General features: G+C 46.1%; 3 protein-coding genes and 1 long non-coding RNA gene across 4 annotated transcripts in view; 2 read left to right on the top strand and 2 right to left on the bottom strand.

Annotated features, from left to right (window-relative positions):
* Positions 1-8,995, top strand: part of LOC135383644 (uncharacterized) — a 28,894-nt gene extending 19,899 nt beyond the window's left edge. The window contains exon 3 of the mRNA XM_064613025.1: positions 8,284-8,995. Coding sequence (XP_064469095.1) covers positions 8,284-8,917 — 634 coding nt within the window. The 3' untranslated portion in view covers positions 8,918-8,995. The remainder of the gene's footprint in view (positions 1-8,283) is intronic.
* A 34,368-nt stretch (positions 8,996-43,363) lies between these two features.
* On the top strand, positions 43,364-47,623 carry LOC135383642 (uncharacterized). Its single transcript, XM_064613024.1, has 4 exons — positions 43,364-43,608; positions 44,273-44,357; positions 44,446-44,934; positions 45,535-47,623. The coding sequence occupies exons 1-4, from the start codon at positions 43,408-43,410 to the stop codon at positions 47,532-47,534; spliced, it is 2,775 nt and encodes a 924-aa protein (XP_064469094.1). The 5' UTR covers positions 43,364-43,407; the 3' UTR covers positions 47,535-47,623.
* Positions 47,624-48,945: 1,322 nt separating this feature from the next.
* LOC135384729 (uncharacterized) lies at positions 48,946-54,369 on the bottom strand. The gene has a single exon (XM_064613917.1). The coding sequence runs from the start codon at positions 54,367-54,369 to the stop codon at positions 48,946-48,948; it is 5,424 nt and encodes a 1,807-aa protein (XP_064469987.1).
* Positions 54,370-60,531: 6,162 nt separating this feature from the next.
* LOC135385513 (uncharacterized) lies at positions 60,532-64,785 on the bottom strand. Its single transcript, XR_010420436.1, has 3 exons — positions 64,559-64,785; positions 61,570-61,624; positions 60,532-60,899 (listed from the first exon to the last, which is right to left on the bottom strand). It is a non-coding gene; the product is annotated as an uncharacterized LOC135385513 (long non-coding RNA).
* Positions 64,786-72,089: the final 7,304 nt, after the last annotated feature.

Below are 72,089 nucleotides of genomic sequence, written 5' to 3'. Positions count from 1 at the left end.
CAGCAATCTGGACGAACACACAAAAGGAAAAAGAAGAATAAACACAACACAGCATTGTGTACGGTGTTTGCGAGAATAACCTGAACAAAAAAGAAAAAAATAGCGAGGGCCAAGGACTCATCAATGTTGTATAGCACCATGGCTGGAATTGTCGTTCACGAAATGGATTTAGTGGGCAGTGTTTTAAGCTTACCGAGTGAACGAAACCGCGACTATATCATACTGTCCAGTCAACGTTTAGATTGTGCAAGTATAACGTTTTTTAAGATAAAACTGAATCAGAAGTGTAGAAAGACATTGGAATTACGACGAATCATGAAAGAAGGAACGCTGGTAATGTATAGTATAAAGTAATGGGTAAAGTATTCCAGCAACGTCTTTACCTTGTGTCTTTCTTCAGGCATTGCTTCTTTTTCGTAGGGATATAGTATATGTTCCCGTACTCTTTTCGCAACAGTATATGATGATGATGATAGGCGCGGAACCAACCATAACGGCATTTCGCGCTTCTGCAAGGGGCTTATCACATGTTCGATTTTTCGTAGATAAGCGCAATGCATACTTATAGAAGATACCCGCCAAAATTATTTAAGTTACTTTTTTGCATGGTACTCTCACTAAATTAACTGAATGGAATACTATATATTCGTAACTCGAAAACTGTTTGAGTAGAACACTAAATACTCAGAAAACCAACTCGGTATTTTCAAGATTCATTGTCAAACAAATAGAACCAAAGTGATGATAAAGCCAGATACCCGATCGGATACTCTCGTTTCCTCACGATATTCCCTTCGTGCTCGCTCCTCCTCTCCTCCTGATATCCCCCTCGCTCTCCTCCGGGGACGTCTCTTCCGATAATAGAGATTTTTAGGACATCGGAAGAAGTCTACGAAAACGACACTATAAAGGAGGTTATCAAATCGAAGGTCAGCAATGATGTCACTCGCTTCGAAGAAACATGACCAGTGGCTTATTGTATGTTTTCGGATACGCTATCGTGAACACCATTGTAGTATCTAGTAAAACTCGCTAATATCGCTTGTGCGGATACCGATGCTGTGCTCAGAGGAGAGGGAAGAGCCACAAAAAACGAACACCACCGCGCAAGCCATCTTAAACAGGGTGTCTAGTAAACTGTAGCCTTCAAATTCCCTGACATTTCCAGGTTTCCACTGACAATTCAAACCGAATTCCCTGATCCAAACAAAAGGGAACTTGCTGTACTACATTTTGATATAGATCCTTCATAAAACAGATCATTTATTGAGAAATTACTAAGAGTGCCCTACTTTTCTGCCTGTGAGCTTGTATTGGCGAACTGCTACACGCGGCAATGTTGCTGCGGTGTGGCTGCTCAACCACTCATCAGCACTCGCGATTCACTGCGCATTATGACGGCGGTTGCGCGCGATTTTTCCTGGCTTCAACTGCCTTTTTGTCAAATTCCCTGACAATCCCCTGACTTTTCCGGTCACACCAAAATTCCCTGTTGTCCTGGTTTTCCAGGTTGGTAGACACTTTGTTAAACTACATCCGTTGCATTAATCAGCTGCTCCTTTATAGCATATGCAAGTGGCGTAGCGCTCAACCAAAACTAACGAAAGTTATCTTTTGTACAACCTGCTTGCGTCTCTCTCTCGAAAAAAAGAAAGAAAGAAAAGAAAGCTGAAAGGACGTATCTTAGGGGTAGCTTAAGGGATGAGTACAAGTTACCTCCACAAAGTATTTGATTTGGATACTATACATTGGCTTTTAAAAGTATTTGTAAAATACAAAGTTACCCCTAAGAGTGAGTAACTTCGACTACACTATTTAAGTGTCGTCAGTCGTCTACTTAAGATGTCTTGTTTCCACTTCCTTTGTGCCAAAGACGGCCGACCCTCCGATACCACACATGATGTGACGCATCATTTCCTAAACATTTGCGTGCTTGCCGAGCTATTCTACTCTAAATACCATCTCCTGGGGCGAGTGAACCACACAGTCAAGGGACGACGTCTGGCAAAGAAAATGTCTCTCGTTCCCAACATTCCACCGGTGGCGTCTCTTTGCAAGCGCCGGCAGCTCAACGGGACAGCAGGACAAGCGATGTCATTGTGCTTCTTCTCGGAAACCGCCACGCGCCACGACTTCTTGTTTTCACCAGTGTGCATGTGCTGCCCCTTTTTAGGACATACCACTCAGGTGACGGAAGGCCATTAATAGGGGAAAAGCAAACATTTTGCAATGGGACCTCCCGGATGTGCGCCTATGGCACGTGCATGTCCCGTACATAGTGGAGATCCTGGATTATTGTGCAGCTGTTAGCGCCGTTTTATGGAGCGTATATCTCTTTGATGCATCGTCCTGCTGGGTCAACAGTAGTTGTGTTGGATTTAGTACAAGAAAAAGACGGTGAAAAGTTCACCAGTATTCTTCACGTTGACTGGCTGTACATATCTTCTTATCAGGCTCGCATACCGCACGGAAGTGCGTGATAGGCATGAAACCCGCACGTTTCTTGTGAATCCATTTCTGTCACGGAGAGCACACCATATGCACACTAAATGCGCTGAAAAGGCACATTACACAGAGCAGACAAAGAAAACATCAAGTGCTTAATTGTCTGTCGGAAGTTGTTTTGCTCGTGGTAGCGTTTCCTCATAGAACTTTGACGATGTGAGTAGAACGCTAACAAGCCGACAGGACAGTGTCAATAGAGCACAAGATTTTGCAATAGTCGCTTCTTCGGGAAACATTCCGGCGACATTGCGGGTGCCTCCTTTTTTCCATATTTTTAACCACCAGTAGACAACATATAATACTTGCTATAGTATAGTATAGTATAATATATCATATAGTATATCGTATATGCAGTGTGTCCCAGCTAAATGCGAACATATATTTTTAAAATATATATATCACTTTTTCCGAGATGAAATCAATTGCAATATGCATATGATGAAGGGCACTCTTTAGGAGGGCATTAGCAAACTCCTCAAGCAATGTCTTTATTAACGTTCAATTATTAACTTTTGAATTATAAAAGCTACGAAGTTGTGCCAATGAGAACATCTGGTCCCTTCGGTCACCTGATACCAGAGCCGCGTTTTCAGAACAAAAATCCGTTTGATAGATCGTCCGCAAAAAAATTCGTGAAGGAACATTCCTTCACCCTTCATTCTTTCACCCTCAATGTGCGAGGGTGAAGGGGCACAGTGCTGCCTGATGCGTCGAAGATGAGCTTTAACTTGCGGTAACAAAACAAAAACAAATGTGTCGGGTGACTCTATCGGAACTGCCCTTATCTTGGGTTGCATATTCTGTTTTCTTTTAATCTTTTTCCATGACATAGAAGGTGATAGTGTGCACTTTCATCCTCTCACATTGGGGGCGATGGAAAGACGCGTCTCCGAAGATGCGCAATGAACAAAATAATGAAGAAAAAAAAAGGTGTTCGCTCACGAATTTTTTGCGGACGATCTATCGAACGGATTTTTGTTCTGAGAACGGCTCCGGTATCAGGTAACCGAAGGGACCAGATGTTCTCACTGGGACAACCTCGTAGCTTTTATAATTAAAAAGTTAATAATTGAATGTTAATAAAGACATTTCCTTAGGAGTTTGCTAATGCCCTTCTAAAGAGTGCCCTTCATCATATGCATATTGCAATTGATTTCATCTCGGAAAAAGTGATATATATATATATATATTTAAAAGATATGTTCGCATTTAGCTGGGACACCCTGTATATAGTATATCGTATGCTACGTTTGAAAGAAGTTAGTCTATATTTAAATGTAATCAGAATATATTTTCGCATCAGAGATTGACGTTCTTTGTTTGACAATATACTATAGCTCCCCCCGTGCAGTGGTGGCTAGTATTGAGGCACCCTATAGAGTATAGTAATTTTCTTTCCTGGTGTAAGGAACATCTGCGAATTGCTGCACACAACGAATGCGTACGCGGTACATGAAACAGATCGACATCATGCGACCCTATATACTCCCATTCAACAAATCACTGGTTGTCATGTTCGAAATTATCTCAAGTCCTACCCTGCGGCACGTGCAGCGTGCAGCCACACAAGTGTCGGTGGACTCACCTTACGTGTAAATCTGTTACCAACTCTATGCGTGATTCTAACATCCTCTTCTTTTTCTTTTTTTCTCACCCGTTTGCAATTTATTCGGCCAAAGTACACTATAGAACCCCAATCGTATCCGTCGAAACTTGTCCCTGTTGTCTGGTATAATTCTCATCAACTGTAGCGGTACGTTCCCTGTGGCTCTCGAAATACAGTCCGCTTCGTTTTCGTTTAATATTGATTCACTGGGCTTCGCAATCCTGTTTGTTAAGCGAAACACATCACCCAGCACATTGTATATCTTGAGCATATCTACGTGAGACGGCGAAGAAGAGCGAAACTAACATTTAGAGTCACCAAAAATGTTCGTGCAATTTTGTGCAACAAGGTCGAAAGTGATAAAAATTAGTAAACTCAAAATGTGGAGAATCCAGGGACCGGGTGGTAGCAAACGAAGGAACAGAGCTACTACCACCTATGTACGATGGGGTTAAGTGTCTCACCAAGACGATAATAATGTTGCTTAATTTAAGAAAAAGAGGATGAGGGAAAAATACATTCCCCATATCCTTGTTATGGCGGCGACACAATACGAGGTCGCCAGACGACGCCTTACATAATCGCCATAGAAGCATGACGTATTTTTTGCTAGAACTCTAAAACACACTGCACTCCAGAAAGAGAAGTTCAGCGCATACCACGTTCAGAACAGCAGTCATTCAGAATGAATTCGCTTTCCGTACTAAGATCTGCTGGTCGAAGAATCTCCTCTTTGGGTCACATAATGAAGGAGACCACTGTTTCTCACAACAACTCGGGACTATTGAGTTGTTCTACCGGAAACCACAAGCGCGTGCCGTTGCAGGAAACACGACACGTGCCACAAAACTGCACTGAAGGGAAGCATTATGGCTTAAGTGGAGGACTGGTGGAGGTCGTACATTTTCGACGGTATGAGGTTTCATCTGTACTTCTTACTCCATATACTTCCGTTTCCGCTTCGGTCTATGGCAAGCGAGCCTCCTTTGCGACAGACCACATAGTCTGAACCACTTCCGCAACACACCGCACGAAGATCAGACGTAGTAGAGAAACTTAGAGAACTTAGAGGTAAAATATGGCCAGGAAATTGGTGAAGTCGTCCTACATATTCTCTGATGAGAAGATAACGGCACTACCAATGCAGGTACGTGCACTCTTAAAAATGAACTTCACCGCATAGCACGCTCCTAGCCAACCATTATCTGGAATGATATCGTTATCTGCCCTGATTTGTTGAAACCGAGAGGCGTACGCCTTTTTTGTGACACTTATGCTGTTCATAATTGTCACAGAAAAGGCGTACGCCTCCCGTTTTCAACGAATCAGGGCAAATAACGATATCATTCGAGACGATGGTTGGCTAGGAACGTGCTATGCGGTGAAGTTCATTCTTAAGAGTGTGTGAAGAAAGTGCTGAACAGTCCTGCCCCAATATTATATCCACGTAGCGGAACAACCATCGACATTGCGGGCACGGAGGACACCACAAGCCTGGTTCACACTGTTGCGTTTTCATGCGCGTTACGGATGCGGTGCGGCACGGTTGTTATGGCAACGAAGCACGGCGAACAGAAAGCTCCATGCGGTACGGGTTACTTCCGGCTATGCAGCTGACCAATGAGCGAAGGCGCACCGCGCAATCGCGTCAATGCTGTGCCGTCGCCGTTGCTTTTCCAACATGGCTGCATCCGTTGAAACCACGTTGGCAAAACAACAAGCTCTGATTGCTCCGTATGCCCCAGATACGCTTCAATACAACTCAAAGTTTCGCCGACCACATCACTGTTGCCCGTTCATGGCTGTCTGTGGAATGGAGGCGTGGTGGAGTGGAGGCGTGATTGGTCAAACATAAGCGTTTCCCATCATATCAAGAACGCATGTGTCTGAACAGCGTGTCGCACGACAACCGCCTCCGCATTTGATCCGTGCCGTACACTCTCAGAACAGAACTTCGCAATTGTTGCATTCGTGGCAATGGTTGGCGGACAACGTGCTGTGCGGTGACGTATGAAAGGGTGACTATACGGCAGGTTCCTGGAGAGCAGCCATCTTGCTTGACGTCACCCGATCGCCAATACGGCAGTGTGGGGGCTTCATGGCCACGCCCGGTGATATTTCGCCGAAACCAACGTATAGTGTGTCCCGCGTTTTTGTTGTCGCCTTCCTGGTGTGCAGGCCTTCATCATGGATGAGACCAAGCATATTACACAGAATGATAGTGTAATCACTCCTGATCATAGTGTTTCAAACGTTTTATGCAGAATTTCTTCGTGTCATGATTACCTTTGACAAAGGCTTTCTTTTCACATTAAATGCACTTAGAATATATTATAAAGTACAACTTCGGCGCAGGATATGCCGCTTCATGTTTGAACGTGACGGTAGACCCTCGTCGCTCGGTTCGCGCAGAGATCTCATTGGTCCTCTATTGGTAGCCCACGAGCAAGCATATTTGTAACCAAGCGAAGCAGTTATCTCACAATGATCGCACAGAGAATAATTGCTGAACCAAGCATGCAGAATATCATGATCGCATAAGGAACTTAGAGGCCCTCTCCGCGTTGGAGAGGTGTCAGCTGCAATGATCGGAAAGACGTACATTCTACGTAAAAAATGTCAAACGCATAGAATTCTTTGGATATCAAGAAAATTCCGCTTTCCGTGATTTCATGCATTCTGTGCTGCCGTGTCCATAAAGGCAGCCCGTTCCTCTTGGACGTTTTCAACTACAAGTTTTCAGTGGCTTTCAAGCACTATAACTCATCCCAGCATCAGAGCCTGGCGTTGTTAGGCCTGCCGAATTACACACACTTTGACCTGCGATACTGCCAGATACGTTCATGCTAACTTCATCGAACACCTGCCGCCGACAGTAGTGCGAGTGGTCTGTTCACCTGTTTCGATCGTTTCAGGCAAGAGGCTGCGCTCATCTTGGCAGCCAAGACAGTCAGTCGTCAATTCACCTCTCGCCCCTAATTCACAGACACCTGCACTCTTAAAAATGAACTTCACCGCATAGCACGCTCCTAGCCAACCATCATCTCGAATGATATCGTTATCTGCCCTGATTTGTTGAAAACGGGAGGTGTACGCCTTTTCTGTGACACTTACGCTGTTCATAATCGTCACAGAAAAGGCGTACGCCTCCCGTTTTCAACAAATCAGGGCAGATAACAATATCATTCGAGATGATGGTTGGCTAGGAGCGTGCTATGCGGTGAAGTTCATTTTTAAGAGTGTGATTTGGCGCTGAATATCATATCATCAGGAGAAAGCGTATAACCCCAGCCAATGATTTAACAAAGCGCTTTTATGCGCCCCCACAGGGCAGCACTTCGTGCCACAGAGGACGCGAAACACCTCAAAGGCACTGCACCAATTATTTTGGGTGTGGGTATCTCTTTCCGGTAATTATTTCCTGGACGAGTCGGCATATGACGTGTACGATTTCGCGGCGCCTTACGTGTAGTCCCCTCTTTAATTGGAACGTTGATGTTCCCTGCACACTGTTCAATCCTGATACAAATTATGTGGGCGGACGTCGAAACTTCCCCAGGCTTAACAGCATGACTGTGTTCGTCCCACGTGTGGCCGAAACTTCCGACGCCGATTGTGCAGTGTCCCAACATTTTTTGATGACATCTCCATTCGCATTCTGTGTCATGGATGGTTACACATTAACACCTTGTGATATTGCTCTGCTTTGTTCGATTCGAAGATTCCGCAGAAATCGGCTATTATCTCTATTCAAAATATCGTGTTTTTTTTATTACCGCTGAACAATTAAAATTTTCAGCAGTTACTCCAGTCCCTGCACGAAGTCCAATATCGTACCTAATTGACTTTCCCTGTTCTGGAAGATACAGCACGAATTTGTGTCTCTCTAACACCTAGTGCATACTTTGTCAAGTTTCATTCTTGTTCCTTGTAGGGTACGGTGATGGTCTTGATGTATTAACTCATTTCTCCGTTGTAGATATATTCCAGATGTACTGTTGCAAAGAGATCAATCAATGCATACGTAGATATAGCTAAGCTAAATGCACAACTAGCTGCTCTCTGAGTGGCCCTCGTGACCCTCTTGTGCTCCAGTGTTTCGAACAGCCATATACATAAATAAAAAATAAAAAAAATAACTGAAACTCACTTTTTTTTTTTTTACATTCCAGGTGCCAGATGCCCTTGAGCCGACAGCACCATCTAACCATTGAGAAAACCCCAAGCTACTTCGTCGCTCGTGATGTCCCTCAGCGAATAAGAATTACGTTGATAAACACGAAGTTGCTGCTAGTCGTACGAGACCCAGTGATTCGAGCCCTATCGGACTACGCCCAGGCGACGTCCAAAGGACAGCGCTTGTCCTTCTTCGAAATGCTCTTCACAAACACATCAAGTGGTGGTCCAGACACGCAGTTTGTGGTGGACCCAAGAAAGACACTAGTCCGAATCGGCCTTTATGCGGTCCATTTTACACGATGGTTGCGTTATTTCAAACGCGAGAACATCCACGTTGTAAGTGGAGAACGGTTGGTGACAGACCCCGTGGGAGAGGTGAATGCGGTTCAAGACTTCTTGGGACTCAAGAGGCTGATTGGAGTGGAACAATTTGTCATGAATGCCACGAAAGGATTTCCCTGCTTCAAGAGGAGAGGACATTCGAAAAAGGCGCACTGTTTGAACGTGTCGAAAGGAAGGGTTCACCCTGCAGTCCATCCCGAACTGGTGGAAAGGTTGAGGGATTTTTATAGGCCGTTTAATTACCAGTTTTATAACATAGTGAGTAGGGACTTCGGATGGTTGTGACACAAAAGCAGTGAGTGGCTCGTGATAAATGAGGTGCGAAAAGAAAATGTATTAAAACGTGATAATTTTTCTTTTTCACCTGGACTCCTAAGACGTGAACGTTACTTTTACCACGTGCTAGTGTTTTATCTTCAATGCATTGGTGAAAATGTTGCTCGATTTCATGACAAGCTCGCCACATACATAAATATGCGTCGTATACGAGTTGCTTGTTGAAAGATTTTACAAGCGGGGTTGTGAGTCGTCTGCCTTATTAAAAAAATCGTTCTCGCGATTAACGTCCTTCTACCATAGTCTCTAAAAACTTTCGAAAACTTTCTACAGGGGGAGAAAGGAAAGTCGAAAGAATTTAGTGTGCAGCACAAATTTTTGCGAAAGTTGTGCTGCCACCGCCCAAATTTTTCATGAAAATCATGAATTACCACCCACTTACTTACCACAAAGAGGAAACTCCAGCGATCCGGTCACAGCAGACTGAAGCAGTGGCAGCTTTTCTTTCTTTTTTTTCTTTCATAAAGAGGGCGTATAATGTACGAAGAGCTCCCAACCATGTCCTTCACGACCTGTACAATTTCAACTTAACGCCAGTGCCAGTGCTCTTCGCTGGATTGCCGATTTCTTAATGGTTGGTCAGTCTTCAAGCGAACAGCAGAAGGCAATACGAGCATTATCAGTCGGTTCACCATAGGGGAGCGTCCTCACTCCTTAACTATTCAATGTTGTCACGGCTGCACTGCCCGGTCTCTTTCCCCGATGGGTATTTAATAGTCTTTACGCGGATGACATCTGCATAAGGTCATCGGCAAAGCAGTGGTGTGCCTTACATCATCGCCTTCATCCCATGGTCATCTTATCCTGATCCTCATCCCATCCCATCCCTCATCCCATCGTCATCCTCATCCATCGTCATTCATGTAGTTGTTGTTGTTCGCCTTCAGACTACGCTTGACCGCGTAGTGTACTTCCGTCTTCAGACAGGCATGGACCTATCTTCAGAAAAGACTGCGATGTTGCCTCTTACGCGTCACCATCTCAAGTGATTTCAACTCCATATTAGTCATCATCAGGTACGTCGTCTACCACATCACCGCGTTCTTGGCATTGCTCTCGATTGGATTTTACCGTGGGCAGCGAGATGCGCTGTCTAAAAGCAAGAGCTGGAAGTCGTCATAACGTGCTCCGTAAGTGTGGTGCAGAAATGTAGTGTGCTTATGAGATGGGTGACGGTAATTTTCCTCTAGAACACCTCGTCCAGCATCTCACGCATATATAGTGACGTTGGAACATTTTCTCAGCATGAAACGCCGAAACAGACACTGCGTAATGAATACATAATGAAAGAATGAGCTCTCATTATCCTGTACGGATTTCAAGATCTTCCATCTCTGCACTCACACGGTGACCACTCAGTGCATACCATGACAACTCACAGCAAGACAACTCATACCAGAGAACTCATATCACACTCAACTCATACCAAAACAACTCATGCCCAGGAGTTGTCCCGGTATAAGTTGTCTTGGAATGAGTTGAGTGTGGAAGTTAGTGTGGTATGAGTTGAGTGTGGTATGAGTTGTCGCCATCTGAACAGACATAGCTAGAATGCATCAGTGAAGACTGCAGCCATCGGTGTCGAGTGTGTACCACTATTGATGGGAGAAACAGAGAATTCATTACATGGTATTAACACATTAAACGAACAAAGACGTTTCAGGAAAACCCTATGCAATTCGAGGGACGAATTTTTTTGTGATCGGAATATATTTAATGTAGTCATTCTTTTGTATTTTTAAAACCGTGCTGGCGCCGCAAAGCAACTGCGACTATGAGCGGTGTACATACATGGACAGATGGTGATAAGACAGCAGGAAGGAGTGGAGGACAAGGAGCAGTTAGTATGAGTCCTGGGCCGGCTTCAGGGGAACTATGCCGACATTCATCTGGAAGGTCTGCAAGAAAACCCAGGGAAAACCTCAGACACACAGCCGGTGCGGGGATTCGAACCCGTGTCACCTTCCAGTCCCGGCGTAGAGAGCGATGCTCCTAACCACTGTGCGTCAGTAACTGGTTGTAGTCATTCCCGAAGTTATTGAAGTTGCAGACGGCGCCGTAGAGGTACATATGTAGATATATCGAGGTTCTTTCTGGTCAAGACGATTATCACGATAATTTTTCTCTGTCTCGCGGAGAGTCATTTAGAAATTGCCTAATGCATTGTCATATAGTCGTACCATGTAACGTCACATGCAATGTAACAGCGTAGCGTTTTATTTTCATGGGCTCTAGAACACACATGGTGGAATTATCTCCTACCGCACTCGATATTCCGGTAGAACATGTAGTGGCTGATTGATTAATTAAATGACTGCTGCAGCAAGGAAAGTAGCTAAAATATTGGTTGCTACCTGCGAGCGCGTTGGAAGCACACAACAATATACCAGTGTGGCTCAAACTACACCGACACTTTTGTTCCCTTTCCTGCCAAATAAACGTTGTGGCGGTGACGCGTCCAAACATCTCTAAGCTTGCAAATGATGCAGGTGACATGTGTCTTCAGCTCATGGCATACCAAGCGCGGGACACTAGGAAGAGCTTCGCGCCTACGACAAGTGCGTCGCCACGGTAGTATCGATTAGGCCGCCATCACTTCACAAGACGTCTTCATCGCAAAAACAAAACCGAACTTGGTGTGTATATATTCTACAAAAACTGAACAAAGTGTCAGGCTATGTTCCTGTGAGTCAACTCGTTTTCGTCAATTTAGAATATGTGTATCACGTGGTCACATTCACTCACCGGCAAGCAACCCGAAACTTTGCGCGCGTGCTTTGAGCCGTTGGAGTGGAAGCTGGGAGCAGTGGAAGCGGGTACGTCAGTGTGCGCTTTGTATCAACCTGTACTTTTAAAAGTAATAAATTGTAGAAAAATTCTGACCGGTGCGACGAGATATGGGATAACGTGCCTCTTTTTGCGGGGGGAGGGGAAGGGTGTGTGTGAACTGTTGTGCCATTTTGTAATGTACAGATGTCACAGACTTAGGATACGCCAAGCAAGAAATGCACTGGTAACAATACTTGTGTTTCTGTGGAGTTAATTACATGTGAAGAAACTGGAATTGCAGGATTCACATGGGACAGGACCCATGCACTGTCTCATCCATAATAAAACAAGCAGCGAACAAAACTTTACTCCAGCGTGCATGTCAATTGTTTTTTTTTGTGTGTTTTTTTTTGTCCCCAGCAGGACTGAGTAATACATAGAATATCGAGAAAATAGACTGAATATAAACGACAACCAATGATAGGACCGATTATTTTCACGTTCACCGAGGAGCAGCACACCTAACGTCCTTTCCCGGAAGCGTGTGTACAGCACACGTACGGAAAATCACATTGCAACAATAAGGAACTAAATTGGCAAATATAGGAAAACGCCTGAAAGCCAAGATTCATGACACTGGAAATCAAGCTACAAAGCGTTCCTAGCTCCTACTGATGATCTGGAACGAAGCTGCTGCACGAAGGAAGCTGGTGATGTGACGGTTGACTATGTAATTATACTTTTTGCCACAGCTGTGCAGTGATTTCGAGCAAAGTACTGACATCCTATTAGCATATGTATGAACAAGCTGAATGAATATAGTGTTTCAAATCCGATATCTCTCTGTGTTACTGCCTAACGTCCACCTCGCAAACCAGTAGAAAAATCCAACGATAGCACGGAGCCGTTCAGCCCGCAGGGCGCACCGCCACGTTGGATGAGCGGGAAAAACAGCACTCCCAAAAGAATGCCATACCAGCATCTTTGTCCAAAACCATAGAGAATGCGCATGCGCAGAATTGGTGTGGCAACGACGAGGGTGGTATTAGGCGCTGCAGCCAGAGGTACAAAACTCGCGGGTTCCTTTACGGTATAAAGTGAAGCGTTGCATGCTTTATACGTCATCAGACATCACAAATTTAACGTCACGACGACATCCGGTGGCTAGTACTTACTGATTGGTTCCCATGAATTTGTTTTCTGGGCGATTATTGACAGTTTTCAAATTTGAGGTTCCTGGAAGGTTCCTGCGAGGGACAACTGGTGGCTTTCGTTACATGCGACTGCAACTTTATTTTATGATGATTGAGGAGTTTGATGTGACAGTTTGTCCTCTCTTCCATGTTAGTGAAAAGGGGTAAATCAACCACCTACATATTTCGCAGTGACTCTAGGGGGGGGGGGATATGTTTATTACGAAAAAAAAAAAAAAGGCAAGCAGAAAGGAAAGATCAGCCTGACAGAAGTCGACTTGCTATTCCTTGTAGAAAAAAGAAAAACAGAAAAGAAGTGACTCTGGTATCAATTGTCTCAACACGCTTTATACTTTGCAAACACCATGACCCCGGCTAACATATATCATATATGTTATTATTGTGATGTGCTTTTGTTGAAAACATGCCACATTTATGTGATACAGATTCCTGGCGACTAACAAGTAGTAGCATAATTTAAAATGTTCCACCTTCTTAATTTGAATTTTTAATTGAAAATATCTAAATAAAGTTTGCATTTATGGAAATGGCCAGTGAGATTAATTACCTGTGGCGGTCTTCGATAGATCTCCACTGGTTGTAGTGTTTTCGTGCTCGGGTATAGATGAAACAATGGAACTCGCTGCGGGTAATTATTGACCTTATAATTGTTTAATTGCTACTGTAATTTTCGTTCGTTTTGTACGGACTGCAATTAGCTGTAACCGCATTCAGGTATTGCGTTTCCTCACATTGTACTACTGTATTGGATTAATTTACTATAAAGAGTGCAGTTATATAGTGTTTATGGATTGCATAGCACCCTTGGAGTAACATAACTAAGTAGCGTTGATAAATTTTACAATAAAGTTTGCTAAACCACTCATTTTACTTGACTTCACTAAAGTTGATTCGTTATTAACTAATATTAAGTTACATTATATAACGGGTCATAACAAACAAAGTTATTTCGCATGGCACAAGTCACCACTTACGCATCTGGTCATCGGTCTCACGACAGTGAGACGTCGCAGTTTAGTAAATGCAATAAATAAATAAATAATAATGATAATTCGTGGCTTTACGTCAACGATTACCATTTTTATTACCACCAACTATTACCATAAGCGACCACGGTCGTCGATCAATGGGTTAGTTTTATGCGTCTGAGGGTTATTTCACATGCGCAGAAATCTCAGCACATGACGCACGCTATTGAACTTCCCTCGAGGGGACAGCCTGTCTTACGCAACTTGTATCCTGCCACTAAACTACAGGTGTTCTCCGCCGGGCTCGAACCTACAACCTTGAGGTCAGTGGGCGGACACGCTGCCAAATGTTCCACTGGTACCGCATATAACAGAGTCGGAGGGGACAATATTCTGTCACGACCAGTCACGAGTGTCACTACGATGTCGGCGACATTTGAAAAGCGCGCGTCCAAGAGAAGGAAGGGAGGAAGGAGTTGGAGAGTCACGTGGGGTAGGCAAATAGCCGACGAAAGACGCTCCCAAACCTTGTATACCTAGAAGTCAGTGGTAGCCTGGATCGGCTAAGCCAAACGGCGCGCCGGACGGCAAGGCTTCTGATTGGAGGATTGAGGGAGCAGTCGCTGCATTCCGATTTATTTACGGCGAGCCCTTTCACCACCACCACCACCACCGATTAATCGTCCACTTTCTGTTTACAAACATGTGACGTCACGAGAAGACTGGTTCGAAGTAATATCTTGCTGTGGCGGGCAAGAAGTGGGCAAAATGCGTCTGCTGATAGGTTGATAAAGCTGACTGTGCCCACCAGCATGCTCTGCGCGGCGGCGGTAAGTAATCGAGGACGTAGGGGCGCAAGTCGTCTCCGCGGGCTGTGGGGACACCGCGTCGGGAGTGCCGGCTGGATCCAGCGTCTCTCTTGGGTGGCTCATGGCATTTTGTGTCTATGAATTGCGATGTTCCTCGTCTAAAAAGGCTGGCAGGATCATGTCAGTGCCACACATCCAAAAGTCACAGCCGCCAGGGAAGATGCCTGCATTTCTGCTTTGTTTCTTGGGTGTAGAAACGATTCGAGAGTTTGAACGACTCGTTCTTCCAATACCCGATCAACGACGGTCGACAGGTAAGTCATCTGCTATTGCTTGATGCCTTACAACACTGTACACCTGATAGTATATAGCCATTGTTCGAGGTAACTTGTTACAAGTAACTCATTACTGTAACTAAGTCCCTTTTTTTGGTAACCTGTAACTTAACTCGGTACTTTTGCGCCGTGGTAACTTTCAGAGGAACTCGTTTCTTTTTCAGGTAACTTTGCCAAAGTAACTTAAAGGTCAGCAACGCCGATTTCCCGATGTGTTGAAACGGTTGTGATATTCAGAACGAGCACATCCTACTGCCCCCGAAACGCACCTTCGTTTCTCAATTTTGTCTTCCTATTACGAAAACTAATTCATCAAAGAAACCAAAACAAGCCATGGGCGCAGCCATTTTTGTGACGTATATGGGATAAACCTGCTCCATCTACGTAGATAGAGAATCGTGTGTCTGATTGGATGAAAGCTGAGGCTTTCTCTGACTTCCGTGGCGTCTTCTCCCGTTTGCGAGGAAATCCAGTTATGGCCGCCGGCTACGATGAGCGCGTTTCGTCCGAGGTAATCCCGAGAACTATTGAACGATGGAAACAACAACCGGGAATTCACCTCAACATCATTTTCGGCGTGAAATTGTGATTATGTGCTCGAGAACTTCGCAGTTCAGCCGTTCACCTGCCATTCACGTCAACCCGTTTGCTGGTTTTACTACAAGTGCGGAATGGGAGCGATTGAGCAACAACGTGAGACTTGGTGATTGTTTGAGCATATACCTGCAGAGGACTGGTCTTCAAAGAAAGAAGGCCGTATTTCTGCCCATGCACATCGTGCTATTGCCAGGCTTGTTACACGAGATACATATATTGTGCAGCATCATAGCGCGACTGCAATGAACGACGTAGGAATGTATCGTGACCACTCGAACTGCATTCGTTGAACCATTCGTCGGTTATATGAAAGTGCTCATTAGAGTTGCCCCGCACAAAAAGTGTTGGATGTAGTTTTGTAGTGTGTTGTTTATCTAGTAGAGCGCATCGCGGCATGTAGGTCGAGAGACCTTATACGTATTTTTTGCATGTTTACTTGAGTGTACGCATTGTTCTATACCACACAGGCCATATTTCATTCATAATAGTTTCGCAAATAAAGACGTACGGGTCGATCTCATATTGCTTTTGGGTTTGGCATAGTGTCTTCAGATCAGGGTATGTGTATCCTGTTTGCTGGTCCCAACAGATGTTAAGGGTAGTGCAACATTTCCCACCTCTTGATCCATGCTAACATTGCCAGAATAAGGAACATTACACTGTGCTCTGTATTCCACACTCAGTTGTCTCGCGACATAAACCTCCAATTATTATATTGGGTACTCCACATGTTCAACCAGTCAGCACTTCCCATATCCTATTTTTTTTAAACATGTGCTTAAAATTGCACAACTGCCACTCAAGTAACTTTGCCACCAAATTAGTCAGTGACAAAAGGTATATGTACTTTATCACAAATTTAATAACCTTGGTGGAAATGGTTGATGGTGTCCCCTGCCTTGTATGGTGCACTTCATAGCAAAATACACAATAGTCCAAATGTTTTCCTTGTCCACAAATGCCCTGTCAAAGCTGAAAGACTCTTATCAAAATGGGGAAGCAGGCTTGCTTGTCCAGAGAAACAAATATGAAACTGCAGTGCTCAACGTAAATAACTGCATGATCAGCAACTAAGGCTGGTGATGCCGAAGACCTAATATTTCTAGGTTAAAAGGAACAAAGGAGAAATGACCACTGCGGCATATTAATGTTGTTTCAAAAGTATAACACCACAAAATTTGTGAGAGTCAGTTGGTGTATTTAGTTATGTTGGTCACCTCCTGCACAAATTTTTAATAAGATTCAAATGCGTTGCTACCAACCAGGACCTAAGCCTGACCTATGATCTAATAATAATAATAGTATCTATCTATGACCTATATGGACCTTCACCACTAGTTTGGTCTAGGTTTCACACGTGGCTTCTAGTGAAATTCGAAGCTGCTCTGTAGAGCTGACAGGAGACTTGCAGAGTAGAGTATTTTTTATTTATATTTTCTAAAGAACATGTAAAAAACAATGTGCTGTACCAACTGTATTCAAAGAAATACAAATATACTTTGTTTTAGCTACGTGCATGTTAGCAGGTTACAGGTGACCGATGACACACAATGGGAGTCAAGGGTGGGAACACAAGAATACCACTGCAGGCACTGTCCTGAAATTCTAAGTCACCATTTGTCAGAAAGCAGTGACCACGCACAGCCTAAGGATCATATTGAGCTCCTTCCATTATTCTTTTTATTGACAGCATGTTGGCTGCCATCCAGTCCATGAAAGTGACCCTTATCGTTGAAAGAACGGTTCAACAGCAAGAGAGCTGGTGATAGTGTCCATGATGGCGAGACCTGAAGAGGAGATACAAGAAGGGACATAAACACGCTATGTTGAGACATTGTGTATGTCCCTTCCTATCCCTCGTCTCAGGATTTTTCGCTATGGACCTTCATGATGTTTCCTTCGGCAAACGTTACATATTTTTATGCAGAATTGTGAAGGTACAGCCAGGCGCTGTTAGCAAATCACACATTTTCTTGTATCAAGAATCCATAGACGGTACACAGTCTTCTTCAGCATTGCACACATCTATGGGACATGTTAATCACTTTGGAATGTCACAGACATGTCATGGAGGCCGGCACATGATTAGTGGTGCTGAACAGACAACTATTTGTCATAGTTTAGGCATAAAAAGCAGTTTTGTCACCTGCATGTTGAGACAGATGTATCTCTACATACTTTGCCATGACACAAACATATGAAGCAACAAATGTACCCTCTACTTTATTATGGTTATTAGTCAACACTGCCAAGAATGTGGGAACACAGTCTTGTACCACCTACACTCTTCAAAATGACCTTCACACACGACACATTGTAGGTCAACGAGACTCCAGAATGATGTCCTCTCCCTCCCCATTAGCTGAAAACATTTTTCTACAACTTTGCATAAGAGGAAGTTAGTACAAGAAACACACACATTCCTTTTTTGAGCAAATCAGTATTCAGAGCATTACCATACTGTGGTAGGCCTGCAGTGCATTACGTGGTACAGCACACACCGTAAAAAATTTCACCGTAGAACATGTCCCCCATTCTAATGACAGTCTTCTCCAGTTTTTCAACTGCCATTTCCCATAGTGTTTTATGGTATGACACAGTATTTCTAAATCTTTACTGTAGTTTACTGGTTGTAGCAGAAAAAAGACACCACTGTTTCCGATTACAGGACGCAAGCCATAAGTATTATACGGAAACAGTACATGCTGCTCTCTAGCAGTTGTTCGTGTTTGGACGTGGTATGGTGCATGCAGGGCAAATTCCATGGTTAAAATATCCAAACATGAACAACTGTTAGATTACAACATGTAGAATGCTCTATAGTACAGTAAAACCTCCAAAGCCGGACACCTCCCTACTTCGGACAACTCCCCATGATTTCATTGCACGGGCAGGCTCCCATTGAAACTACATGGGGACGAAACTCTCTATGTCGGACACCTCCCTATCTTGGAAGTAGGATAGGGTTTTCCCTGCAAAGTCGGACAAAACCCTGGCCAAATTACCTTAATATCGGCCCACCTTTGCACAAAAAAAACCCAAAATGAGCCAGTGACCTTGACTTTTGCCCCTTTTTTTCCCTATACTGGTCTCAGCATTTTGTTGCTTTAGTTTTTAGAGTCGAAAAACAAGTGCTGTCAGTCTACATTGTAATTCTTTATGTGAGCACTTGTCTTCAGTTTGTCTAGAGCCTCTGAACGAGCACTGCACCAAAGCTATGAGAAGTGGGCTGACGCTTCAGAGAAAAGTCCTTGCTGCTCGAAAAGCTCCAGAGGTAATGCCATTGAGTAGAATCTGAACGGAATTGAATATACTAAAATCAGTAATAATTATCAGTGAAGAGTGGGTAGAGGTACCTCTACCAGGCGCCACCACCAGGTACCACTAAGGACCTTAAATTGAAGAAGGGGGCATTTCTCACAGCTGTGATCTCTTCCATTTTTTGTTGCCGTCATATTCTGTAACTCAGACACCTCTATAAGTAAGAGACGCTTCGGCTGTACCGTGGGTGTCCAACATAGGAAGGTTTCACTGTATTTATGTTCCGTGTCATGTGACCACAAACAATATATGCTTTTGCTCATGCTGCACAGCACAGGCGAATTGAGCTGCATGTGAGGATAATAACATGAAACCCGAGGCGCGGAGGAAAAGGCATGACTTTACGGTCTCTGTGTCAGTTATTTCATGTTGTAATTGCCTACCAGCTGGCCTGTACCTAAGAATAGGTTTGATGCATTGTACACGCACCATAGACATGCAGTATGTGGTGTGTTGTGATAGTAATGCCAGTGCCAATTGAAGAATAATGCTCCAGGTGGATTGTTTCGGTACAATCTTGAACTATGCATACCAAGGGGTAGGGCATCTGCGTGACAGGTTTACCTGGAAGTAAGAATGTAAATGTTAGCTGAAGTCATAGAATAATTAACATTATCAATATACTGCTGCAGATGATACAAACAATAGCACACAAGATGCTCCGATATGTTCTGCAGGAATGTCTCTGCACTCACAATATTAGTACAGCAGCTACTGAAAGGCATAAAACAAGTTTTTGTATACATGATACCACTTGAATGCAACAAAAGCTTCTGCTGCACTGGCAGAACACCACGGCGGACAGATTTACATTACTTCACCTGAGAAAAAGTATGTACTGTTGCACACATGATGCTGTTTGAATGTCTCGAAAAACATAATTTATGACCGAAAGACATCAACTGGAAGATTTCGATTTACCGTAGTCAAAACTGAGAAAAAGTATGTGCTGTTGCTCACATGAAACTGCTTGACCCTTGAGCACTCTGGAAGAACACCTTATTTGTGACCAAAATACAACAGCTGAGCCAACATTGAATTTATACCTTACTCAAAATACACAAGATGTGCTGCCGTGCATTTGATACGATGATACCGCTTAAATGTACTCTGAAAGCGCCGACACCTCAGGCATGGTTGCTCTAAGCTAGCGAGCAACAGCAAGGGTATACGAACACAAGAAGTCGAGCACAAGTCATGGAATGCAGTTGATTAATCAGAAAATGAAATGTCTCAGTACAAGGTGTTACTGTTCCGTCAACAAAAACAGATGAACTTTGAAGGGGCAACTGGTTGGCACTGGTGACAGCCTTCAGCTTGAAACCCAGACGGTGATAGTTGAGACGTGGAGTGCAAGCTTTTCGGTGGTGCCAGAATGCCTGCGAAATCATTTAACAAATAAGGCAATTCCAAATCTGTACTGAGAATACACCCGCTGTGGCGTAATCTCTAAAGGATGAAGCAGTAACTGACAGATAGCGTATTTTTCTCTTCTACGTGATGCAATTTGCACCGCATGACTGACTTGTCTAACATTACGCGTCTTACCTTTATCTGCTGCCTAATCCTGCCCCTGCAATCTCCTGCTGCAGATAAGGTTGGCACAGCATCCCGGACGAGACATTTTCGGCTTCTTGTGAAACAAGTTGCGCATTGCTTCCGTAACATTCGTACGAGCCAGATGAACAGATCAAATCGCTTTTTCGAAGGTGGCACCCAGTCGGAGTTGTAACCGATTGTTGCAGTCAATAGATTTCTCTTTCGCCTTTCGGAGAATTGTGGTTTGAAACATTGGAACTGCATGCTGAAGTGTTCTTGCAGACGGGAACAAAACGCTCACGCATTCTCGGCACGCAGCACAGAACACGAATCACACCAGGAAGACTGTACTGGCCTAGCAAATGCTTTGCAGTCGAAGGAAGCAAAACTCACGTTGCTCGTGGGTTTAGTGAAGTCCAGAAATATACTGGCGCTCTAAGCGCGAACTGTATATCACTTCCCCAATGTGAATCTGCGCAGCAGACGGCTCGGCAGAAGAAACTGGCCGGCTTGGCGGAAGAAACCAAGCCAAAAGTCATGCCAAGCCGGAGCGCGGGCAGACCACCAATGTGTCGTCGACACAGGGTTTGCGGGCCACAAGACGGGATGTCAGTGAAACTAAAAATTCACTTTTTCGGAAAACCGCGAGGAGTTTGGGATAACTATTTTGCATACATAATCAGTGTTCCCTTATGAACACATCGTGTGAGTACCATTCCATTCTGTAACACTCGAAAATCGGCGTAGCTGAGCTTTAAGCTAAGTTCCAAGTTACTTTTAATTCGCTTTTCACTCACGTCCACTTATTTTCTTGCTTTCTCTCCGGTTCTTTCATTTTATGTCACAGAACGTGATATTCAATCAATGACAACATTCTATTCAGGATGTAAGAACCGCTGCCATTGAAATGAAGCTGAACCATTGTGCGCCCACAGGGAGTAAGATGCAAAGCGTTCGAATTGTTCGACATAAACGAAAACTATCTAAGCATGTAGCACTCCCCCAAATGCAACTCAAGGTCGAACTCAACTGCTCACGCGCGCTGCATCTATGTAGTGTTACTTTGTGTCCGAAGTAACTTAGAAGTAACTCGTACTTTTTTTAAGTAGCTCCGTAACTGCGAGTTACATTTCAGGCTGAAGAACCGTTATTAACTTCACTACATTTTGCACACGGTAACTTAACTCGTAACGAGTTCTTTTTGACGGGTAACTTCTCAATCTATGAGTACAGTCGGACCTCGTTTTATGAACCCTCGATATACGAATTCCCTCAACTTACGAACGGCTCCACAGGGAACCAAACTTTTTCCTTGTATTTTGACCTCGTTTTACGAACCCTCGATATCCGAACTATGAACGGATGATTAGGGAACGGACCCAAAGTAGCCAAGCCATTCTGACCTCGATATACGAACGGGCGTTATGAACGTAGAGAGGACAGGCCAATGGACCGGAGAATAATGAAAGCTCCTCAGTACATGCTGCCAAGGTCAAACATACGATGTCCCAACGTCGCTACGTTCCACAAACATGGTTCACCATTTCCTGAAAGAATAATTCGGGCGTTTACAGCCGAACGGTTGTGAGTTTGGACCAGGACTCCGTGATGGAAACATCTTGCCGTTCCAAGAGAAAGCGTTCAGTCCTCACAGCCGGTGACAAGCGTGATATTTGCCGTTGGAAACAGTCTCATCCGCGCGCGATACTGTACTTTGAGGACCGGGTGGATGGGTCAAGTGTCAGACTTCTGTCATCTCTTCTAAACAGGATAGACCCTGCAGAAAGTATGGTGCAAAGCACAATTACGCAGTATTTTTAAAAATAAAACTTATTCAAATCAATTTCCCGTGTTTTTGTGAGGTATTTGTGCACTGCACTCCTCGGACCTCGATTTACGAATACCTCGATTTACGAACGATTTTCTGAGAAACGAAGGGTGTTCGTAAAGCGAGGTTTGACTGTATAGTAGGGTGCGCGCATTCACTTCGTGTGTTCTAGATAAGTGTCGCAGCAGTCACTGTAAATCTCGGACCGCGTAGCTTTGCAATTACGATAGTAGATTATATTTCTGTTCGTTAAACAATATCGTTATATCATTATATTGGTTTTCGTTAGGCAGGTTATGATTAAATAACCATCGGCGTCGTAATGTCTAAAGGCATGACACTACCGTAACTCTGTGATTCTAGCTGATTTAGCTCGACAAGTTTTATCCGACGTTGCTTAATTTAGTAGCTGTTACATGTAGCTCCAAAGCCAAGTTGGTCTGGGTATTCAGCCTGGATCTCTCATTGTGAGGTGAGCGCAATAAAATATATTTTTTTGTACTTGGGTCACTTATCACACTCCATCACTCTGAGCAGCCCCATCGCTGCACCCATAGTCGTTCTTCTTCTTTTTTTTCTCTCTCTCTCTCTCGTTAAATAGCAGCTTTTGTATTTTGTGTTTACATTGCACACTTTAATCATGCAACTTTCATCATGCATCGCCGTATAGCTGATGCTTATTTTAATCTTGCATCCGCTTAGCTCCAGACCCCCCCCCCTTGCTTTTTTTTCTCAATAAACATACCCCCCCCCCCCCCCCCCCCCGTTGCAGCCTCAGAATCGTTGCACGAGGAAGTCCGACGTCTTCGGACATCTTCAGGCAAATTCAGGCTTTCGTTTCTGCAAAGATGCTGTGTACCTGTCCGTTGCATAAACGTGTGCTGCAGAATAAAATATCTCATGTGACATAAACTTCGTCGTTTTTCTGTAACTCCCACTCCACTGGAATAAACGCGAACCAAGAAAAGCAACGAAAGAGAGAAATAACAAACAACAACAAAAGACGAAACGCAGAGTAGGAAGGAAGAAACGACGGAGAGAAACGAGCGCCACATCATTCTACGTCATGGGTAGGGTTCCGCGTTTTCGGTTTTAATCAAAATACACCGAAAAACATACGCCGGATAAATTTTCCCTCATTCGGTTTCAATCGAAAAACATAAAGAGGGACATTCCGGGACATGACAGAGATTAATTGCTGCACATGCACAGCGAGTTGTTGATGCAGATCAGAAAACGATTCAGTAAATACGGTGGTTGTGAAAAATGTCCGTTTACTTTTTCGTTCGCCGTAAAACTCCACCGCAGCGAACAACGCCCATGTTGAATGGGCGTCGAGCGGAAACTACGATGTGATTTCTGTTCGCTGATAACTATCGGGTAAATCCCAGGAAAAACATCGAAAAACGCCGATTTCGTGAAAATCAATAAACATCGAAAAACATACCCCCATGGTTCCCACCGGTCCTTGAAACCCTTGAAAACCCTGGAATTCGAAAATGCCATTTTCAAGATCGGGAAAACCCTGGAAATTCACCATGGTCCTTGCAAACCCTTGAATTTATGCTGTTGTTGAGCTTTTAAATTATATGAACCGCAGAAAACGCGTTTTCTTTCTTTTCTTCTTCATTTTGTTCCAATGGGAGCATCCTTTGCGAACTGCCCGCAGCAACAGTTTCGGAACGGCGGCAGCTCGACCCATCGAAACGGACATCAGTAGCTGGAACACGATCATCATCATCATCATCGGAAGTGCATTGGCTTGCTCCACGTGCGTTTCTTCGTGACGCTCTATCGTAGTTCGGATGTGTGGTGGTTTTGTTCACGAACGCTGGCATTTATTGCCATAATGTGATGTGCAAATGATGTTCCCTTGTTCACGCTTGTTGCTGGCCGCGTTGCTGCTGACGTGCTTAGTTCTGCAACCCTGCATGTCTGGCAAGTGCACTTTTCAGCACCGTTGGTTACGGTGCAGGTAGTACAACTGGGTTGCTCCTGACACAGCAAACGAGAATCGAGCAAAGTGCAAGGTTTCCGCTAAAGACATCGATTTAACGTCAATGGGTGAATCCGCCCTAAAGTCGCACATGACGAGAAGAAAGATGATTGAAAAACAGAAGAAGGATGCCCAAACATCTGCTACACTGTCGAAACGCAAGCTGGTAGTGGAAGAACTTGATGCTCTCAGGGCCAAGAAAGCGAAGTTGGGAAAGGTAATCGACTCCCTCAACGAGAGTGCTAACAGTTATGCGTAAAAAGCTGAGGTATCGCAGGACTTCTCGCTTATTGTAAAAATCGAACAGCCTTCGCAAGACTGCTAAAGCAAAGGCGAACGAAATTTTCCAGCTGGAAAAAGAAATCAAAAGTAAACTTGATTATCTGGCTTTGAGTGGTGAAAACTTCGCACAGCCCGCCTTCCAATGATTGCATATTCCGATCACTGGTAGTGTGACATTTTCTGGGTTTTGTAGCTGATGTTGGTGTCTGTGATAGTCATTCCTCTATCTGTTTGTTTTATCTAGTCATTTTTACCATACTGTACTTTTTTGCATTGAGACTTCCTCAGCCCCTATGCAACCCCCAGCTATGCAGCCCCTATTAACATCTCGCTGTAATACATACACCTAATAAATATTTTTGTGAAATACAAGCTTACAAAGCTTCAGTCCATATCTGATGTTTAGGGCAGAATGTCGACCCGTCCTTCAACGGCCCTTAAAAGGTCCTTGAAAAGTCCTTGAATTTTAGCTTCAGACTTGAGTGGGAACCATGACCCCGAATCCGGCCAAAACTAAAAACCGAAAACCCCGAATTCTAGTCAGAGCTACATGATCAAAAAAGGAAGAAAAAAAATAGGGAGGCTAGTCCTCAGTCATTGATCCAGCGCCGGGGGCCACGTGAATTTTCCTCAACAAAGGACACACACATCCCTAGGACGCCTGGCTAGTGCCACCAGCTCTCTAGCCAACAGTGGGGCTCTTCCTCGGCTCCCAGCTAGTCCACCTACGCCGCCGTGGCGGGAGTTCGTGGCCGCAACAACGCTTCACATCCCGTGTCTACGGAAGAAGAGCGAGTCCAGCCCCCTGGTGGCCAGGATGGCGGCTGAGAACCTGATCAGCGACATCTATCACACACATACTCTGGTGTTCACGGATGGCTACATTGACCACCGTTCCGAGAGCGCTACCAGCGCGTACTACATTCCGTCAATGAACATGGCCTGGCAAGGGAAATCAGTTCGTTACCCAATCTCATCTACGACGGCCGAACTCCTGGTCTTGTTACACGCAGCTGCTGCGGTTCAAGTCATCGGAATACCTAAGGCCGTTTTGCTTACGGACTCCAGAAGTGCACTCAACAACGTGATGAACCCCATGTGTGGTAGCATCCTAGCCCGATGTATATAAGGAGGTCGTGTGCACAGCATAGGCTAACCGGAGGTAAGCTTACGCTGCAATGGATCCCGTCTCATGTCGGCATCAGAGGCAACGAACGAGCGGACCAGCTAGCTTCCTCAGCACACCACAGGTGCAGCCCATCCTTACCAGTCCCGGCCGACACTGACAGGCACATGGTCGTCAAACAGCTAGTTGAGGTGCGTCATCCTGGCATACAGGACATCATGCAGAATCAACGACCCTCTCTTCCCACGAAAGATCTTCCCCGTGGTATGCAGACAATGCTCCATCGATTACGCACGGCATCTGCGTTCACGAACTCACAACTGTTCAAGATCGGCTCACATGGTATAGCGTCGCTGTAACGTGAGCCCCTTCGTTGGTTGTATTAGTCACAGGGCGAGTTAAGTAGCGGCTCTGAACCAACGCGCTCGGTGTACTCTGTCCCTCGTACTCCCTGCTCCCTACTGCACAGTCCCTAACTGTGCTGTCTCTACAGGGAGCAGGGACCCTGTAGGGACCCTACTGGTCTGCAGGCCTACCCACTAAAAACAGAACTTCACCGCATAGCACGCTGAGCTCCAACCATTGCCAAGAATGATAGGGTTATCGCTTCTGATTCGAAGAGAGAGGGGGGCGTACGCCTTTTTGTGGCAATTTTCATATATCCAAATTGCCACAAAAAGGCGTACGCCCACCTTTCTCTTCGAATCAGAAGCGATAACCATAGCATTCGTGACAATGGTTGGCGCACAGCATGCTATGCGGTGAAGTTCTGTTTTTAGAGTGTTTTGAAAGCAGGGACAGGGCTGCAGGGACCCTACTGTAGCCCCAACGGTCTGTCAGAGCCCCGAGCGCGATACGCGCCCATGCGAAGTTTCAAAGGCTTCCCCTTCGTTCATACATCACGGAGCAGGAGCAGCACTCGACCTGCAAGCTGCAGCATGAGAGTGTATCAAGAGCGCGCCACGCTCCTGAAAATGAGCGACACAGTCTATTAAAAAGGAGCGCGCTCCCTGCACTCTGTAGCTGCTATTTAATGGATCCATGAGCTTCGTGCTGTACTCGACGACGTTTCCGACCGAATCTCCCATTGTCGGAAGGTTGACAATGTGACCAGCAATGTGAAAATAAACGTCCGATATGAGGAACGTCGTCTACAAAGAGTGCTGTAGAATAAATAGTACTAGGAAGCGCCAGCAAAAGTGTAACTTCATTTGTGCAAATTTTAAACTAAATAGGTAAGGTAGAAATGCAGAGAACTGGAGAAGAATTCCTCCACTATAGAATATGAGCCCATATTGTGTATTCGGCCCTGGTGGTGGGACCTCTGATACGAGAACCCCAACAGGGACGTCTAAAGCAAGGAGCGTAAGGCAGAAGAAAAGAAGTTGGTTCACAACACAGGTAGTACCACACACCACATGGAATCACAAAATGACCAAGCCTTGTAGATGCACAAAATCTCTCTCTTTTAGGCTTTTGACCCAGTGATACTGCTCTATTGAGGGCGCTGAGAAGGAAATGCGTGCATTTAGCTGCTTCAAACCCGTGTCCATAGCGATGTCTTCAGCCACGAGAACTAGAGGTGATAGTTTGAACCAGGGATCGGAACCGTTTTTTTTTTTTCGGTTCGGTTCGCGTTCAGGCATATTGGTGCTGTTCGGGTTCAGCTCCGCAACAGCGCAAAATATCGGTTCGGACCGGTTTTAACCGGTTCAGGAAAGTGAATTTTGAGCAGATTGCCATGAGTTAAAAGCAAGCACATCCTTATGATTCTCAAATAACACAAATGTAATTTTGTGGTGGTGGTGGTTGATAAAATAACAAGGGGAGGTTGAATTCGCGCAAGCGAATTCTGCTACCCCCCAAAAAAGAAAGATTGTTGTAATTTTGTTGCTTTGCCGACACAGCAGTGGTTCACCTGAATTACAGATCCGCATTTCAAGTGCAATGTTACGATACTATACTGTAATACTGTACTCTCTATGTTCACTCATCTCATACACCCTGTTACAACTTGCTCAGGGACTGGACGGTATTTTCACAGACCAAAATAAAACTTGGGGTTGCTGGACGACGCTAGTGGTGATAGTGTTGGTGGTGATGACAGAAGGAAGCTTACAACATTCAAAAGGAAGACCTAACACAACTGAATGAACGCAATAGCTGCGAGAAGGAAATACCTCACGCACATGGGTTGCAGTTTTCTTTTCTTCAGTTTTTGTTTCATACCTGTTTGGCAACACGGCTCAATCCGCTGTGTAGGTCGTACTTCCGATCACTCGCAACGCACATTACGTCAGTACCGTTTCGCGAACCGGTTACCGCAAAAATTTATGTCGGTTCAGTTCCGGTTCGGTTCTACGTGAGAGAAACAATATTTTGGTTCGGTTCAGTTCCGGTTCAGCAAAAAATACGGGTTTTTAGCGGTTTTCGGTTTGGGTTCGGTTTCGGTTCCGATCCCTGGTTTGAACATGTAGAAATAGCACGCTATTGCCACCACTAGCAATATTGGCAGTAAATATGACGGTCTGAGGTAGTCGTAGACGATGGTGCGAGTAAGTATATAGCCTGCGGTAGGTGCTAGGTTTGAGTTAGATTAGTACTGCATGAGAGGGAGCGATGCACGTGAGGTTAGGTATGTTTATTTATTTATTTATTTATACATACTGCAGCCTTAAAGGTCAGCTACGCCGATTTCCCGATGTGTTGAAACAGTTGTGATATTCAGAACGAGCACATCCAACTGCCCCCGAAACGCACCTTCGTTTCTCAATTTTGTCTTCCTATTACGAAAATTATTTAATCAAAGAAACCAAAACCAGCCATGGGCGCAGCCATTTTTGTGACGTAGATGGGATAAACCTGCTCCATCTACGTAGATAGAGAATCGTGCGTCTGATTGGATGAAAGCTGAGGCTTTCTCTGACTTACCTGGCGTCTTCTGGCGTTTGCGAGGAAATCCAATTATGGCCGCCGGCTACGATGAGCGTTTCGTCCGAGGTAATCCCTGAGAACTATTGAACGATGGAAACAACAACCGCGAACTCACCTCAACATCATTTTCGGCGTGAAATTGTGATTGTGTGCTCGAGAACTTCGCAGTTCAACCGTTCAGCTGCCATTCACGTCAACCCGTTTGCTGCTTTTACTACAAGTGCAGAATGGGAGCGATTGAGCAACAACGTGAGACTTGGTGATCGTTTGAGCATATACCTGCAGAGGACTGGTCTTCAAAGAAAGAGGGCCGTATTTCTGCCCATGCACATCGTGCGATTGCCAGGCTTGTTACACGAGATACATATATTGTGCAGCATCATAGCGCGACTGCAATGAACGACGTAGGAATGTATCGTGACCACTCGAACTGCATTCGTTGAACCATTCGTCGGTTATATGAAAGTGCTCATAGAGTTGTCCCGCACAAAAAGTGTTGGATGTAGTTTTGTTGTGTGTTGTTTATCTCGTAGAGCGCATCGCGGCATGTAGGTCGAGAGCCCTTATACGTATTTTTTGCATGTTTACTTGAGTGTGCGCGTTGTTCTATACCACACAGGCCATATTTCATTCATAATATTTCATTCATAATCAGAAAATGAAATGTCTCAGTACCAGGTGTCACTGTTCCGTCAACAAAAACAGATGAACTTTGAAGGGGCGTCTGGTTGGCACTGGTGACAGCCTTCAGCTTGAAACCCGGACGGTGATAGTTGAGACGTGGAGTGCAAGCTTTTCGGTGGTGCCAGAATGCCTGCGAAATCATTTAACAAATAAGGCAATTCCAAATCTCCACTGAGAATACACCCGCTGGGGCGTAATCTCTAAAGGATGAACCAGTAACTGACATAGCGTATTTTTCTCTTCTACGTGATGCAATTTACACCGCATGACTGACTTGTCTAACATTACGCGTCTTACCTTTATCTGCTGCCTAGTCCTGCCCCTGCAATCTCCTCTGCTGCAGATAAGGTTGGCACAGCATCCCGGACGAGACATCTTCAGCTTCTTGTGAAACAAGTTGCGCATTGCTTCCGTAACATTCGTATGAGCCAGATGAACAGATCAAATCACTGCTTTCGAAGGTGGCACCCAGTCGGAGTTGTAACCGATTGTTGCAGTCAATAGATTTCTCTTTCGCCTTTCGGAAAATTGTGGTTTGAAACATTGGAACTGCATGCTGAAGTGTTCTTGCAGACGGGAGCAAAACGCTCACGCATTCTCGGCACGCAGCACAGAACACGAATCACACCAGGAAGTCTGTACTGGCCTAGCAAATGCTTTACAGTCGAAGGAAGCAAAACTCACGTTCCTCGTGGATTTAGTGAAGTCCAGAAATATATTGGCTCCCTAATAGCGAACTGTTTATCACTTCCCCAATGTGAATCTGCGCAGCAGACGGCTCGGCAGAAGAAACTGGCCGGCTTGGCGGAAGAAACCGAGCCGAAAGTCATGTCAAGCCGGAGCGCGGGCAGACCACGAATGTGTCGTCGACACAGGGTTTGCGGGCCACAAGACGGAATGTCAGTGAAACTAAAAATTCACTTTTTCGGAAAATCGCGAGGAGTTTGGGATAACTATTTTGCATACATAATCATTGTTCCCTTATGAACACATCGTGTGAGTACCATTCCACTCTGTAACACTCGAAAATCGGCGTAGCTGAGCTTTAAAAAGGCTATAGCAGGAGTACGCGTACATTGCTGGTGAAACCACTAACCGATAGTTCCCTAGTCATACCAGGAATAGAGTTCCATTGAACAATCGAGCGAGGAAAGAAGCTATACTTGAACACATCAATGCGCGAAAAGATAGGTGTAATGTTCAAGGGGTGCACACTACGTAGTGACGAGGGCTGTGCAAAACTAAAATAGGAAGAATGCGGAATGTTGATCTGCTCAAGAACTATTAGGTACAGATACGTGAGTCTTTCCAAAGTTCGCCTGTTGCTAAGGGAAGCTAGATCGAGGGATTCACCGGCAGATGATGGAGAGAAATGTCTACCATAGCGTTTCATGGTGAATCTAACTGCCCTTGACTGAACTGTTTCTAGTGTTCCAGCATCCCTGTCGGTGTGAGGGTCCCAAACAACTGAGGCGTAATCCAGAATTGTGAGCACAAGAGTTTTGTAGGCCAAGAGCTTGGTGTCTGCGGACGCCAGTTTGAGGGTACGCTTCAGGAAACCAAGCTTTTTAAGAGCTTTAGAAGATATGGCATTGAGATGAGCCTTCCACTTGAGGTCATGAGAGAAGTGGACACCCAGATACCTGTACCCATCAACTCCATTAATTACACTGTTGCCAACACCGTAAGAGAATAGACGGGGACTTTTGCTGTTTATGATAGACATGACTACACATTTTGTGAAATTCACCTTCAATTGCCACACCTTACACCAGTCAAGAAATCTTACAAATGAATGGTTAAGCGCCATCTGATCAACTTTTGATTGAACCTTTGCGTACAGAACACGGTCGTCTGCGTACAGACTTATCTCGGAAGAAACACAGTTCACAACGTCATTAACAAATAGCAAGAACAGCATAGCGGCCCTCGGACGGAGCCCTGAGGCACCCCAGATAGAATATCACCCATGGTGGAGTCACTACCTTTAAAAGAAACACACTGAGAGCGGTTTGAAAGGTAATCCAAAATCCATCTCACAATGCCCTCGTTTTTAAGAAAAGTTTTTAATGTCAAAACAAGTTTAACGTGCTGGACTTTATCGAAGGCCTTACTAAGGTCAACAAAAATGACGTCAACCTCAATATGATCATTCATGGCAGCTGCAACAAAATGGGTGAACTCTAGAAGTTGCGAGGTTGTAAAAACACCACTACGAAAGTTGTGCTGACGGGATGACAAGATTTCATTGGACTCTAGATAATCGACAGTGTGCCTGTAGATAATGTGTTCAATTATCTTACGTGATGTCGAAATAAGAGATATAGGTCTATAATTGCTAAGGAGCTGCCTATTCCCTGATTTGTACACCGGAAGTACCTTAGCAGTCTTGCAGGGCCGCGGGACAATGCCTATGTCCAGATACTTTTGGAAAATAAGCATCTAGTATTTCGATGACCATTCGGCAAAACGAAAAAGAAATATATTAGTAACACAGTCGGGGCCGTGGCCTTTCTTGCAGTCAATGTGGAGCAGTAAATTTAGAACCCAAGAAGAATCAATACTGATGTCATTGAGACGAGAATGCACAGCACTAGTCTGAAACTCAGGGTGCTCGCCGTTGTCACAGGAAAAGACAGTCATGAAATACTCGTTAAACGCAGTGGCAATATCAGAAGAATCGCTTACAGAAGAGTTGTTAATGTGAAACGAAGTGCTCTCATTAGTATTGGGTAGTATAGAACGCCAGAATTTTTTAGGATTGGATTTCATGAAGCCCGACAACGACATTCCGTAGTAAAACGATTTGGCAGAGTTGAGCTTCTGTCTAAGAATGGCCTTCAAGTTGTAGCTATCACATTTCAGTGCATCACACGGATTCTTACACAGACGAGTTTTAATTCTCGCTACACGCCGCTTCAAGTACAGAATTTCTCTTGTGTATCACGGATGAGTTAGATTATTTTTCTTAGACCTCACCGGCACAAATGAAGATGTGCACTTTTGTACAATACATGGGAAATTTGCATACAGCTTTACATTTTTGCTGTCATGCAAGCCACTGGACTCCTCGAAGAGCTGTAAACAGAACTCAGACCTGTCGTCGCTTCGCGTTCATCATAATTCATCCCCTCATAATAACCGCTGTGAAGTGGGGTAGGGTCCCGTGGCTACCACGGGGAAACATCTCATGTCATCGTCACTTCTCCGTTTATTGTTGTTGTTGTTGTTGCATACAGAGAGTCAGCATCACAAGTAATCGAGAGAACAGAAAACGCATCGAAAGAGGTGCTCAATTCATCCAGTATTGATCCAGACTGATCCTCAATTGATCCAGAGTGTCAAAATCGTAGACGGGTGTCGTGACAGCAGAAGCAGTGGGAATGTTTACATTAATACTGGTATACACAGCTTTATGATCGGAGAGCCTATTAATTACTTCACAGGAGTAGCCGTTAAGAATAAGATTATAAGGCAGGAAGACTAAGTCAAGAATTGATTCTGTGTGACCAGGTACGGCTCTGGTCGCTCCCTTAACAATTTGCACCAAATCAAAGGAAATGCTAACGTCGATCAGGACTTCTCCTTCAGCTTTATCTCGGTACCCGGTTCGCAGGGTGTTCCAGTCAACACGAGGAAGATTAAAATCTCCTAGTAGCACAAGTTTGCAACTGGTCAAGTGGTGGCTTAAAATATAGTCTCTGATCGCTAAAAAAAACACCCACTGGGACAACCAAGTGGGACAACCATGGCGTAGTCATTGATATTACCGTCAGGAGTCTGGTGCATTCTTTCTCTGGTACGCCTTCAGACTCATCCCAAACACACACTCTAAAAACAGAACTTCACCGCATAGCACGCTGTCTGCCAACCATTCCAAGAATGATAGGGTTATTCCTTCTGATTCGAAGAGAGAGGGGGCGTACGCCTTTTTGTGGCAATTTGGATATATGAAAATTGCCAAAAAATGGCGTACGCCCCCCCCCCCCCTCTTCGAATCAGAAGCGATAACCCTATCATTCGTGGCAATGGTTGGCGGACAGCGTGCTATGCGGTGAAGTTCTGTTTTTAGAGTGTACAGATCACCATTTATAAGCACATGATCAAACCAGAGAACGGCTCTATCTTCCCTGTTCCTGTTATCCTGAGTTCTACTATCCCACTTTTTTTTTTTTTCGAATATTTCGAACACGAGAGGAAAAATCATCGTTCAAACAGACATTCGTTCCTTTCAGCAAGTTACGCTTTTTTAGGATTTGCAACTTTTCTCTAAAATCAACAATCCTCAGTATGATTGGTCTAGCCGTATGGGGGAGACGAGAACCAATGCTGCGGCACCATTCTATTCCAAGACCCGAGAGATTTACAGGCCGTACAAGAGCCCGTACACGTTCTTTGTATTGGTTAAATCCGAAATATAACTCTGCTTTTTCAAACAGTCGTCCATTCAGAGCATGCTGTCAATAATTTGTATTTAAAAGCTCCAAAACTTAGTGCTTGAAAGACTATAAAACGACGGCATCGTGTTCACGCCGCACTTTTACATAACACTTTTACAGAAGCGGGACGGGGGCAGAGAAGGGTCACGCCGATAGAAGCAGGTCGGCGTGACGCCGCCGCCGGCACAAAAACAGGAGGTAGCCGCCGATGACAAATTTGCCCTCGGCCCACACCTCTACTTGCAATGGAAGAAATCCGTCACAGAGAGCAACAACACACTGGATGTCTCATTAACAAGTTCTAGTAAACCATGTATATACGAGAGTTGATCAAAAAGTTCCCGGACTGATTTTATTGCTGACCGATAGAGGGCAGCACGAGGGTGCGGCGGCCCCATCTGGGAGATGTTGCCCTGACCAATCACAGTGCCGTGTGGTGTCACCCGATCTACTCAGGGACCAGAATTATTAGCAATTTTCTGGTCACAGGCAGGACCCCGTCTGCGATTTCGTCATCAGCATCAAACATGAGCAGAGAACAAACGTCAAGTTTTGTGTCACACTTGAGAAATCTGCAACGGATGCGTTTGAGATGATTCGACATGCCTATGGCGATGAATCAGTGAGTCGGACAACGTGTTTTGAGGGGCACGCACGTGTTAGAAATGGCGGGACTTCACTGGACGACACCCACGAGCAGCACAGCGTTAACTATTGCATTTTCTTCGTTTTCTTCGACATTCGCGGTATTGTGCACCACGAATTCGTCCCTGCTGCCACACTGTGAACTCTGAAGTATTGTACTGCAAAATTTTGAGCCGCATGAGGGAAGACGTTAGGCGAAAACGTCTAGAACTGTGGCGTGAACAAAATTGGGTGCTCCACAACGACAATGCTCCCCCACACTGGTCATTGAAAACACGGGAGTTCCTTGCACGTAACGGCATGATCGTCGCTCCCCACCCCCCCGTATTCGCCGTACTTGGCCCCCTGCGAGTTCTTCCTGTTCCCTAAGCTGAAGTCGCGACTGAAGGGCCCCAGATTTGACGGCGTCCAGATGATCCAGGTGGAATCGCAGAAGGTGCTTAAGCAGCTGGAAGAACAAGACTTCCAGGAAGCGTTCCGACAATGGCAGCGGCGCTGGGAGCGATGTGTAGGTGCCCTAGGAGACTACTTTGAAGGGGGATAGGGCAGAAATTTGAATAAATGATTTGGTTGCATTTTTTATAGGGCTAGTCCGGGAACTTTTTGATCAACCTTCATATAATCACCCCATATATAATGCCTTATATAATGCTGTTGCGTCGCGAACGATTCTCTAAATCGTCAATGCGCTTTTGGAGCTCAAAGACTAATTGTTGCAGAGGGACAATTTGAGCTTTACAGTCATTCACTGGCTCACAGAGTTCCTTCGCAAAGGCTAGGGCAGTCTCTACGGACTTGATTCTGCAGTCAAGGCTATCTAATCTGGCATTGATTGATGTCTGGTTTCCTTTAATGAGTGAGATATCGATGGCCATCGTTTTTTTTTTGCCGGAAAGAACATCCTTAATCATATCTTCCACCATACGAGGGCCGGGGTTCTATTCTATGTCCCCGGAAAGACACAGGAGACGCAAGACAATACGCGACCAAGACAATGCATTACAAAGCAAGGTTGCTGGGAAAATGGGTAGCAGTACAAGAAATCTGTTATCACTGCGATAACAGGGAAGTATTGTGTTACCTGTAATGATTGTATCTCATTACGGCCGAAGTCTCAATACGGCCGCAAGTCTCAATATGGCCCATAATCCTTTAATCCCCTGGTGTCTCATTACGACCAAAGTTTCAATATGGCCGAAGATGTCTCATAACGGCCAAATGTCAAAATGTGTATTGTAACCTGCATTGATATGCAATGTCGCAGCCAGGTATGGGTATATATTCAGCAGGGTATAAGCCATGCAGTGTGCCCTTATCATATTTATATACACATATTGCGAGACAAACGGTATGTTATCATACCACAGCACAATGCAACAAATTATGTAATGTGTACTCCCACAAGGTAGTGTTGATGTTGCTGTGGAGCAGGCTACTATGTGGAGTTAGCTACTTGTGGAGAGCTAGATGAATATTGGCTTTGTTGTGACGTTTTTGGAGTCATCCTACAGTCACTGGCCAAGAAGGAACACCTATCTCAGTTGATGTCAGTTTATTTCCATTCGCCTTAAAATGGTACAATTCTTGCTTCTGGAATGAGCAAACCTGCAAGAAGCGAAGAGCAACCATGAATAGGCTAGAATATATATATATATATATATATAAAAACAAGCATTTGACTCTACACGGCTGGTTTTAATGTGCACAAGCTGCACACGCGTGTTGAGCATGAACACAGAGCATGACCATGAGATGAATTTAGGTTCATCAGTTCATTCCCTTAATGGAAACATGTGAATATCAAATAGTGATACATTACAATTCATGAAATGATGCATGCATAACTTTCCATTTTTGGTTTCTTTTTTATAATATTTAATAAGTTTAGTTATAATAGTTATTAACATTGTGCACTACTACAAAATTTCTCACTTCACAACAGAACCTTATGATGATCTTAACAGCTCACCTCTTCGGCAAGGACTCCCTGGGCAGCAACATCCTATTAGCCATGTTGTTGTTTTTCTTTTTCGGAATCCTCCGTGCAGCCACATACCATGCCTGGAATGGAAAACCAGCTATAAATAACAATGTATTTGAATGACTTCCTCTTGAAGTATTTATTCTAATCAGATATGATTTTGTGCCAATGGTGCGCGAAGGCGCATAAGTACAATATTTGCAGACGTTCGACGTAAGCAGTTCAAGGAGATCAATTCAAGTACTCCGACTTGCGCTTTTATTTTTGAACAAATACGACGACAAATTTTAACAAATTAAATGTGGCTCACAATGATACGAGTAAATGCTGCTGTACGGTGATGCATTATTGGTATCTTATCGTGTTCGAATAAATTTGTTGTTCGTAAACGCGCATCCAACTAGAAACGGTGCAAACCTACGAACAGATACCGAGTTACATCTATTACAGGCACTTCGGCTGTTTTGATTCATTTAAATTACTCGAGAATGCAACCATGTGTGGACAGCACACTACTAAGCTAGACAGTCTACGAAAGCATAACTCACCAGAATTCCCGCTTGACTTGGTCTTGGTCAACACCGCGCGATATACGTTGGGGACTGTGGCGATTCCTTCAACTCGGTTTTCTCCGGAACAACAGGCGCTTCTCGAAAGACAACGACGGAAAATAGAGAGCCGCTATAAAGGCCGCTAATTTGCACATTACAGCACTACAAATCAATATGTGAACACGTCGTAAACTGCACTACTCGCTCACACAAGAAATGAGATACCCAACATTGCTAGACACCATCCGAACTCCGAAGTGAGAGGTGAGAGTAGCAAAACAACAAGATACCAAAACACGAAAGGAAGAGTATTGATCCCCCCTCCTTCTGTAGCACGCAAAACGTGATTTGCGCTGAGATGAACATATATGTTCACGACGCGACTAATTTTCACTGATCCAAAGGAGGTCACGTGGGATTGCGTAACGCTTGCGAAATGTACAGCAATGAAAATGGCGAAACGAAACTTATGAATCGTGCATTGCTCTTCATGGTAGCTGCCAGAAAATCGAATCTTTTTCATTCCTGCACCTGATTTACGTGGATACATGGGTACGGTGTCTCGCGATGCTGGGGAAATATTTGCATGGGGAAGTGTGCATGGTTCTAGACCTTTTATTTTTGATCGCGTAATCGAAATATCGGCACCTCGCGTGTTGTAGCTGGCATGTGACCAACCAAGAGCTGTTCCCCTACTAGCGCTTTCTACGAACGACAAAACCAAACATGTGGGAAGGTATACTTTTGATTGCTCATATATAACGAGAAAATGTAACGTTTTTAGGTTGCTACCACTGCTCCATGTACCCGCAATTGTCCTGCATGTATGATTAAACTAACGACGTCCCCAACCACGGCGGAAGTGTTTTGCGCACAAGCGTTTCAGCGTGAAGCCTGCAGGTAACATTTGCTGCTTACCCTGCTGATATATTGATTCTGAATTTACATATTCTAGCTTAGAGTAATTCCGAAAGCCCGGGGTGACACACGCTTACAGCATTGTGACATCAGTGCAGTGGCATAAGCACTAATGTAGTGCCCCTCAAAGATGAACGAGGGGGACTCTTCCACCCCATGTAAAGCCTCATAAAACACATTCTGAAATATTTTTCTGACTATGGAACTGCATCATGATGACATAATTGTCATTGTTTACTGTAGTTTCGTGAATATGTTTTGAATATATGAAAAAAAAAATCTGGTGGACAACATATGTCTTATGATCAGCATCAAACAAGAGCATATGTCGTTTTGTTCAACACCTTATGTACTTTTTATTTTTATTTTAGGTGGACGTACATTGTAGAAGGCAGCTAGTGGGGGGAAAGATCATGGTCATAGGTCATGTGGCTCCTGGTACATGCCCTTGTGGAGTAACCTTTTCAGAACACACACAGACAGTTTGCTCGCAGAACCAATGAGTAGAATGTTGCTCGAATACTGAGAGAAAATGGCGTAACAGATACATATGGAAATAAAAACATTTTTCACGAGGGATGCATGCAACTGTGTCGCAGTATTGTGTGCATAAATCATTGTGTGTGACACAAGCCGTTGGGGCACACCGCCTCTGACACACTTAACACACGGGAAGCATAAAACACAGCGATTGCTAATATGGTGGATGCTTCTTTTTTCTTTTTGACCGTAATGAAACATCTTCGGCCGAAATGAGACTACCATCGGCCGTATTGAGACTTTGGCCGTAATGAGACACTTGGGGATTAAAGGATTTTCGGCCGTAATGAAACTTTCGGCCGTATTGAAACTTCGGCCGTAATAAGACTTCGGCCGTAATGAGATGTTACCCCTGTAATACGAAGAAGCAATGTGTGAGTGACATGCTGAGATTGCCGCCCAAAGGCCCACTGCTCCAGCACTGTCCAAGATCCGTATATATAAAGACGCCGCAGGTGTCGCTGTTGTAGACTGGAACAACTCCTGGCGCATGTGTAGACGATGGTCCGTCGGAAGATAACAGTACACGTGTAGAGCTTAACTGGGTGTTGACAACACGTCACATGAAGATGTTCCGTTTGCGATAATGGGGCACATAGTAGCAGATTCAGATGTCTCATGTTCTCACACAGTAGCAGTATCGAAGACCGCAGAACTGGGACGTAGATTGGAATCACAGGCACCGGAACAGTGCAGCAACCGTAATGCAAAGGAGCAATGTGTGGGTGACATGCTAAGGCTGCCATCCAAAGGCCCACTTTAGGTTCGGGTTAGGTTAGGTCAAGTTAGGTATCTCTATTCTCCCTCGCGCTTGTTCTACAGTGTCGGCATCAGACTCAGCCGCCGGAGTGTCGTTGCCACAGTTTATACATATCTCTCATAATTATTTCACCTTGGTTTCAGATGCAAAGTAATAATTTCTGAGGTACCAGTGTCGGTGTTTCACGTACAAGATTTGTCTGTTGGCCGCAAACAGCGCTGCGGAGCTGAGGTTTAGCTACGGTCTGTGTAGGTTTTAGACTTTCGTATAGCTTGCGCGGTATGTTATTTTTGTATTGAATTTAAAAAAAAATCTCCCATGTATTGTTGATTTTGGATTATTCGGCACAAATATTTTCGTAGTGCTGGTTCCGTGGTTGTACGGTGTAGTTCCGTATCGGGACAACTGGGTTTTAAAAATTAGTAAATGTGTTCGGAAGGTAAATATTGCATACAAGTGAAACAGGGTCATATACCGAATCCAAGAAAAATGAACGATAAAATTGTGTGGACTACATTCCATTTTAAGATGCACCTACACTGTAAAAAATTTCACCGTAAAAAAAACGGGCAAATGCATGGAAAGTTGGCTGCCAAACCTTGGCCGTTTTTTTACGGTGGCCCCGTATAAGTCGTGCCCGTGAAAAAATACTGCATTGGCCAGTAATCTTAACAGGCATATGTCGTGTAGCATTACTGTGCTGTGGTCGTTAAATGAACTGCATTGGCCAGTAATTTTAACTGGCATATGCCGTGCCCGTCCCTGGAGCCCTGGAGGTTTTTTTCTACATATAGTCCTAGCAATGAGAGCAGTTTAAGCAATGACCATGCGCAACAGATTGTGATGTTTGTCACATTGGGATTTATTTTCTATGTACGTAGTGATGAAAATGCCCCAGTCACCTCTGGCATCAAAACCCTGCAAAGAGAAGGGGAACTGTTACAGGGAGCCGAGCAATTGACATGCAATTATACTCACCATTTATTTTTTCAAAGGAAGAACATACGAAGGAACCATGTGCACCCATCAGTCAGCTCTGCCATCAAAACACTGCAAAGAGAAAGGAAATTATACTCACCGTTTTATGTTTTCAAAGGAAGAACATAAGAAGGTGCACACAAAACGCGGAGGCGTCACGGAACTTCTTCGTGCAGCGTTCATAAGGATATCTGATCATGGCCCTCTCGTATGTGCTGCTTCATGTGACAGTATCTCTATATTTGTAGTGAACAGACGGGAGCACGAATGGACGTGACATACTTTCGTGGTTTCGGAGAGCAAATCGATCCGAGGCGACCGTCCTGGTGTGTCGTGTCCTTGTAACGTCCCAAAATGTGACATCTGAGTGTTGCATAGTTCCCCGCCGTACAGTGGTCAACGTAGCCCATAAGAGTGTTAAGAACACAAGGGCACCTTCCGCAACGATACATTACAATAAGAGCGCCTTGATGACCCTACGAGCCAGGACGCATGACACGGAGATCTGAACTAGGGAGACGCTTCACAGCAGACACGAGCCACAATTTACTGGTGTCCCATAAGTTGAACAAAAACCAGGCATATGGTGCACCACGCTCAAATCGCAAAGAACAGGATGTGCGAACAGAAATGTGCTTACCTGACTACGTGCATTCACGAGATTTACAACGACCACTTCGTCCTCCTTCATCAACGATCGTCGTTGTCCGCGCACGATATTCCGCTTCCTGCGGTTGCGAATGACGGCAATGTTACAGTGCCCTAGAAGATTGTAGTGGAAAATGCGACGGCTCCCTCTGTGAGGCTCTTGAGGCGGATGCCGCTGTGGGGCGCTGGCGTAGTTACCCCGAGCAGAAACTGGCGCCGGCGTATTGGGTTATCGCACTTCCTAGGATTGTTATTTGTGTGTGCGTGTCTCTCTGTGAATTATTCCTTGTTACTTTCAAAAACTTTTACTAAACGACACAGTCTACCGGCATATGCCACATAAAACAGGAAGCACACGCAATGAGGGAGACAGGTTTATGCTTTCAGGTATGGAATGATCGCAGGCTATGACGATGTAAAGCTGGCTGATAAGTACAAAACACAAGATTATAACGAAAACAGAGTATGAATATATAAAAAACAATGAAACTGCAATTAAATGCAACATTGGATGCACACAATGTGAAGACCAAAATTAATTACTGGCAGGTAAAAATGACAAGTTATGTGCAGCGACTGAGCTTCAGATATTTTGCACAGTCGCGTTTCTGTGCTTTGGCTCGATTCAGCGACTTAACAAAAAAATGAAGCCTAGTGGTGACATGAAATGCCATAACTTCAGCACTCAGTTGCTTGCTATGTTCAGTGCAACCAATGGCATCCTGTGGAGTTCTACGAAGAAGTGCAATGACGTCCATAATGCTTTCATGACGAAGTTCCTGCGTACTGAAGCAGCTGGTAAACTCGTTTTCCAAATTTTCCACGAACCTAAGCATAAAGCCTGATGGATACAACAGCCCCCCCCCCCTTATCTTTCAGCTGAGTCAGCTGAGCTGGCCTGCAGGTTCTGTACATCATTCTTGTCACTAAGCAACAACTTTCTACAAATGTCACACTTTGATTTAGACAGGAATTTTCTGGCAACATAGCCAGCTATATAAAAAAAATTAGTCTCTGGTCGCTTCTTGAGGATACATATGCGACATGGTCTGTTGACTTTTCAATTACAAGTTCGGCACTGCTGAGGTCACCATCTCCAATGAACTTTTCTATCAGAGTCTGCTTTACGCATTTGTATATTCTTCTATGCCGTTTGTACTGAGCAGAGCATCTAACACACCAGGCTCCGCATTTCCATTTGCAACCGATTTTGCCATACTATAAAACCTAAGGCAAGAAACAGTTATCAAAAACTGTTGCGGTGTTGGATGTGACAGCCTGAGGATTGCCTCAGGATGCCAAAAACGTTGTCAAGCGGATCTTGACTTCGATGTCACGATGAACTTATACCCGACGTGCCTTGTCCATCAAGTCCATTAAGTCCAATAGTCCACCAAGAATAGCGTGCTGGCAATGGTGACCCTTAAGCCCGCAGCTGTTTTAAGCTCGACAGAAAGCTACCCGGGTAGCCAGTTTTGCAACGGGGCGCGAAGCAATGTGTCTCTAAGTTCTTTTTCTTCTTCTCCATCGAGGACTAGCACACTCAAATACCGGCAAAATTTACAGGAAGCTTCACTATTTTGATGCGTCACACATCGTCTTCTTTCGGAGTTACCAAAGCATCACGCAAACCACGCAAAAACAGCAGCGCTTCACAGTTTCTCATCGGGAATTCGACAGCAGCGCCAGGAGATCCAGCAGCGGCCGTCCGCTCGTCCTTCCTCAGCTATCGGGCTGAAACCGGTTCCGCTCTTTCCACTATACTCTTCTAGGGCACTGTAGCAATGTGCCATACTTGGCTTGGCCTTGCCTCCGCATTCAATTTTTTTGGCTGGCGCATGATGATGGCGCCACCGTTTTACGTAGTTTTCGCAGTATTTGTGTTTACGGTAACACGCCGTCGTCAGATACTATTAAACGCCCGTAGAAATCACAGTATTTTTTTACAGTGTACCTACCTAAGCCTAACGTATTTAAGGGTCGCCATCTTGTGAAAGGTAGCGAAACCTTGACTATATTATACTGGGTACGGTATGTTAGGTTAGGTTACCTCAGTAAGGTTAGGTCAGGTCAGGTTCGTAGATACTGTCAGTGTCCGGCGGGGGGCAGAGCTCCACGCTCCAGGTGGTGCGGGCATCAAATTGTTCCGCAGTAAACATGGCGGGCAGTCTTGATCAAACTGGCGATAAAAATTAATTTTTATGTGATTCACACAACATACGGTGCACATTCCTGTTTCATTTCCTCTGTTAATTGGTCCTCTTTCAGGTAAAACATATCTTTTTCTGTTCATTTTCTTTCGTGAAAAAACAAACAAATAAACTGTGGTCCCGCTACGGAAATACATCCCAAAGGACATTTTCAAAACCGCCATTTTCTGACTTTACGCTCTACTATTTAAAAAAACGCACCAGTCACACGGCTTCTTTATTTTCTTTTGGATTCTTTTGGATGTGCTTGGCACAAGTTATATCAAGCAGCCATGCCAAGTTCACTTGGCTTGTCAAGTGCTCTGTTGCACGTTGCACGCGACCACGTATACGCATATTGTGTTCCAAGCATCTAGCGAGGTTCACCATGCCAAGGAAGAACAACCCCGGAGAACAAGAGGGAGCGGACGAACTGAAGCACACGAAGAAGCTTAAGAAGTCGAAGAAAGCGAGGGATCAAGATCACAGAAAGAAGGCGCCGGTCTCCCCGGCAAGTCTACAAGAACCATCTGAGAGAAAACAGGCGATGACGGGGGAAACGGACTTGACAGCCGCCGTTAGTGCCCAGGTGAGCCAGGGACATTAGGATGTTCCAATGTTGTCTTCCATGTGATAGTCGTGTTATAAATTGTAAGAAGGGTAACTTCATGTGTCCTGGTATTTACACCTCAGGCCCATGACTGAACCGTTAACGACTTCCTCGTGAATCCTGGTACTTGTTTCCCCGACGACGTTTGCAAGCACTCCAGAAATCACATGCATACGCTTGAGAAACAAAATAGGCTTACTTTATGCACTTTTGTAAACAAATAATGTCAATGTTCGACAGCGCCACCAATTTGGTGGACTTGAACTACTATAGGGGCGAACAAGGTCGCGCCCGAAAGCAACGGTCTTGAAGGGATTACAATGGTCCCTGAAAGAAACGAGACTTTCGGTCCTACTTTTCTTTCAGTAGGAAGCAGCGAAAAAGTGCCCATTCGTGGAACCCAGCCCTCCCCCTTCCGATTTGTTTCGGTTTCAGTCTGTCTACCAATGTCATGATGTATGCGAATGATGTTTGTATGTACTGCGAACCCTTGAAGGGAATGTGTGGTAACGCTTTGATAATGGGAATCCTAAGACGACGTACGAAGTCAAATAATGTGTGAAGTGTTAGTATGCTCGAAATTTTCATGTCCAATGCACTTTTACTGCGTGCCTTGGCTAAATAAGCTCTGCATTTCACTAAGGGTTCAAAGCATACAAACAGCGAGGCATTACAGGAAGCTGACGTTGCTGAACCGAGTAAAGACACTAAGGCACCACTCAATGCAGGTGAGTCCGACGAGTAACTGGACGGAGTTCTGCCGAATTATCAGCATGCCTGAGCGTTGTGTCCATCTAACTGCGCATTACAACGCAGGTGCACCAAGTACAAACACCATACCACATGCGGAGCAGAAAGATCAACTGCTACGACCGCTTGCCACGGAAGCTAGAATACACAAGAAAGCAGCACGCAAGAGAGCAGAGGACGGTGAGAGGAACACAACTGAAGAATCCAGCTACATTCCGCCAAGTCCGCCCAAGAGATTGTTTCCGGACATTACATGCCTTGCCCCGGAAGAGGCGATGGAGGCCCTTCGAGACGACCAAGGGAGGTCCCATTGGGTTGCGAGCAAAGAAAGCAACTTGACGGCTGAAGGAGTTCGTTTGGCGTCTGCCATTGATCGCTTATCGAAAAAATTAGAGGAGGACAAAGAGGCAGGATTGGCGAAACAGAAAACCGCGCTCGGAAAAGATTCCCCCCCAGTTGCTAAGGGGCCGGTGGAGATGCCGAAGACGGAGAAAGAGCATTTTCACTCACCGGTGTTGAGTCCATTCATCAAACTCCATGCGAGGGTCTTCAAAGGTACGTACTAAGCCATATTTGAGCATGACATCCGTCATCTGCTAATATGTTCGAGGTTCAAGAAACCGCTAGGTGAGTGACCCTGTCACGTGGTGGTCGGCTCTATAGAGTTGCGGACAGACTTACATGGTGATTGCCGCTATAACTCTATCGTTTTTATAGCAATGATATTTAGTTGAGCACAATAGTATAATAATTACATGCTCCACTTAGAAGCTATAGATTAAAAAGAGACATGAAAGCCTGGAGCAGAGAGGGCAGCAGATATTGCAACGGATATACTCAAAGAGAGAAAATATATGTTAACGTTCCTACGAGGTTTATTGTACGGGAGACTGACGCTTGCTACGCCTTTATGTGTGACACAGGCCTGTGTTCGAGAGATAGAAAAAGATGGAGGTGTGCTAAACACCGTAGAATTCATTCAGGACGATGCCATGAATAGACACCAGTCATGGCCAGTGGAAAATCAGCTGCAGTTATTCGTTTTAGGACCGCAATCGGTAGCCAGATTACAAAGGAAAAGCTCTTTCTTAGGAACTCTTACTTACTGAGATTCCTCTATTGTTTTTTTTTTGTTTTTTTTTCAACGTCCTGCAGGAGACACGGGAGAGAACCTACATCTGTCAGCTCGGGAACAATTCACCGTTTGCGCGTCGAGCGTTATCTTTCTCCTCCCTGTCGTCATCGCCGTCGTGATTATCCTCAGGGTCAAATACGTTCCTTCCACGGCGATGGACTGCGGTAGCGGCGAGTGTTCCGCGGTCTTGCAAGACCTCATGTCGCAGATGGACCACAGCGTGGACCCCTGTTCTGACTTCTACAGCTACGTATGCGGGAAAACTTACGATAATTCCAGCTTCATCAAGCGCACTATCAACGCTTTCATTGAACATCTTAATTCTACCATTATGGAATCTCCCAAAATTGCTCCCTCTGACAACTACGGAATGAACGTCATGTTCAAATTGTACAGGACGTGCTATGATTTCATGACCGATTCGAGCATTACGTTCAGCCAAATAACGAACATCACCAGCAAGTTTCTGGACATCGATGTGGTTATAGCGAGTAAAGATATCGCTGACCTCATGCAGCAGCTTGTTCGTATTTCTCTATCGAAAGGGATATTTACCACCTTCAGCTTGCAGCTTCGAAAGAACGACACGCATACGTACATGTATTTCGCATCGGAAACATCTATACTGGAAAAGATAACAGCATTCAGCAAGTTAGACGACGACTTGGAGTCTTTCCTCTCTAAAGTCTTGGAAGGAACTCAAGGAATCGACAACGTTACCACTTACGCTCGCAGCCTCGTAGAGCGCGACAAGAAAGTTCATGACATCTTAAAAACACCGTCTGAATCAAAACATCACTCTTTTGAAGATCTTTCTCAGCTTCTAGCTTCATCCCCTGCTGTTCTTCTCGGCTTGGTTAACATGATCCTTCTGCCAGAACGGCGAGTCCGTTCAGTCCACGAAACTGTGTACGCTAAGGGACTACAGCAGGCTTTCGCGATACGTAGCTTAACTATGAAGGGTGTCATCTTGGAATGGTCGCTGTACTACGCGGCACACCTCATTGCCACCGTCCTTCGTTATCGCGACGTAAGACCCACCTTACCGATGACGACTGCTCGCGTTTGCCTTGGACTAACTCGCAACGTCTTAACTCATACTTGGCCCTACCTCGTCAACAACGCAGTTGTGTCGCGCAAGACACCACAGAAAGTCTCCCAGATTGGAAATTACCTAAGAATGACTATACATTCAGAAAGAATGAACAGTTGGTTGGATGACGGTACGCGAAGGACGATGGAAACGACACTGAATAATTTTCGCATCATAAGCTATCAAGATGAAGACCTAAAACGACTCAGAGGCGTAAGCTATGCAACATACTCGCCCGTTGAAGACAATTTCGTCACATTTTACCTGGGCCTCAAGGCTTTCGAAGCATTGATCCTTCAACATGCTCCGCCGTCTGAAGAAACTTTCGCGCTTAGTATTCACCAGCTTACTTCGAACCTAACTTTTGATGAGACACTGAACGCCATCGTTATTCCCGCCGCCTACCAGTCTGGATTGATGATCTACGTCAGCGACGCCATCCCGTTCTACTTCAATTATGCCACTTTGGGCGTGCGTATGACGCGAGAGATGATAAAGGGAGTTGGCTTACCAGAAGCGTGGACTGTAGCTACCGGTAGGAAGATCGCCGCATTTGTAGAATGCATTAAGCGAGTGCGCAGTACACTGGGTTTGCACGCGGTGGATTCCCAGCAAGAGTACCTCTGGAACGTGAGCGCCTTTGCGTGGACGTACGCTGTTCATTTGTCCTACGGTGCCGTCAGACACCTGATCAAAGAGCGAGGCGAAAGTATCTTTCATAGTAACTGGCCAACCGCGCAGACAATCTTCTTCATTCGTTACTGTATGATGTTCTGCGGGGATTCACAACAAGCGGACGGAGTACTAATTGCAAAGGAGCAGTGTCTGCTACCGCTACGAGCGAATCCGGAATTCATACACCATTACAACTGTGAAGAAAAGGAATGGTATAGACAAATTTCCTGTATATCCTCAATGTTTTCGTGATATTTAGTGCACGGCATGTGTGTCCTCCAGCCATGGGAACGTTTATCTACTTTCTTATGTAAAGGATGAATAAATCGATAGCTCGGGAGTGTCACATAGAGCTTTTAATGTCACCCCGTTTGTTCACTATGCAAGATATCGCTCGGTCACACGTCACTAAAATTTGTCCCTGAGGAAACTCCACCTTATCGCAAGGAGCCCAACTACCACCATCTGCTTTCTTGACTACCGGGAAAAAAAAAAAAAGAACAATTAGGAAACTTCCCGCATGCCACATTCATTTCTGTTTGTCCTGGTCAGTTATCCAGCCAGTGATCATTCAAGTATGCAACTGGTCGATGTGTCCTATGTGTAATAGGCAAATACACTACAACAATCATGTTAAGTTGCCGTAGCATTCTACACAACTATTAGAGAGCTTTAGTGTACAGGCCATCGAACCGTACCGCGTCTACCGATCGACACAACGAGCGCCAACCTGGCACACCCCTCCTCATCTCTGTTGCTAGCGTACCGAACCGGATGGATGGGCCCACCTTCTAGCGCTGCAATGTTGTTTATTAGCTTATATACGCCTGACACGCTTACCAGTACAAAACATTGGTAGAAGGACGAGGTTAAATGAGGCAGCTGCAGGCACCAATATGGAAAGCACTTTTCATAGATATCAGTGACATGTGTCCACACGATCGAGAACGCCGCGAACTGTGAAAGAGTTTTCCTGTTGCGGCATTCAGCGACGTTGTCACCTCGGTCCATATTTTCATCTCCCGGAAAGGAGGCTTGACAAGAACTTCTTGCAGCAGCGCAATATCGTCACGCACTGTAAATCTTTTTCTTGATGTTGGTTGTCGAACACGAGTGAACACAGCAGAAGAATCCGTGGAGGACGCCATCTTTGCTCCGGTGTGCCCCTTGTAAACGCGGTCGGTGAGGAGGCCACCGACTGGGTCCCGGTGAGCGCGGTACTTCTCACTCTTGGCCGCGCATGCACGGTTCTTCGCTTACGTCACGACCGAGCGTACCGCCGCCTGCCGCCCGGTGTATTAAAACGCTCTAATGACCCCATGCCGATAAACCATAACTCGCTCTATGTAGGCCCCACTTCTGTTCTGCTGTGGATGCGGCCGTTACTTCCATGTGCGGCGTGTCTGCGAAATTCGACGGTGTAGGCTCGTACGTTATTCAGTATCTGCAACGAGCCTTGCAATATGTTTTATCTCTCTCTCTCTGCAGTTTTTGTTGTTTATATGTCAGAACTTGAGCAAGATGTTTCGGTGACAGCTTCCTGTGTGTTAAGGATAGAGGAGGCTGACCCGACCGTATTCTACTGAAGAACGGTTTATTTTATTGCTCGTGCGAACCCGCTCGCTCGCTCATCTTCCTCCAGTGCCGCCCCCTTCCGGCATACTCAACATCCTCCCGCGGCCGCGTTGGACGAGTCAGCTTCCAGCAGGTACAAACGTTGGGGAGGACGCCGGAGCTGTTGACCATTCGGGAGAAGTACTTTGAAACAGCGCTCGACACCATCTCTTCCTGGGAAGGAACCAACTATGCGTCCGAGTTTCCAAACCAAAGGTGGCAGTGCATTGTCCTCCACTATCACGACGTCGCCGACGCGAATTCGTGGATGTGCCCTCGGTTGACTGTGGTGTGCAGAACGCAGAAGCAGGAGATAGTCCTTCTTCCAACGAGTCCATAACTGCACAAGAAGAGCCTGTCTATGTCGAACTCTGCGACGAAGACCTGCAGGCGTGGAACGGGGCACCTCTAACCCCATGCTGGCCGGTAAGGCTACGGCGCGCCTTCCGATCAAGAAGTGGGAAGGAGTCAGAGCCTCGCAGTCCTCTGTGTCGTCGGCAAGCTGGGTGAGGGGACGGCAGTTGACGGCCGCCTCAACTTCGAGTAGTACGGTGAGAAGCCCCTCATAGCAGAGGCTACTGCGCCCTAGACAACGTTTCAGTGCGTCCTTGATAGTACGAATGAGCCGTTCCCAAAAACCGCCCCACCAGGGCGCACCTTCAGCGATAAACTTCCACTGGATGCGGAGGGAACTGGCATGGTCTTGGACAGAGTCGTCGAAGAGCGCGCGCAGTACTTTAGCGCAGTAACGGAACGTCTTGGCGTTGTCGGAATAGATGGTGGATGGCACACCCCGTCGCGAAGCGAAGCGGCGAAAGGCAAGGAGGAATGTTTGTGCCGTCATATCAATCGTTAACTCGAGGTGGATCGCTCTTGTCACTGCACACGAGAACACAACTATGTACACCTTCCTGTCAGTGTTTTGTGACGCGCGGCAGTACAGTGGTCCGCAAAAGTCAATCCCAACGACGTCAAACGGCATGGTTTCGGTTATCCGGTCCCTCGGTAACGGTGCGGGAGGAGCAGTCTCCGGACGCAAGCGTCTACGACGACACGGCAAGCAAGCGTTCAATACCCGCCTCACTGTCCGACGTCCTTTCAGAATCCAAAACCTGGAGCGGAGTTCGATTAAAGTTAGCTGGACTCCTCCATGAAGAAGGCGGATATGTGCTGCTTCAACCAGAAGCTCAGTGAACCGGTCGTTGCATGGTAGTATCATAGGATGCTTCAACTCCTCCGAAGCATCAAGGGCCTGCAGGCGACCACCCACACGAAGCAAACCTTTCTTGTCAAGGAAGGGCTGTAAAGTCAGAATACTGGAAGCAGACTCGACAGGTTGTCCGACCTCTAACGTAGCGACTTCTGAAGGAAACGCAGAGCGCTGAACAAATCGTATCCAGTACAACTCTGCCTCACACAACTCCGCGGCTGTTAGCGGTCCGGAGGAGGACGTGGTGTGGAGTGACGCATTACGAAGAAACCTTTTGATCCAAGCGGTGACTCTTAGAACCTTAGTAAGGCGTCCGTAATCATTAATCCTAAGGAGTGGATCGTGCAAATGAGGAGAAGTCGGCAAGCTTAAGCTCTGACAGGCAGAGGTGAGTCCAGTGCGCAAGTCATCGTGCCTTTGACTAGGGCAGAGATCTGTAGGCCAATCCACCTGAGGATTGGTCAACCACGCAGGTCCGGCCCACCAAATTGTCTTGCGCGAAACAAAAGACGCTGGCTCGCCACGGGTAAGTAAGTCTGCTGGATTATCCTGGCTCCGGCAGTGGTGCCAGTGGAATCCTCTGGTTAGGCGGCGAATCTCGGACGAGCGGTTTCGTACAAATACTTCCTGGCGGACCGCGTCACCACATATCCAGTGCAATGCGACCGCAGAGTCAGTCCAAAGGTGAACCACGGCCTGTGAGAGCTCGGGAAGTTGTCTGACATAGTGGCATAACCTGGCTGCCAACAAGCAGGCCAATAGTTCCAGCCTTGGAATCGAAACGGGCCGTAACGGGGCTATGCGACCTTTACTCATGAGGAGCTGTGAAGCGAAACTGTTCTCAGACATGACGCACCTCACATAAACGGCAACCCCGTATGCCATTGGGCTTGCGTCGCAAAATACGTGAAGCTCCTGTCCTTTTGCGCCTTGCGTTGCAGGAGATATGACACAACGTGGGACTTCGAACGATGAAAGTTCGCTAAGCTCGGACGTCCAGGTCTTCCAGTGTTCATGCACGTCCTCAGGTAGAGCTTCTTCCCATGTGCAATTGCGCCGCCATAGCTCTTGGAACAGAAGTTTGGCGCGGACGAGAAACGGTCCAAGAAGCCCAAGAGGATCAAACAGCATCGCAAAGGTCTGAAGTACAAGTCGCTTGGTAGCTGGCTGCGTAGCAACGTAAGATGACACGTTTTGAGTGGTCATTACGATAGTGTCAGCAGATCGGTTCCACGGAAGACCAAGCACCTTGCATCTAACCAACGGTTGACCGATGTCGTCGAGGGAGACACCGTCTGCACGAAATTGCTCGTTCAACGTTTCGGAACTGGAGCACCACTTTCTCAGCTCCATGCTGGCGTCCGCCACAATAGCACGGGCTGTTTGGTAAATGTGGAGTGCTTCAGGTTCGGTTGAAGCGCCGATAACTAGATCATCCACGTAAAAGGCTCTTTGTAGACGCGATGCGATTTCTGGATGAATAGTCTTCCAAGATTCAAGGTGATGCATCAAAGTTGCAGACAGTAGAAATGGGCTCGACGAAGCTCCAAATGGCACCCTCGTATTACGCCACTCGACGATGGTTGGGCAAGGATCGTCACTACTGGGAAGTCGTTCGATCCACAAGAAACGAAGAAGGTCTCTGTCTTCTCGTCGGACGTGAATTTGCAGGAATGCCTTGCGAATGTCGGCGGTCATGACGATGTGATTGCACCTGAACTGCAGAAGAAGTTGCAGCAATTCTGCACCGAGCGTTGTGCCCTTGTCCAGCATATCGTTAAGCGAATGACTTCCCGGTTCATGCGAAGAGGCATCGAACACGACACGAACCTTGGTTGTCACCGCTTCCCGCCGTATGACTGCGTGGTGAGGAAGGTAATACACATGACGGGCACCTTGGTCCGACGGCTCCACTCGCTCCGCATGACCCTCGTTGAAGTACTCGCTGATTGTGCGGTCATATTCTCGCAGCACGTCCGGATGAGCTTCGAAACGTTTAAGTTGACGCTGTAGCCTTGCTTCAGCAACGGGTCGGTTCGTAGTGGACAAAAGGTAGGGCGCCTTGACCATCAAGGGAACGACGTATCGTCCCTCTTCCTTGTATACTGCGCTCTGAAACTGGTCAAATGCCGTGCGCTCCTCGGTAGCTTGGGAATGAGCTGAATCGGTTATGCCAATTGCATCAAGTCTCCACATCTCCGAAGGGTCTATCACTTTTTCGTCACCGCAAGCGATGTTGAAGTAGCCTAAAAAGAGTGCGACAGTGTTGCCGCACATGGGTGCTGGAAGGCTGGAACTTGAGTTGACTCCTTGGACCACCCAGCCGAACATTGTCTCCACGGCACACATGCGGTCGCCGAGGCGCTCGGTACGTCCCGTAACCACGCTCCAGTAGAAGTCTGAGCCGATAAGGACGCTAATGACAGAGTTTTCCCTCGTACAAGAATTAGGTTCGTCGGCGAAGAGCAGATTCTTCCCACTGAGTTCCGGCAGATCCGTGGCCAAGGTAGTTGTTACGGTACATACTTCTGGAACCTCCAGCGCTTCTAGGGTGACTGCATTAGAGGTAAATCGGCTGCTAAGAGTGAGCTTGACTCTTCGGCAATGGTACCGTCGCGGCCGACTCGTGTTTCCGAACGTAAGTACGGTGAGGTCCTCCTGTTCTTCACAAGGAAGATGCAGCTTGTGGGAAAGATCGCTCCGTATAAACGTTCTCTGGCTGCCGGTATCGAGCAGTAGTCGCACCATGACGTTGCCGCCTTCTCCAGACGCCCATACTGTCGCTGTCTGTAGTAATATCGGGTGACCGACCCCGCTGCTCGTATGAGTCGCAGCCACGGTAGCTGTAGCGTGCTGTGGGCTCTGTGGTCCAGATGTGGACTGGGAGTTCGAGGCCCCGAGGGCGGATGACGGTTGTAGACACCTTGCGTCAGGTCTCTTCCATAGGTCGCACAGTACCGTCAGATGGCGGCTTGAACAGGCCCGACATCTCAGTGTCGCTGCAGTGCGGCACTGACGAGCCATGTGCCCACGCTTGCCGCACTTGAAGCAGCAACGCCTTGCTGACAGTCTCCTTCGCTTTTCATCGGTTGATAAGGAGGCGTGGCACTCCTGGGTTGTGTGACCAGACTGGTCACACAAAGGACACGTGAGCTGGTCGGGAGGGGCGGACCCTGTAGCTAACGCCAAAGCAGACGGAAGGTGGGAGGAGCTCCGTGAATTCACTCGTTCGGTTGATGCGAGATTCGAGTTTTCTTTCACGCGTGCTGCCTTGGTCTCCTCTCTGCTCTCCACTTGGACCCTCAGAAATTCCATGGCAGTGTTCACTTCTTCGGCACGAGAGCCTGCTGCGGAGCTGGACGGTGCATCTTGTTTATCTTGCGTCTTCAAGCGCTGTCCGTAAAGAACAGCGATATCTTCCGGTAGGGAACGCATGAGGACCCGATGGAGAACTACTGCGTACTCCGCTGCAGGAACACCAAGACTCTCGAGGCAGCTGGTGCGGAACTGAATCTGTTCGTAGAGGTCCCGGAGCCGAGTTATCTGAGACGAACATGAGATAGGCGCGATGGCAAGAAGGCTATCAATATGTTCATCGACAAGAGCGTCGGTACGGCCAAACCGCTCGGTGAGCACGCTCACCGCCACCGGGTAGTTGGTTTCGTTAAGGCGAATCCACTCGACTGCACGCCTTGCAGATCCACTCAAGTATGTCTTCAGGTATTGGAATTTCTCTATGTCGGGGAGATCTGGACGTCGATGGATAGTTGCTTCGAAGTGTTCCCAGAACCCCTGCCATTCACGGAGCTCACCAGAGAACACCGGCACTTGGAGTTTCGGTAGATTAACCCGTTGCGGTCCAGAGCGCGAGCTGCTCGCAGTAGCGTTCGGAGCGGCATTGACGGTACCGGACCCTTCGCCTGAGCGCTCTCCTGATTGGTCTTGGGTAGCGGTACTAGACAATGTAGCGCTAGATGCGGTACGAGAACTCAGAAGGAACCGAATCCGACTTACGCAACGGCAAATTTTTTCGTGGTAATCGAGAGCGGTGCTGATTTCTTGCTCGTAGGTGTCGTCGTCAATGAGCTCTGCGACTTTATCATTCAAAGCGGTAAGAGTCCTGTCCTTGTCGAGTAGTTCATCCAGGGTTACCTGCAAGTCAGACGGGGCCGCCGAGGGCTGTTGCAGGAGTTCGGTAGCGGATGACAGGCACCGCGTCACGGCGCCACGAAGGACAGCTCGGTTACGGCGAAGCTTCTCCATGGGTGAATATATGAGAGATCAGCCTTCTCCCGGGTTTCGGCACCAATTGTTAAGGATAGAGGAGGCTGACCCGACCGTATTCTACTGAAGAACGGTTTATTTTATTGCTCGTGCGAACCCGCTCGCTCGCTCATCTTCCTCCAGTGCCGCCCCCTTCCGGCATACTCAACACTGTGGGAATAGCAAGGCTTCCTCAGCGGTTTGTCAAGTCATTGGCTTTCGAACAACAGCTTTATTTTATACTAACTTGAGTGTTTCAACACCAGAGGCAGTACAATACCCGAGCCCGAATGTTCGCGGTAGTTCGCGGAACTTCGCAGTGAGCGTCGACGTCCTACAGTGTCGAGAAAGGAAAGCATAAGAGGAGGGGCGTAGCAAGGAGTACAGAGGGCCATCAAAAAAAAAAAAAAAATTCAGGTTAAGACGTCTGATGAAAATGTGTGTCATTTTACCGAATAGCGCGAAAGGTTTTGATGTGTACAATTTGTTTCCCAGAAAAAGAACTCACATAAACATGGCTCCGCGCGTTCACCCTTAACTCGCCACTCCGGGTATAACGAGGAGGAGGAGATATGATGCTACGTCACCGATGACGTTACAAGGAAAACTCGTTCTGGTTCGCCGGTCAGTAGGGGTCAGCGCCTTGTCCCTTTGCCGCCGTAAACCATTTTTGCCAGTTCTCTCGGAGAATTTGGGATAGAAGGAGGGCCGAATCATGACCGAGCCAATAGCAATGCTTTTTCAGAACCCCGAAGAGCCGAGTAGCAGACGACAGCGGAGCAGGAGACATTTCTCTGTACCAATCAGCGAGCGTGATCCTTGTAGCGCAAGCGCGAGGTCCCAGGCTGCTCACAGGCTGGTGCTGCTCTCCACCGCCGTTGCGCACTGTCGCTTTTTGCGGAGTACTTTAAATTCAATTTCTGGGATAATTATGACTCTGTGGTGTGGATTACTTCGCATGGTGCATCTTACTGGGTTTTATAGGAAGAAAACAGGATGTTAAAAATGACTTCTGTGCTACTTTAAGGCATGACAGTGCATGGTGACATTTTCCACGTGACCAGAGTGGCGGCAGCTTAAGAGAGTCTGCTTGGCGTAAGCGATAACGCATCCTCCACAAGAGGGGGCGTTGCATCAGCTCTTCGATGTATAGATGTGCAGGGAGCATCAGTTGCCCACTGGTGCGAGGCCACAGGTTCCATTAAGTGTCCAGAAATGACCGATGGTCAGCTCTTAGTGGGTGCAATACTCGCCTATCCGCTAGAAAAGAGTTGCATCTGCGGCGCGGTGAGCCTGCTGACTCCTCACGACCCGAAAGTTTGCCGGAACACACCGGACAACTATACCATCTTCGATATGCTGCACCAGTGCACACTGGTGCGCCCTGGTGCGGCAGCACATCTTCGATAAACCGCACCGGTGTGCACCGTGCGTCTCAGATTAACGGGGTGCACCTGCTCGGTCCGCCGCCTTGTTGCCTCGACGCGCACCGAGAAAATCGGCCGGACGACGGAGTGCAATCCCAAGAACGACTGCGACAGGCGGGAGCCGCAGACGCCATAGAACACGTACGTCACGGCATCCGTGCGTAATTACGTGCTGCCTTGTGTAGGAGTTTCTTTCCAGCTCATTCGACGGCGATTATATAGCAAAAAAGGGTACTCATCATTAATTAGAAGTCGGCCCAGGACGCACATTCCCCCAGGGCGTGAGTCGTGACGTTGCCCACATACGTGAGGCCGACAACGGCATGCCCTATCACCACCACCACCACCATCATTAATTAGCTATTAATGCGTGAGCATTAGAGTCCTCGGTACGCAAGAATCGCGTCGTGGTCGGTCTGTAGCCACGGCGCGGCGCGCATGCGCGGTGAGTGGAGAGGGAAGGAGAGGGCGCGTGGAGAACGCGCGACCCGACGCTGCGCATCGGTCAGTGCAGCTGTGTGGTCGACAGGTTCTCACGTGTCATCGTGGTCGCGCCAAGCTGTGCGTACGAGCGCTGAGGAAAAAAGGCAGAGGCTGCGAGACAGGCCGCCAAGCTGAGTCAGAGGAAGCCCGAAAGGCTCGTTTGGCTGCGGATACTGTCTTCCGTTAGCGTTGTGTAGGGTCGTGTGAAGGGTGGTTGAAGAGATGTGTAGCGTTGTATGAAGGGGAGGCCTCAAGAGGTTTTCAAGTTTTAATACTAACACATTTCCGTCGGATCCACCAATGGATCGACAATGTTTATTTAGCTGCGATTGTGCCATCGTTAGCTAATATTTTCTTTAGTCTACAAAAAGGTATGCCGCGTTGATATTTGCATTGTCACCACGTGTTGCTACGCAGATCTGAGACGTGCTGATCGAAACGTCATAGCCAAAAAGCAGAACCTTTCAAATTCCCCCCGAAACACCAGGTGCCTCTTGCTACGAGACCCGCCATGGTGCAGGTTTATCTTCGATATTGCCCTTGCTCTGGGTGCCACCGGTGTAGAGCACTCCGCACTCTACTGGTTTCCGGGCAACCCTGGTGCAGCGTTATCGAATATGCTATCAGAGACAACTCAAGTGCTGCTGGCACAGACGTCTATCTTCGCTTCTTGAGAAAAAGGCGACAATGTGGTGGTGGTGGTGAAAGGGTTCGCCGTTGTCAGCCTCACAGAAGTGGGCAACGTCACGACTGACGCCCTGGAGGAATGTGTGGCCTGGGCCGACTTCTAAGGGAACTGTGCCGACATATGTCTGACAGCGTCTGAGGAAAATCAAGAAAAAGCCCCAAACAGCACAGTCGGCACCGGGTACCTCCCAATCTCGACGCGACATGGCCAGTACGCTAACCAGTGAGCTACGCGAGCTGGTAAGGGAAGAAGGAAGGCACAAACGGCGGTCTCATTCGAGCATGAGCGATGCGCCGGATGAATCCACCGTCCCTTTTACGAGCATACGGCTCTTTATCTCCATTTTTCTTGTCATTGTCCGCCATTGCCAAGGGGTCTGTGCTGGCACCCCTGCTTCTTAAGATGTTTGTCAATGACATATGTATGAAGGCAATGACATATCTGTGTTAGGCATTCCAAGATCAATATGCTGCTGATATCAGGCTTTACCGATGCATCACGTCAGAGAGCGAGTGCAATTTGTTGCAGGAGGATACCCCTCCTATATTCTCCTCGTCTGCGAGCAATTTACTTACACCTGTCTAAGAGTAGTGTCATTTCGTTCATGAAACGATCTAGTGCATTGTTACATAATTCTACATTAGTCAGTTTTTTTAAAGAAAAAGCTATGAGAACAGCACAAATGTCGTTTTTGCAGTTGAGTTATACGGCTAGGCGGATATCCTCTCGAAGATGTATGCAACTACCAGATGACTAATTACCTAAAATTCGTTAATTAACTCTTTAATTAGAAGATTTCGGGCAAAAGCGAGATAGCAGAATGAGATACTATCCTCGTTGAAAGCCATTCCACGTTTAAAAAATCCTGAAACACGCATGTACGTTAAAATATCCATACCCGAATTTTGATATGCAAACGAGCCAGAAACTGAAACCACAGCGACTGGGAACGCAGGGAGCGTTACCTATACTGTTCCCGATGGGGCACGTGTACGCAGTCAATGCTCAGCATTCACCGATTTCTTATAAGTCAGATGGTAGCTCATCATATTCACTTCTTCACAACCTCCCTTCTACCACAGAGCAAGTCTATCCTGGCAAATGGCGTTAAGCTCTGTCTTCGCCTTCCTCGAGCGACGTCAAACGTGTTAGACTTTTCAAAGGCACGGGAACCACCTGTACCAGTTCTCAGGATACAAGAAACGCCCTTTCACTATACGCAGCTGGCAACCCACCACCATCGACAAACTCAGCTTCCAGCCATTACGAGACGTCATCTCACGAATCCGCCTTCATCCGAGCTATCCAGATACAACGTGGTCTTATTCCGAAGCACAAACCACATCCCATTCATTCCCAGATATCCCAACATAGGCTTTGCAGCCTCCTGACGTAAGAATGGATGTGCCTATAATAAGGGGAAAGAAATATATACCAACGCATGTCCCCCGCCAGTTCAGTCATGAGTTGGTACACAGCGCCGGAGGCAGAATACAGATTTTCACGGATGCATCTACGACGTCATCCGGCTTCTCGTGTCCGTTTGTCACCCCCGAAGGCGAATATCGAAAGAGCGGTACGGCTGTCTGACGTCACCTGTGCTTCGGCCGCCGATCTTCATGGGGTCCACATTGCGCAAAGTCCTATCCACTCCCAATCTTCTTCAGTTGCTTACTGCAGTGGTTCTCAAACTTCGCCGCCCCGCGGCCCATAAAAATACAGACGGCCTGACTTGACCACAAACTGGCCATTCAGTTTCTCACTTGCATGCGCTCGTTGATTAAACCAAATTACCAAAGCCCAGCGAAGTAAAACAAAAAAGTCAGGAATAAACATCCTGACATTTTTGTTTTACTTCGCCGGGCTTTGGTGCATGTGCCGTAGCAATGGTCACTCTCAGACAGTGCCAAACCAGTAAAAAAATAGCTTCGACTTTTAGTGATTTTTTTCGAGTAATTAACTGGTTTCGGTTTACAAATTTCTTGCGCGGAGCAGTGCAGGAATGCGCTCTTTAGCTAAACTATCCTGCGCTCAAATTCGTGTTTATCCGCTTGCATTGGTGGCGGGGAACCGCAAGATAAGGAACAGCCGCGAGCGAGGGTTTGATATGGCTTCTCGTTTTCTACTAAACTCGTAAACAGGATTGTGCACTGTTAAAACAGAACTTCACCACATAGCACGCTCCTAACCAACCATCATACTGAATGATATCATTCTGTATCATGATTTGTTCAAAACAGGCGGGAGGCGCCTATCTGGGACAAGATAATCTGTCCCAGATAGGCGCCTCCCGCCTGTTTTGAACAAATCATGACACAAAATGATATCATTCGGTATGATGGTTGGTTAGGAGCGTGCTATGTGGTGAAGTTCTGTTTTAACAGTGTGGTCGTGTCATTGGATGGGCCATACAGTGCGCCTTTATCGCCATAATGACAATCAGTTGCCAATGGCGATAAAGCTATTTGTGGTTTTATAAAAATAAATTATTTCTACCTATCTATCCTTCTGGAGATAGTACACAGTAATGCAATGATTACGGATTGCGTATTTCGCTACAAAAGGCCCCATCCATTGGCAATGCTACCCACGTTAACAGCAACCCACTTTCGTCCCGCGCGAAATAGCTTTATCGCCATTGGCAAGTGATTGTCATTATGGCGAGTGATTGTCTGTTCCTTTCCTTATCTTGCGGCTCCCCCACCACCAATGCAAGCGGCACTGATCGGTGCACTGCCCGCGCAAGGAATTTGTAAAACGAAACCAGTTAATTACCCGAAAAAATCACTAAAAGTCGAAGCTATTTTTTTACTGGTTTGGCACTGTCTCAGAGTGACCATTGCTACGGCACAGGCACAAGGCCCGCCGAAGTAAAACAAAAAATGTTAGGATGTTTATTTAATTAACGAGCGCATGCAAATGAGAAACTGAGCGGCCAGTTCGTGGCCGGCGCATCAAGGATGCTAACCGAAAAAAGAAAAAAAAAGGTTTCCCGATAGGTGGCGCCGTTTTGTAATTATTCAGCCGAGGGATTTTCGTGAAACGCCCTGTATATACAGGGTGTTTCAAAAAACGTATCATTCGGACTTTATAAAAAAACAGGGCGACGGAAAAATACGGGGTAAACGTGAGGCAACTGAATTTGCCATCTTTCAAAATATTTTCATTTGATTTTAATTAAAAGAAATTGAATTTCTTTAGTTGAACTCCAAAATTTCCCAAGTCAACCTAACGTTTTTTTTTTGTTTTTTTTTTTACAGAATTAGAGAGCCCGTAGCGAACTTAGTCAGATCCACCAAGAAATCCGCTCAATATTGCAAATGGTACTGCCCAAAAAAAGTCCCGAAATTGAGGCTTCAAAGTTCCGGGTATTCAACGGCGCACCAAATCAGTCCGAAAGATCCGCGGAGAGGAGGACATGCTCCTGCCCCCTTTCAACTTTCAACTCACCGTGTGATCATAAGTATCTATATAGTATTTCTTATTTCTGCAATACTTCCTTGACGTGCATAAAGCTCCTAAAATTACATCGTAACTCCGCAAGTAAGGCTCACGACAATATGGTAAGGCTTGGATGCCAAGAAGGCAATCACCAACCAATTCTCTGTTCGTTTATTCAGTGTTTATTTTCTCGTGCAAGAGCCAATAGTGCGAGCCCGAGTACTCGAGCTCGAAGAAACACCTTGTACTTAGCAGAAAATCTGAGGGTGCTGGACCTGATCCTGTTGTTTCGCTTCGAGCTGTTGTGCTGAATCAGTTCATATTTGTTTCTGGGTTATGTCGACATGCAAAAGGAGGTGGGTGGCGCAGACGCAACATCGGATTTTCACCTTGTTGCCCTTCAACATTCTTCAGTCCCCCTTGCACCTCCCGTTTCCATAAGCATCAGTGACGCACTGACAAAGGAAAGCGCAGTCACCATCGTCGCTGCACTGGAAATGGAAGGGAACAGTCACGGGTTATCTCTTTTTGCAAAACCGTCCTCCATGCGCATACATAATCTTCACTGAACCTAGAAGAAGACAATTTAGATAGCCGTGCTGATATGTGGCCAATAAAAGCGAACACCACCAGAATGGAAACTTTCATGAAATAAGGCCCATTCTCTCAGTTATCGTTGAGTGGATTCCGTACTTCTCAGTGCGAGATAGTAGCTTTGGCGAAAAAATGAAACACTCGAGCACATAATTCGGAAATACAATAAAATTACACATAGACGCTTATAAAATATCCTACTTGCATATCTTGCTTGCACATGAATTGTTTTGTCATTTCAGAGCCATCAACAGGCGATTTTTTTTAAACATAAAATGCGTTCACAGGTAGTATACTCCCACTGTCAGCGGAGTGCACTTGATCTGGTTGCCAGGGGTCTCTCAGCCTCTGTTCGTCATCTTTCCATAAACTCGTTGCCAGGTGTACACCACAGCATGTCATCGGTTATTGTTACGTTTGTAGCCCAACCACGAATTTTACAACTTTCCCACGGTTTCTCTTCCCGTCCCTCTGTTTCACACCAAGTAAGTACTAGGGGACCAGAGGAAGGAGATTCTCTCCGTAGCGTTGTTAAACAAATGTTGAAAATTATTCACGTCTACTTACTGAGCGATTTGGGCATCCAGCACTTCGGACTACGCGCCCCGCTTCCAGGAGTACACTGCAGAAGAGAAGCACAATGAGCACTCTACTGTACTCGTTCATGTAAAGGACTATAATATATATTACAGGACCACCATTGTAAATTAAAGATGCACACCTTAGAACCGGTCTCATTATGGGTCATTACTCGTGACCCTGTATGCGCTGCAACCAGTGTTGGGGTTTTGAATCCGAGGATTTGATTTAAATCCTGATTGAGGCCTGCAGGAAAGAGGGTGAATTTGATTTGGGATTTGATTTGCGGTAATGCATAGAACTTGAATTTGATTTGAGATTTGACGACAGATTCCTGCGGGATTTGGATTCGGATGGAATCACATTCAACCGAAAGGATTTGAATCCGGATTGAATCACGTTTTCTTGAAAGGATTTGAAGCCGGATTGAATCATGTTTTTCTGAACGGATTCGTGCCCACAGTGAAGGAGGATCCCACCATTTCAAGAAAAGCAAGCTGCGCATGCATGAACTTCACTCCTACCTTTGTTGACGCACGCAGTGCTCCTGCTCCCCTTTTTGCGCGTGTTTGGAGGCTGCTTGAAGAACAACCCCATCCCCCCCCCCCACACACACACAAAGTAGGGGTGGGGGGGTTCACCTTGATGATTTCGGTTTACCCGACACCTTGCCTTCTACAGCAGCTTACTGAACCTACATTCGCTCATCTTCTAGAAGAGGTTACTTATACTGGCGAGTGGCTCGGCGGGTATACGTTAAATTAACTGTCGCTGTGCGTGTCCTAGTGACGGGATACCTTCCGAAGTCCGAGAACTACGCGTGTTTTTGCAGTAGGACAGCGACTTAAAGGCGTTATCACACTTCTGCTTGCCTTTTGCTGTAGTAGTCCTGAGAAGGCCTTCATGATACTAGAAAGTTCAGCAACGGCACGCCGATCATCACCATTTCTCCCGGCTTTCTCTTTATTCTCGCGCCTGGCAGGATACCAATATAGTTTAAAGAAGCAGACGAAGGACAGGGTCTTGTTTCGCCATGGCGCTTGTCCTGAGACAAGTGGCTTACTTCCATGCCGTGCCTGCCGACTACATGTACCATGCGCGGGCGCAAAATATCTACCAACATCACCCGAGCAAGCACGCCGTAGTCAGCTGAGGGAAATCGGCGTGCTCGGCCTCGAGATCCGGTGACCCTATAGAGCCGATGACTTCCAACCCGCCATTGTTCGTCATGTGCGAAAGAGTACGTCAGATACGAAACTAGTGTTTGAATCGTCTGGGCTACATCTGGACGCTGTTGTCCACCGCGATGGAATTCGCAGGTGGTGGCAGTGCGCAAGCTGCTGCGTGTTTTCCAGAACAGCCCTACTGTAGTGGGAAAGCTTTCTGCGTGCAAAAAGGAACAGCTGACGAACTACGACATCAGAGTGCTTGGTGAGAACAGGAGTTGTAGTGGCACTTCATCGCACTGGAACCAGGAAAATGCAATAATGGCCGCGTACTTTCAGGGAACCCTGTAGCCATTCTTTCTCCCTTTGAAGAAGCCACGAACGTTCTCCAGCGTGACCACGAAACCGTGGGCCTTCTGCTTTCCGCGATAGAGAATCTCGAACAGTCCCTGCTCCGAATGAAAGAAGAAACCATTCCAGTCTTGAGTGGTGTTGTGTCATCGCTTTTGCGAAGTTTGAGGAAGAGGTTTGTCACGGCGGGGGATGATGATCATTTCCTGGCCGGCGCTCTTCTTGATTTTAAGGTAGGTTATGCTTCTCTTCATACATATTTAATTAATGATCCAGTTAAAGTTCTAAAATGCTCCTCATTACAATTTCAGTTAGAGTGGTGCACAGATGCACAGACGAGGGGCTCCGGGTGCGAATGAAGGAGCGCCCACTAAGCTTTGCTCCACCTGAGTTGGACGGCGCCGCACAAAGTCAGAAAAAGTAACGCTCGCTGTTTTCTGAGCTGACGCGCTCATCGTCGTCTTCAAGCGGAAGCCGAAGCGCCAAAGCGTATGAAGAAATGACACAGAGAGCACTGTCGATGATGACCAATCGCCCCTCAAGTTCTGGAGTGAAGCGATGTCCGGCTCGCGATACCCTATGCTCTCCGCGGCCGTGAAACAAGTATTTTCAGTACCTGCCACTTCGGGCGCCGTTGAACTCGTGTTTTCCGCCAGAAATCTTATTAAGTCGGCTAAAAGGAACAGGCTCCACCCATCCACTTTAGAGTACCTGGTGTTTTGGACAAAAAACAGGTTACATGGACCTTGTTTTTATGTCCTCATCGTTCGAATAAAATAGCCATTGCAGTTATACCTCAGGTGGTTCATTTTCCTGACGGCTGAAATATCAAATGCTGTCTGCTAGAGCTGCAGTCGAGGCCCAACTGCCCACGTTAGGCCGTTGTTCCTCGCAGCACAGTGGAGCTCCATACGCCGCACCGCGTTAATTTGGCTTTCTTGGCCATTCCCGTACCTTTCATTTAAGTGTTTTGGCTAAACCATACGCTCCGATTTGGTTATGGATTTGACAAGTCCGGATTTAAAAGCGGATTTGATTTGGCATCCCAAATATGAATCCGAATTCAGAATGATTTGATTTGCCAGCAACATTTGAAATCTGGACTTGATTTTGATTTGATTTAGCATTATCAGTAAAGCTAGGATTTGATTTAAATCCGATTTGTTTCCACAAATCCCCAACACTGGCTGCAACTGTGTGTGTCACAGAAGTTAGAAAGGCGTTGCGCATATATGTATCTGGTCATACGTATGTTCGCGAAAGCCGAAAGACACATATATTTCTAGTAAGCATCCGAAATCTGTACATGCATTCCACTAAGCCCTTGTCATACCAGAGAACATGAGTGGGAGCTCGTATTCCGTTGATAAATCGAGGCAACAGTAGACTTTTTAGAATATTTCGTGATCAAGTCCATAAGTGACATTGTACACAATGTTGCGTCACGTTAAGATCCTCACCTGGAGCAAAGCAGTACGAGCAGCACAAGCACTAGCGTCCTCGTTGAAGTTTCCATGGTAGATGTGCCGTCCTGCCTACGCGGTGTCAGCTTTATCTACACCGCATAGAATTTCCCTACTTGACGCAGGTACTGATACGAACCGTCTGCTCACACAGGACGTATCGCAATGTGCTTCCGCGTGACGCCGACAAGCGAGCGAGCGTAACGACGTTGGCTGCCGTACGCAACGTATGGCGGGTATAGCGTGCTCTGGCAGCGGTGGGCACGCGTCGTACTATTAAGTAGAACGTGCTCTACCCTTGACGTTGAGCGACTGCACATGTTATACCACAATAGTGCGTTTTAGTAAACGGACGCTTTCGCCTTTGCGTTCGTAAGGGGTAGCGTGGTGGTTCTGCGCAATGCTCAAAGCTCCGATTGTGTTTTGCGCGTGCGCAGAACCACCAACGTTATCCCTTACGTCCAAAGGTCTTAGCGTACGATATACTAAAACTCCCTGTTCCTTCCCGCGGTTCGCTATGTACACGGACATCGCAATGGTAATGCACGAGCCCAAGGAAAAGCATCGGAAGTTATCGTATCGTTTCAGGCCACGTGTTCCTTACTGTCTATCGCACTCTGATGCAATTTCTTTATTCTACGTTACCAGGGTATGCATACATATCGGTCCGATGAACGGAGATTCGGTCGACCCCCTGGTAATATAAAAGAGTTTTAGTGAACCGTGCACTATCGCTTCTTGTACCCCACGATAAGATACTACGTGCTCAACGTCCGAGTGGGACGTTCCAGCGGAGCGAAAACACGTTCTGGTCTACCGGCCTATCGCCCCTTTCAGCGCTATCGATGCTGGAGGCTCCAAGCGGTCATCTATAACTGAGTCGCACGATTTTACAGCCGAAATGTAATAACAACTGACAAGATGATATTATAATAATACAATTTAGAAGTGAGTTTACACGAAAGGCGTGAAAATGCTATTAAACGAGATTTATTATTATTTATTATTTTTAATATTTGATATGTTGTATTGCAGCATGTACAGGGTGCGCGCAGATAACCTCCACTGGCATTTGCACACGTAGCTCGTTCTCTGCTTACCTGACGAACTTCCCGTGCCGCACTATGGCGCATTTATTCGTGCGAAAGTACAGAAAAATCGTGGGAGTCATACTCAGCGTAAAATATAAACGAAGCGACGACAACATCGGCTTCCGTGTATCAGAATAGAGCAACATGGCGGTCTCATGAAAGTTGTATTCGGGTACCGCTAGGGGAGCTATGGGTGTACAAACCGAAATGATGTCCCATATGGATTCTCATCGGTAGTGCCCCTATAGCGGTACCTGCACGCAACTCTTCCGAGGTCGCCACGGTGCCATGTTTTGCAGATGCACTGCAGATTGCGCCAGCTACTACTACCAACCAGCTACTACTTCTCAAAAGTCGAAGTTTAATTTTGTGATATTTCCGTTTCACACAGACAAACAATATGTTGGGAGAATAGTGTGTCAGACACGTCGATATTTAATGGCACAAATTCGGTGAGATTGGGAAAACACCAGATTTAATCCGAAGTGACACGTTAACATTAGAGAGCTTAGTGAGCTTAGAGTGCCTAGTGCTTCATTCCCTGGACTTATTGCGTTCCCACTACTACCAGACTGGACTTTGTATTTTTTTCCTTCATCGCCCAAGTATCAGAGAGAGGCTATATGACCGTGGGCGTGGCGATCCCTCAGGAGCGTCTACCGAGAGAACATCAATGGCAAAAAGGGTCGCCAGCTGGCTGGTATTTCACCGTTTCGGCTTGTTATTTGCTCGTCCTGCCAGCACCCTTTCTCGGTATTTGCAGCTCAAGGCCTTTTCATAGAGGCTTTTCCAATGCTTTTCCTTCAACATTCCACGGCAGCTCGAAGAAATCTGCGGCGTAGATCCAACTCTGCGGTCACGAGATATGGAAACTGGGCCATGTACGCAGGGTCTGCAACCATGACCTTTTCTGCACCTTCGCGCGCGGTCAACTCGTGTCCACTCCGCGTTTCAGTTTCTCTACTCTACGACAACCTTCCCAAAACGCTGGTGTAATGATCCCCTGAGATTTCTTTTTCTCCGGTTATTTATTACATTATTGGGTTTGGAGGGACAGGAACAGCGATTGTCCTACACTTTTTATTTCCCTCGCCTGTCCTTCTCTCACTTTCCTCCCATGCCTTCTCTCTTGGCCGGTATTTTTCGCAGCGAAAGCATGGGAACTCTAATGGCAAATGGTTTACGGCGAAAAGAACACGAAGTCTCGGCCGCAACCATGATTTTGTAGTGAGTCTTTGATTAAATACAAGAGTTGCACAATGACAAAGTGAATTAGTCCACATTCATCCACGCATCCTCGCATCGTTGTAGCGAGAAAATGGTTTGCTTCAGAGGATCGCAGGATAGGTTCAAGAGGTGAGTCTGTCTCGTACCCCCTTCTTCCCTTCTGGCTGCTTGGTAATACGCAGTTTTTTAAGCTTGTTGATCAGATGACTTTTAGTCGCAGTTTATCACACGCGTTCTTTTTGTCAAGAGCACTAAATAACCAGGGGTATAGACCAAATTAATCAGCGTTCCGAAAATAATGAATCGCAACGAACCCCGCTGCGCTTGTTCTAGTAAGATAATGCATTAACTGTGAACGTTAGGAAGTCCAGAGGCAGAAGAAAGGCATTGATAAGCTCAAGGTCTCATTCCTCCCGAAGCTTGTATCCTATCGCAGCTTTTATCTCGCTCAGACACAATGCAGAGTGCCAGTGAATGCACTTTCATTCTTGATGTTTCGTACAGCAGCTTGAGGCATGCTACGTGCCAGCCATTGTCCGGAATACAAGCAGTTTTCAGCGATAACATTGTATCCATGCGTATGCACTTCCACGCAATACGAGAGTAGAGAGATTTAGCTGACCGTTAAGGCCGGTACCCACATGCGGTTGAGATGTGCGCAACCGCCTGCCGCGCGCATGCATGCCGCCCCCGCTATACTGCCTCCGCCCGCGACTCTCCACAGCGAGATCTCGTCCAACGCGACAGCTTCTGAGACCGTATTTGACAAGATGGCGAACGACATTGAAGTCGAGTTATTGACAGTAGCAAGAAACAGACGCAAGAAACACGGTTCACTCGCTGTGGCGATAGCGCATTCCTTTCTTGTCAACAATGTTTAGCTTTCAACTTCCTGACACTCCGACTGTCAATATCTTACACTTTACCTCCCAAATTTTATTCCAGTGTCGGCCCAAAAAATAATTTTAATGCAACGCTCTATAATGTAGGCAGCAGTGACATTTTATTTCCTTCATAAATTCGCCGGTTGAAAAACGTGAGCACCGCTGCGACATACCTCCCAGTCAACGACGCCGTCAGTGCTCTCTGTAGTGATGGGCGATACTATCGAAACATACGACACTATCGATAGTTTTTGACTATCGATTGTCCAACTATCGAGTAAACCGGAATATCGATAGTATCGCGATACTTTTTCAGACTATCGATAGTATCGTGACTAGTGCACTTGGTGCGTCGGTGGTGCACTTCACCGAGCTTCACGTGGCTTAAGCCAATCCAATCCAGCACTTCGCTCCTGCCTGCAAACTACCCATGTTTTATTCACTCCGAATTTAAAGTTTGAGCTTGTTTCTTTTGAAAACGAAACTTTCTGCGAAATTTCCGTTTCGCTCCTACAAACTACCAACAGTTTGTTCACTCCAAACTTAAAATTTTGGCATGTTTATTTTGAAAACGGTACCTTCTGAATTCGCGTTTCGCTCCTCCAAACTATCAATAGTTTGCTCAGTCCGAAGTCATATTTTAGTTTTGCTCCTGCAAACTTCTATCCAAATATAAAATTTGAACAGGTAACGAAACTTTCTGAATTCGCCTTGCGCTCACTGCAAATGATTCATAGTTTATTTATCCCTAATTTATAATTTCAGCATGTTTCTTTTGAAAGTGAAACTTTATGAATTCGTGTTAACTCCAGAAAACTATCAATAGTTCGTTCACTGCGAATTTAAAATTTTAGCAGTTTCTTTTGAGAACGAAACCTTCTGAATTCGCTTTTGCTCCTGGAAGCTCTCAATAGTTTGTTCACTCCAAATTAAAAAAATATGAGCAGGTTTCTATTGAAAACGAAACTTTCTGATTTCGCGTTTTACTCCTGCAAACTCTCAATAGTTTGTTGACTACGAATTAAAAAATTTACTCATGTTTCTTTAAAGAAAACGTATGAGATCGCGGTTCACTCATGCAAACTATCGTTTAGTCACTCGCAAGTTAAAAGTAAACATATTTCCATCGGAAACAAAACCTTCTGAATTCTCGGTTTTCGCATGCAGTTCGACGATCGCGTTTCGCTCGTGATTGATAATTACCTCTCTGAAAAAGAAGAAGAAAAAAAAAGAAATATGATCATGGGAAATAAAACATGAAGTTCGTGAAATATGAACTATCGGAGTTTACATCTACACACTGCTGTAAAGTTGGCATTTCTGAGGAGGAATTAGTGGCCCTTAATTGTCACAAACCCGTATTAGTGTGACAGTAACATAAACTAGCTACAGTTTGACAGCGATGCGGTTGTTCTGAATAATATTAACCTACGTATAGCGCACAACAATCCGCGAAATCTCTTTTTCTTGCTTCGTTGGCTTAAGCAGAACAGTCCCTTCCGTTTTTCGGCTCCTCTGTTTTATGTAATCGTTTTTCTTTATTGTTTTTTTTTTCATGCTAACGGTGCGAAACTATTTGAAAGATATCTACTATACAACTATAAATAAAGGTATTTGATTAGATTGACAAGCAACTCGGAGCAATGACTTCTACATTTTTGCAGCAAGAGGGTTTGGTCTCTGTCCAGCTTACTATCGATAGGTGAAACTGTCGATAGTTTTGAACAACACTATCGATATTCAAATTAGTAGTGATCTCAGCCATCGATAGTACTATCGATAGTCTTTGGATGAGTATCGCCCATCACTAGCTCTCTGTGCGGGAGGCCGGAAGAAAACAAGAACGTCACTCAACTTTCGTTTACTTCCTGATTCCGAGCATGTGCGGATGCCGCTAAAAATCGTGCACTGCGCGATCGCCGAAGAGCGGAAAGCGGAGGTGGCTTTTCCCGCCCAGCGGCAAGAGTTTAAAGGTACTGTAAAGCAGCACCCATCAAATGTCATTTAGTGTGGCTATTCGATAGTCCAAGCCACCAGGACAAAAACTGTGCAAGTTGCATTCCAATCGATGGTGCAATTAATTAGAAAATTACAATTAAAGATTACAGGCAACACTGTACTAGGTATTCGAAATTAATCCGTACTCTTGACACATACGGCGGCAACCACATTGCATGCGTATAACAGTGGGCCCGAAATAACAATCCACCACAATCCACCATAAAATCCGCCCCTGTAATCCACACAACGATCCACATCTGAGGATAAACGAATAAGCGAACTGAAATGAAATGCTGAGCCGTTGAAAAAAATGTGCCAGACGTTCAAGTAGCCAGACAGCGTCGGGACTTGTTTGTTCACGGAGGTTCACAGAGAGAGTTTGTTCGTTCGAAAGAGGTCGCGAACAGAAGGAGCGCGCAGGCGCAGCAGAGAAGTAGAGAGAGCCTCCATCGAAAAGCGGCCAGCGCTGGGTTACTTCGCAAAAAACACTGTTAACAGGGGTTTCAGAATGCATAGGTAAACAGGAAAACTAATAATATGGTTACTAAAATAACGAAGTTCCGATGTAATAGTGTGTAATACCGATTTTCAGTGTTGCCCGCTGTACAGGGGGTTGTTTGACACCAGGCGTCGCACCGCTCCACTACGCCGCATCTTTCATGGCAAATTAAAAATATCTATAGCGCGTTGTCGGTCGTATGGTTCCGCATATGGTATTTAGAAGCAACAAAGTCTCTAGTCACATCACCGGCATATCATGCTTGTCTACTGCTTTACAGTACCTTTAATGATGAAAGAAAGAGGAGGCACTTGAGGCTTTGTATGTATTTGTCCTTTCGTCGAAGTCAACCCGGTCTTGGCTATTGGAAACCCGACCGGCCTCTTTTAATATTCAGGTTTATTATGAAACCGACAGTCATGGAATTATTTTCAAATATAATGAAAACTGTAATAATAAACAGTACCGTCTTGCTTTCGCTGGAAGAAGCTTAGCTAATCACTTGCATTCGTTCTACTACTTCCCGTGTACAAAGACAGAGAGCGCCGTTCGCGGTGCGAAACGGAAAACGGGATGATCGCCCTGCTAAAACCAATTTTCTTACCCCCGCTCCGCTCGCGCTCAGCGGATCACCGTAAGGGGACCGGAACGTCAAAACGCTCAGCTAAAACTCTCTCATAACTTCCAATAACATCCGCTAGCACATATTCACGGTAGTATTCTTAAACGATCCTCGATCGCGCCTCAACACCTGTGACGCTCATCCACTCGAGGAAGCTTGAGCGCTATAGAACGACGCGCACGGGCGATTCCTCCAGCGAGGAGCTCCTCGAACAATGAAAAGGAGTACAGAAGGCCATCCAGAATATTTTAAGTTTAAGTCGTCTGATGAAACAATAATAATTCGGGGCTTTACGTCGCGAAACAACTGCGCGTCTGATGAAAGTATGTGCGTCAATTTGCCGATTAGCACAAAAGGTTTTGATGTATGCAATTCCGTCCCCACCCCCCACCCCAAAAAAAAAAAAAACGTACACAAACACAGCCGCGCGCGTTCACTCTCAACTCCCCCGCGGGGTGTAACGAGGAGGAGAAGGAAGATGCGCACGTGACCGATGATGGCATAATGTCAGCGCGTTCCCGTTCACTGGTCAGTCGAGGTCAGCGCCTGTCTTCCTTTTTGCCTTGAGGGCTTCCTTCTTTCGTAGCCGGTAAACCTGTTCCCTCGAATGTATTCGGGATTCAAAGGGTGACCATGAGCATGCTGGATGTCATTGTCTCGCCGGAGTTTTCCTGGGGGCAATGCTTCTTCAGAGCCCTCAACAGCTGTGTAGCAGGCGACATTTCTCAGAGCCAGTCAGCGAGCGCTGACAATATGACATCAGCGCAAGGTCAGAGGATGGTACTGCTCTTCACCACTGTTGCGCACGGTCGTTTTTTTGCGGCGCGTTTTATATTCCATTTTCACGATAATTATGACTGTGTGGGGTGAATTACTCCTCGTGGCGCATTTTACTGGCCAGCTTAACAGCTGAACCAAACAAAGAAAACAAAAAAGAATGTGTTGAAAATGACGCTTGCGCTACTTTCCGTCTCTAGACGTCCGGACGTCTAGACGTCTCTGGACGTCTCTAGACTTCCCCCCCCCCCCCCCCCAGTTGTGAAATGTCATGTTTATAACGCAATTATGCCCACAACATTATCATAGCAGGTTCTCCTGATTTTTCTTTTTTTTGTTGTTGCTTTTCTTTCCTTCTTTTTTAATTGTTTTAGCAACGTGTTCTTCGAGAAACGTTCAAGGAGGCACTGCAGCTACCTCGAGCTAC

This window comes from Ornithodoros turicata, chromosome 2, assembly GCF_037126465.1.
Source record: "Ornithodoros turicata isolate Travis chromosome 2, ASM3712646v1, whole genome shotgun sequence".
Lineage (NCBI taxonomy): Eukaryota > Metazoa > Arthropoda > Arachnida > Ixodida > Argasidae > Ornithodoros > Ornithodoros turicata.
The sequence above is the reverse complement of the archived record's forward strand: the minus strand, read 5'-3'. Positions and strand labels throughout refer to the sequence as shown.

Excerpts from the sequence above, each read along its gene's own strand:
- LOC135384729 (XM_064613917.1), bottom strand. The coding sequence starts at position 54,369 with ATGGAGAAGCTTCGCCGTAACCGAGCTGTCCTTCGTGGCGCCGTGACG.
- LOC135383642 (XM_064613024.1), top strand. The coding sequence starts at position 43,408 with ATGCCAAGGAAGAACAACCCCGGAGAACAAGAGGGAGCGGACGAACTG. Across the intron at positions 43,609-44,272 it reads CAGCCGCCGTTAGTGCCCAG|GGTTCAAAGCATACAAACAG; the intron begins GTGAGCCAGGGA and ends CATTTCACTAAG. Across the intron at positions 44,358-44,445 it reads TAAGGCACCACTCAATGCAG|GTGCACCAAGTACAAACACC; the intron begins GTGAGTCCGACG and ends ATTACAACGCAG.